This window comes from Cyclopterus lumpus, chromosome 16 (assembly GCF_009769545.1).
Source record: "Cyclopterus lumpus isolate fCycLum1 chromosome 16, fCycLum1.pri, whole genome shotgun sequence".
NCBI classification, from domain to species: Eukaryota; Metazoa; Chordata; class Actinopteri; order Perciformes; family Cyclopteridae; genus Cyclopterus; species Cyclopterus lumpus.
This window is the reverse complement of record NC_046981.1, coordinates 1,045,230-1,115,000: the sequence shown is the minus strand read 5'-3', so window position 1 is coordinate 1,115,000 and position 69,771 is coordinate 1,045,230. Positions and strand designations below refer to the sequence as shown.

Genomic DNA, 69,771 nt, shown 5'->3' with positions numbered 1-69,771 from the left:
AAGATGAAACTGAGGATCTGGCTCATGTTCTCGTCTCAGCTCTCAGATTTGGAGGCGGCCATCAACACGTTGGTCACACAGTTCCATGAAGCTGCGGATGACGGACCGACCATGAACGCCACACAGTTCCAGAACATGATCTGCAAACGGCTGCCAGGATTCGCCAAGGTCGATCCATAATCAATAACCATACTCTAAGTCTTCTTTATTGTTCTCACCTTCAACGCAATATGTATTTGTCCCTGCCCACTTCTTTCTTTAATTTAAAATACATTTTCAGCCTTTCAGGTTTCATTTTTATGTTTTTGTGCGGGAGATGAGTTTCCTCCTTAGGGAAGGTAGCGCCGTAGTAGCACTTTAGAAGCACTTAAATGTCTCTTACTGATAGCACTTTGTAGTTTAGCACTTTGTAGTTTAACACTTTAGTAGCACTTAAATGTCTCTTACTGATAGCACTTTGTAGTTGAACACTTTAGTAGCACTTAAATGTCTCTTACCGATAGCACTTTGTAGTTTAACACTTTAGTAGCACTTAAATGTCTCTTACCGATAGCACTTTGTAGTTTAACACTTTAGTAGCACTTAAATGTCTCTTACCGATAGCACTTTGTAGTTTAACACTTTAGCAGCACTTAAATGTCTCTTACCGATAGCACTTTGTAGTTTAGCACTTTGTAGTTTAACACTTTAGTAGCACTTAAATGTCTCTTACCGATAGCACTTTGTAGTTTAACACTTTAGTAGCACTTAAATGTCTCTTACCGATAGCACTTTGTAGTTTAACACTTTAGTAGCACTTAAATGTCTCTTACTGATAGCACTTTGTAGTTTAGCACTTTGTAGTTTAACACTTTAGCAGCACTTACATGTCTCTTACTGATAGCACTTTGTAGTTTAACACTTTAGTAACACTTAAATGTCTCTTACTGATAGCACTTTGTAGTTTAACACTTTAGTAACACTTAAATGTCTCTTACTGATAGCACTTTGTAGTTTAACACTTTAGTAACACTTAAATGTCCCTTACCGATAGCACTTCAGTAGCACTTAAATGTCCCTTACCGATAGCACTTTAGTAGCACTTAAATGTCTCTTACTGATAGCACTTTGTAGTTTAACTTTATTGAAGAAATTGTACTTTCTTGATTCTTGTTGTTCTGAGTTTGGACTCATGGTTTAATGCACTTATTGTAAGTCGCTTTGGATAAAAGCGTCAGCTAAATGTAATGTAATGTAATGTAATGTAATATAATGTAATGTAATGTAATATAATGTAATGTAATGTAATATAATATAATGTAATATAATGTAATATAATATAATGTAATATAATGTAATATAATATAATATAATGTAATATAATGTAATATAATGTAATATAATATAATGTAATATAATGTATTATAGTATAATGTAATATAATGTAGTATAATATAATGTAATATAATGTAATATAATATAATGTAATATAATGTAATATAATGTAATATAATATAATATAATATAATGTAATATAATATAATATAATGTAATAAGTTTCCTCCTCAGCTGAGGTGCTTCGGGCATCTAATTCGGATGCCTCCTGTACGCCTCCCACTGGAGGTTTTATTATAGTCTTTATTATAATATGATTTATATATTTTTATTCTACATAATATTATATTATTTCACGTATTATTTCCTTTTATTTCGTCTGTCAGTGTTTCTTGAAGAGCTTTGTGGATGACATCATTAGTTTTACTCTGTTAACTGTTTTCATGTGAAGCTGTGCTGACTCACTTCCTGTTTCCTGTTTGCAGCATGTGGAGACTGAAGAGGGTCTGGGTCAGGTCCTGGACCAGATGGGGGTTGAGGCCGGCCAGAGCATCTCCTTCGAGAACTTCTGGACTCTGATCAACAAACAGGCCGTCCAGCTGTTTGACTCCACACACAAAGTGAAGAACGTCAGCTGTGGCTGCTATTTGATGTGAGACCTGAGTCCACCTGAGTCCACCTGAGTCCAGCTGAATCCACCTGAGTCCAGCTGAATCCACCTGAGTCCACCTGAGTCCAGCTGAGTCCACCTGAGTCCACCTGAGTCCAGCTGAGTCCACCTGAATCCACCCGAGTCCACCTGAGTCCACCTGAGTCCAGCTGAATCCACCTGAGTCCAGCTGAATCCACCTGAGTCCACCTGAGTCCACCTGAGTCCACCTGAATCCACCCGAGTCCACCTGAGTCCAGCTGAATCCACCTGAGTCCAGCTGAATCCACCTGAGTCCACCTGAGTCCACCTGAGTCCACCTGAGTCCAGCTGAGTCCACCTGAATCCACCCGAGTCCACCCGAGTCCACCTGAGTCCACCCGAGTCCACCCGAGTCCACCTGAGTCCAGCTGAGTCCACCTGAGTCCAGCTGAGTCCACCTGAGTCCAGCTGAGTCCACCTGAATCCACCCGAGTCCACCCGAGTCCACCTGAGTCCACCCGAGTCCACCCGAGTCCACCCGAGTCCACCTGAGTCCACCCGAGTCCAGCTGAATCCACCTGAGTCCACCTGAGTCCACCTGAGTCCACCTGAATCCACCAGAGTCCAGCTGAGTCCAGCTGAATCCACCTGAGTCCAGCTGAATCCACCTGAGTCCACCTGAGTCCACCTGAGTCCACCTGAATCCACCTGAGTCCAGCTGAATCCACCTGAGTCCAGCTGAATCCACCTGAGTCCACCCGAGTCCACCCGAGTCCACCCGAATCCACCCGAATCCACCCGAATCCACCTGAGTCCACCTGAGTCCACCTGAGTCCACCTGAATCCACCCGAGTCCACCTGAGTCCACCTGAGTCCACCTGAATCACACCAGAATCCACCTCAGACCACAGACTCACCTGAGACCAGAGAGACCACAGACTCACCTGAGATCAGAGAGACCACATACTCACCTGAGACCAGAGAGATCACAGACTCACCTGAGACCAGAGAGACCACAGACTCACCTGAGATCAGAGAGACCACATACTCACCTGAGACCAGAGAGATCACAGACTCACCTGAGACCAGAGAGACCACAGACTCACCTGAGACCAGAGAGACCACAAACTCACCTGAGACCAGAGAGACCACAGACTCACCTGAGACCAGAGAGACCACAGACTCACCTGAGACCAGAGAGACCACAGACTCACCTGAGACCAGAGAGACCACAAACTCACCTGAGACCAGAGAGACCACAGACTCACCTGAGACCAGAGAGAGCACCGACTCACCTGAGACCAGAGAGACCACAGACTCACCTGAGACCAGAGAGACCACATAATCACCTGAGACCAGAGAGACCAAAGACTCACCTGAGACCAGAGAGACCACAGACTCACCTGAGACCAGAGAGACCACATACTCACCTGAGACCAGAGAGACCACAGACTCACATGAGACCAGAGAGACCAGAGACTCACCTGAGACCAGAGAGACCACAAACTCACCTGAGACCAGAGAGACCACAGACTCACCAGAGACTCAGAGAGACTACAGACTCACCTGAGACCAGAGAGACCACAGACTCACTTGAGACCAGAGAGACCACAGACTCACCTGAGACCAGAGAGACCACAGACTCACCTGAGACCAGAGAGACCACAGACTCACCTGAGACCAGAGAGATCACAGACTCACCTGAGACCAGAGAGACTACAGACTCACCTGAGACCAGAGAGACCACAGACACAAATGAGACCAGAGAGACCACATACTCACCTGAGACCAGAGAGACCACAGACTCACCTGAGACCAGAGAGACCACAGACTCACCTGAGACCAGAGAGACCACAGACTCACCTGAGACCAGAGAGACCACAGACTCACCTGAGACCAGAGAGACCACAGACTCACCTGAGACCAGAGAGACCACAGACTCACCTGAGACCAGAGAGACCACAGACTCACCTGGGACCAGAGAGACCACATACTCACCTGAGACCAGAGAGACCACAGACTCACCTGAGACCAGAGAGACCACAGACTCACCTGAGACCAGAGAGACCACAGACTCACCAGAGACAAAAGACACTAATTAGGAAATAAAAAAATACATAAATTACTCAATGAGTCGAATCATTAATTGTTTTACAGGAAAATATGTAAAATTATTTTAAAGGTTTTAGTCAATTTTCTATAAAAACATCAGGTTCCAGATGAAAAAATGTTAAAATTAATAATGTTGATAATGATATTAAAATTGTTATTAATAATAATGGTTATATTAATGATAATAACAATGATGATAACAATGATAATAATAGTAAAAAATAAAAATGTAATAATTATATGAATAATATGAAGAAATAACGGTAATATTAATAATGGTAATAATAATGACGATGATGATGATAATAACAATAATAATATATATAAAACATTGTGGTAATAATAATAACAGTAAAAAAAAGCTAAAAATTATAATAACAATGATAATTATAATAATAGATATAATAGTAATAATGGTTATAATATAGATAATAATAATGAATTAGTAATAATCCATCCATCCATTATGAATCACTTCGGCTGAGCCAGGCTTCTCTCTCACCCGCAACGATGTCCAGTTCATTCTGGGGGATCCCGAGGCGTTCCCAGTCCAGCTGGGAGATGTAATCCCTCCAGTGGGTCCGGGATCAGCTACCGGATAGAAGTGCACAGAAAACCTCTAATGGGAGGCGTCCAGGAGGCTTTCTAAGTCTAGGTCTCTAAGGCTGAGCCCTAAGGAGGAAACTCATCTCCTTACCCTATCTCTAAGGCTGAGCCCTAAGGAGGAAACTCATCTCCTTACCCTATCTCTAAGACTGAGCCCTAAGGAGGAAACTCATCTCCTTACCCTATCTCTAAGGCTGAGCCCTAAGGACGAAACTCATCTCCTTACCCTATCTCTAAGGCTGAGCCCTACAGAGGAAACTCATCTCCTTACCCTATCTCTAAGGCTGAGCCCTAAGGAGGAAACTCATCTCCTTACCCTATCTCTAAGACTGAGCCCTAAGGAGGAAACTCATCTCCTTACCCTATCTCTAAGACTGAGCCATACGGAGGAAACTCATCTCCTTACCCTATCTCTAAGGCTGAGCCCTAAGGAGGAAACTCATCTCCTTACCCTATCTCTAAGGCTGAGCCCTAAGGAGGAAACTCATCTCCTTACCCTATCTCTAAGACTGAGCCCTAAGGAGGAAACTCATCTCCTTACCCTATCTCTAAGGCTGAGCCCTAAGGACGAAACTCATCTCCTTACCCTATCTCTAAGGCTGAGCCCTACAGAGGAAACTCATCTCCTTACCCTATCTCTAAGGCTGAGCCCTAAGGAGGAAACTCATCTCCTTACCCTATCTCTAAGGCTGAGCCCTAAGGAGGAAACTCATCTCCTTACCCTATCTCTAAGACTGAGCCCTAAGGAGGAAACTCATCTCCTTACCCTATCTCTAAGACTGAGCCCTAAGGAGGAAACTCATCTCCTTACCCTATCTCTAAGACTGAGCCATACGGAGGAAACTCATCTCCTTACCCTATCTCTAAGACTGAGCCCTAAGGAGGAAACTCATCTCCTTACCCTATCTCTAAGGCTGAGCCCTACAGAGGAAACTCATCTCCTTACCCTATCTCTAAGGCTGAGCCCTAAGGAGGAAACTCATCTCCTTACCCTATCTCTAAGGCTGAGCCCTACAGAGGAAACTCATCTCCTTACCCTATCTCTAAGGCTGAGCCCTAAGGAGGAAACTCATCTCCTTACCCTATCTCTAAGGCTGAGCCCTAAGGAGGAAACTCATCTCCTTACCCTATCTCTAAGACTGAGCCCTACAGAGGAAACTCGTCTCCTTACCCTATCTCTAAGGCTGAGTCCTACAGAGAAACTCATCTCCTTACCGTATCTCTAAGACTGAGCCATAAAGAGGAAACTCGTCTCCTTACCCTATCTCTAAGGCTGAGTCCTACAGAGAAACTCATCTCCTTACCCTATCTCTAAGGCTGGGCCCTACAGAGGAAACTCATCTCCTTACTCTATCTTTAAGGCTGAGCCCTAAGGAGGAAACTCATCTCCTTACCCTATCTCTAAGGCTGAGCCCTAAGGAGGAAACTCATCTCCTTACCCTATCTCTAAGACTGAGCCCTACAGAGGAAACCCATCTCCTTACTCTATCTTTAAGGCTGAGCCCTAAGGAGGAAACTCATCTCCTTACCCTATCTCTAAGACTGAGCCCTAAGGAGGAAACTCGTCTCCTTACCCTATCTCTAAGGCTGAGCCCTACAGAGGAAACTCATCTCCTTACCCTATCTCTAAGGCTGAGCCCTACAGAGGAAACTCATCTCCTTACCCTATCTCTAAGGCTGAGTCCTACAGAGGAAACTCATCTCCTTACCCTATCTCTAAGGCTGAGCCCTAAGGAGGAAACTCATCTCCTTACCCTATCTCTAAGGCTGAGCCCTACAGAGGAAACTCATCTCCTTACCCTATCTCTAAGGCTGAGCCCTAAGGAGGAAACTCATCTCCTTACCCTATCTCTAAGGCTGAGCCCTAAGGAGGAAACTCATCTCCTTACCCTATCTCTAAGACTGAGCCCTAAGGAGGAAACTCATCTCCTTACCCTATCTCTAAGACTGAGCCCTAAGGAGGAAACTCATCTCCTTACCCTATCTCTAAGACTGAGCCATACGGAGGAAACTCATCTCCTTACCCTATCTCTAAGACTGAGCCCTAAGGAGGAAACTCATCTCCTTACCCTATCTCTAAGGCTGAGCCCTACAGAGGAAACTCATCTCCTTACCTAATCTCTAAGGCTGAGCCCTAAAGAAGAAACTCATCTCCTTACCCTATCTCTAAGGCTGAACCCTACAGAGGAAACTCATCTCCTTACCCTATCTCTAAGGCTGAGCCCTACAGGGGAAACTCATCTCCTTACCCTATCTCTAAGGCTGAGCCCTAAAGAGGAAACTCATCTCCTTACCCTATCTCTAAGGCTGAGCCCTACAGAGTAAACTCATCTCCTTACCCTATCTCTAAGGCTGAGCCCTACAGAGGAAAGTCATCTCCTTACCCTATCTCTAAGACTGAGCCCTACAGAGGAAACTCATCTCCTTACTCTATCTCTAAGACTGAGCCCTAAGGAGGAAACTCATCTCCTTACCCTATCTCTAAGGCTGAGCCCTACAGAGGAAAGTCATCTCCTTACCCTATCTCTAAGACTGAGCCCTACAGAGGAAACGCATCTCCTTACCCTATCTCTAAGACTGAGCCCTAAGGAGGAAACTCATCTCCTTACCCTATCTCTAAGGCTGAGCCCTAAGGAGGAAACTCATCTCCTTACCCTATCTCTAAGGCTGAGCCCTACAGAGGAAACTCATCTCCTTACCCTATCTCTAAGGCTGAGCCCTACAGAGGAAACTCATCTCCTTACCCTATCTCTAAGACTGAGCCCTAAGGAGGAAACTCATCTCCTTACCCTATCTCTAAGACTGAGCCCTAAGGAGGAAACTCATCTCCTTACCCTATCTCTAAGACTGAGCCCTAAGGAGGAAACTCATCTCCTTACCCTATCTCTAAGGCTGAGCCCGAAGGAGGAAACTCATCTCCTTACCCTATCTCTAAGACTGAGCCCTACAGAGGAAACTCATCTCCTTATCCTATCTCTAAGGCTGAGCCCTAAGGAGGAAACTCATCTCCTTACCCTATCTCTAAGGCTGAGTCCTACAGAGGAAACTCATCTCCTTACCCTATCTCTAAGCCTGAGTCCTACAGAGGAAACTCATCTCCTTACCCTATCTCTAAGGCTGAGTCCTAAGGAGGAAACTCATCTCCTTACCCTATCTTTAAGGCTGAGCCCTACAGAGGAAACTCATCTCCTTACCCTATCTCTAAGACTGAGCCCTAAGGAGGAAACTCATCTCCTTACGCTATCTCTAAGACTGAACCCTACAGAGGAAACTCATCTCCTTACCCTATCTCTAAGACTGAGCCCTAAGGAGGAAACTCATCTCCTTACCCTATCTCTAAGACTGAGCCCTAAGGAGGAAACTCATCTCCTTACCCTATCTCTAAGGCTGAGCCCTAAGGAGGAAACTCATCTCCTTACCCTATCTCTATGACTGAGCCCTACAGAGGAAACTCATCTCCTTACCCTATCTCTAAGACTGAGCCCTAAGAAGGAAACTCATCTCCTTACCCTATCTCTAAGGCTGAGCCCTAAGGAGGAAACTCATCTCCTTACCCTATCTCTAAGACTGAGCCCTACAGAGGAAACTCATCTCCTTACCCTATCTCTAAGACTGAGCCCTAAGAAGGAAACTCATCTCCTTACCCTATCTCTAAGGCTGAGCCCTAAGGAGGAAACTCATCTCCTTACCCTATCTCTAAGACTGAGCCCTAAGGAGGAAACTCATCTCCTTACCCTATCTCTAAGACTGAGCCCTAAGGAGGAAACTCATCTCCTTACCCTATCTCTAAGACTGAGCCCTACAGAGGAAACTCATCTCCTTACCATATCTCTAAGACTGAGCCCTAAGGAGGAAACTCATCTCCTTACGCAGCCTTCCGGCTCAGCTCCCTCTTCACCAAGACGGTGAATAATGTTTCGGCTTGTGTTTGTTTCTCTTTCATCAACATTATTACTGATGTAACAGAACAGGAAGAATAAAGATTTCAAAGTAAAACAGAAAGTGATAATACCAGCTTTATTAAAAAGCAAGCACTTTTCTTTTACATAAACATGTAGGAAACATGATACATTCATTGATTATGAGCCAATAACAGATAATAATTTGATCCATGTTTACTAATTGCAGACAGTGTCTTCATCCTCCTCTTCCTCCTCTTCCTCTTTGTGGAAGATCTTCCCATCTGGCTGCCTCCTCCACCTCAGCCTCAGGTGCTCATTGAAGCCGGCCTCCTCCAGGCTCTGCTGCAGCTGAAACAATCCACAACCTCGTTAATGTCACAGGTTTCAACCCGGATGCAGCTGCAGTTCCTCCAGCGGCCACTTGGTGCTGCTGCAGACTTTTCCTTCTGAAGTTTTATTCAAAACAGACAGACTATTCAGTAGGTCCGAACTCGGAGTCTGTTAATGACACAAAGACACAAAGACACAAAGAAACCAGACCGGGATGCTCCAGCTAACTTTTCTGACCCACAGTGCTTCATGCAGCAGATTTATGAGCAAGAGGGTCAAAGTTCAAGGTGCTGTTGAACTAAAAAGTAAAGTATAGTAAATAGTAAATATATATACATAAATATAAAAGAAATATGAATATATATATAATTATATATTTATATATATATATAAATGTCCTCTGACCTGCAGCAGGATGGCGTCCAGCACCGCTGGGTCGTTGGGGTCTCCCGATCCTCCGCTGAGCCGGACTTTCACCGATCTCAGCACCGACGGACTTACTTCTGCAGATAAGTAACAAACAAATAGAACGGATTGACACAAACCCGAACCCGTCTGGATCTATATGGGATCTGTGAGCGGGACTCACCTGTGTGACAGAGGAAGTAGTGTCTGTCACCGCAGGGGGCAGCAATCCAGTCCCCATCTGAGTCCATCGTCACACATTGTGCTTCCTCATCCAACGGTTGAGTCCCCCACTGCCTGTAGGTGGCGCGGCTGCTGTCAGACCACTTCCAAGTGTGCCCGTGCAAACCGATCCAGACGTTGTAGTTGGGGACACCAGTCGTCGCCTGTCCGCCGGTCGTCGCCTGTCCGCCGGTCGTCGCCTGTCCGCCGGTCGACGCCTGTCCGCCGGTCGACGCCTGTCCGCCGGTCGTCGCCTGTCCGCCGGTAGTCGCCTGTACGCCGGACGACGCCTGTCCACCGATCGTCGCCTGTCCTCCGATCGTCGCCTGTCCGCCGATCGTCGCCTGTCCGCCGATCGTCGCATATTCATAGGTTATCGCCTCTCCATAGGTTATCCCCTGTCCATAGGTTGTTGCCTCTACATAGGTTGTTGCCTCTACATAGGTTGTTGCCTCTACATAGGTTGTTGCCTCTACATAGGTTGTCGCCTCTCCATAAGTTGTCGCCTCTTCATAGGTTGTTGCCTCTTCATAGGTTGTCGCCTCTCCACCGGTTATTGCCTGTCCGCCGGTCGTCATCCAGAAGTTTCCTCCCCCCCATGCGGGCTTGTGGGCCGCTGCGTTTTGGACCGAATCCTCGATGGTGGCGAGGTCAGTGAAGGTCTGCCTGCAGTAGTTCTGAGCTTCGGTCCAGTTCATCGGCACTTTAACGACGTGGAAACGTCTGAAGACAATGTGACACTGAAGGTGGCGAACCAGTACACAACCTGAGGGACAAGAGACAGACCAGTACACAACCTGAGGGACAAGAGACAGACCAATACACAACCTGAGAGACAAGAGACAGACCAGTACACAACCTGAGGGACAAGAGACAGACCAGTACACAACCTGAGGGACAAGAGACAGACCAGTACACAACCTGAGAGACAAGAGACAGACCAGTACACAACCTGAGGGACAAGAGACAGACCAGTACACAACCTGAGGGACAAGAGACAGACCAGTACACAACCTGAGAGACAAGAGACAGACCAGTACACAACCTGAGGGACAAGAGACAGACCAGTACACAACCTGAGGGACAAGAGACAGACCAGTACGCAACCTGAGAGACAAGAGACAGACCAGTACACAACCTGAGGGACAAGAGACAGACCAGTACACAACCTGAGGGACAAGAGACAGACCAGTACACAACCTGAGAGACAAGAGACAGACCAGTACACAACCTGAGGGACAAGAGACAGACCAGTACACAACCTGAGGGACAAGAGACAGACCAGTACACAACCTGAGGGACAAGAGACAGACCAGTACGCAACCTGAGAGACAAGAGACAGACCAGTACACAACCTGAGGGACAAGAGACAGACCAGTACACAACCTGAGGGACAAGAGACAGACCAGTACACAACCTGAGGGACAAGAGACAGACCAGTACACAACCTGAGGGACAAGAGACAGACCAGTACACAACCTGAGAGACAAGAGACAGACCAGTACACAACCTGAGGGACAAGAGACAGACCAGTACACAACCTGAGAGACAAGAGACAGACCAGTACACAACCTGAGGGACAAGAGACAGACCAGTACACAACCTGAGGGACAAGAGACAGACCAGTACACAACCTGAGGGACAAGAGACAGACCAGTACACAACCTGAGGGACAAGAGACAGACCAGTACACAACCTGAGGGACAAGAGACAGACCAGTACACAACCTGAGAGACAAGAGACAGACCAGTACACAACCTGAGGGACAAGAGACAGACCAGTACACAACCTGAGAGACAAGAGACAGACCAGTACACAACCTGAGGGACAAGAGACAGACCAGTACACAACCTGAGGGACAAGAGACAGACCAGTACACAACCTGAGGGACAAGAGACAGACCAGTACACAACCTGAGGGACAAGAGACAGACCAGTACACAACCTGAGGGACAAGAGACAGACCAGTACACAACCTGAGGGACAAGAGACAGACCAGTACGCAACCTGAGGGACAAGAGACAGACCAGTACACAACCTGAGAGCTCTGTGGACACAATGAAGCTCTATGGACACAATGAAGCTCTATGGACACAATGAAGGACTGTGGACACAATGAAGCTCTATGGACACAATGAAGGACTGTGGACACAATGAAGCTTTGTGGACACAATGAAGCTCTATGGACACAATGAAGGACTGTGGACACAATGAAGCTCAGTGGACACAATGAAGGACTGTGGACACAATGAAGGACTGTGGACACATTGAAGGACTGTGGACACAATGAAGCTCTGTGGACACAATGAAGGACTGTGGACACAATGAAGGACTGTGGACACAATGAAGCTCAGTGGACACAATGAAGGACTGTGGACACAATGAAGGACTGTGGACACAATGAAGCTCTGTGGACACAATGAAGGACTGTGGACACAATGAAGCTCTATGGACACAATGAAGGACTGTGGACACAATGAAGCTCTGTGGACACAATGAAGCTTTGTGGACACAATGAAGGACTATGGACACATTGAAGGACTGTGGACACAATGAAGCTTTGTGGACACAATGAAGGACTGTGGACACAATGAAGCTCTATGGACACAATGAAGCTCTGTGGACACAATGAAGCTCTATGGACACAATGAAGGACTGTGGACACAATGAAGGACTGTGGACACAATGAAGCTTTGTGGACACAATGAAGCTCTATGGACACAATGAAGGACTGTGGACACAATGAAGCTCTATGGACACAATGAAGGACTGTGGACACAATGAAGCTCTGTGGACACAATGAAGCACTATGGGCACAATGAAGGACTGTGGACACAATGAAGTTCTGTGGACACAATGAAGCTTTGTGGATACAATGAAGGACTGTGGACACAATGAAGGACTGTGGATACAATGAAGCTCTATGGACACATTGAAGGACTGTGGACACAATGAAGGACTGTGGACACATTGAAGGACTGTGGACACAATGAAGCTTTGTGGATACATTGAAGGACTGTGGACACAATGAAGCTCTATGGACACATTGAAGGACTGTGGACACAATGAAGGACTGTGGATACAATGAAGGACTGTGGACACAATGAAGGACTGTGGACACAATGAAGCTCTGTGGACACAATGAAGGACTGTGGACACAATGAAGCTCAGTGGACACATTGAAGGACTGTGGACACAATGAAGCTCTATGGACACAATGAAGCTCTATGGACACAATGAAGGACTGTGGACACAATGAAGCTCTATGGACACAATGAAGGACTGTGGACACAATGAAGCTCTATGGACACAATGAAGGACTGTGGACACAATGAAGGACTGTGGACACATTGAAGGACTGTGGACACAATGAAGGAATGTGGACACATTGAAGGACTGTGGACACAATGAAGGACTGTGGACACAATGAAGCTCTGTGGACACAATGAAGGACTGTGGACACAATGAAGTTCTGTGGACACAATGAAGCTCTATGGACACAATGAAGGACTGTGGACACAATGAAGCTCTATGGACACAATGAAGGACTGTGGACACAATGAAGCTCTATGGACACAATGAAGGACTGTGGACACAATGAAGGACTGTGGACACATTGAAGGACTGTGGACACAATGAAGGAATGTGGACACATTGAAGGACTGTGGACACAATGAAGGACTGTGGACACAATGAAGCTCTGTGGACACAATGAAGGACTGTGGACACAATGAAGGACACATTGAAGGACTGTGGACACATTGATGGACACATTGAAGGACTGTGGACACAATGAAGGACACATTGAAGGACTGTGGACACAATGAAGGACACATTGAAGGACTGTGGACACATTGAAGGACACATTGAAGGACTGTGGACACAATGAAGGACACATTGAAGGACTGTGGACACATTGAAGGACACATTGAAGGACTGTGGACACATTGAAGGACACATTGAAGGACTGTGGACACATTGAAGGACTGTGGACTTATTGAAGGACACATTGAAGGACTGTGGACACATTGAAGGACACATTGAAGGACTGTGGACACAATGAAGGACACATTGAAGGACTGTGGACACAATGAGTTCACAGACCTGAGAGCAGCAGTAATATCAATCCTCTTCTCTTCATGGCTGCAATTCTGTGAACACATCATCATCTTCATCATTATACTCTTCATCTCCACCATCATCATTATACTTGATTACTAAACGCAGCTTATCAGAATTTAACTGCTTTGGTATTTTAATTAATTAATTTTACATGAAGACGTTACTTTCACCAACTCAATAAATAAATGTGACATAATCTCATGTTCAGAATATTTAAATGTTTATTACGTCAAAGAGCTTCACATTCTAGATTTAACCTGTTTCTAGAATACCAGCTGAAACTAAATAACATACATGTGTATCTATAGATATAAATAGATCTATATATCTATATATATATACATATATACCGTATATATAGATATAAAGATATATCTGATTCATCTATTTATTTATATACATATATATATATATATATATGTATTCACATATATATATATATATATATATATATACATATATATATATGTATATATGTATTCACATATATACATATATATATATATATATATATATATGTATTCACATATATATACAAATATATACATCTATATACATCTATAAATACACATGTATACTCCTTTTTCATTACTTTTCATGTTATTTCAGCTGATATTGTTATCCTTAACTGTACATGTGTCATAATAATGTAAATAGAAACAGGTGAAGTTAAATAATGCACAATAGAAATGTTCAAAACTCACTATGAGGTCACAACAAAGAACCAATCAATAAAAAACTCTTTAATTCACTAAAGGTTTTGTGACATGGAGACGAAGTGGAAACGTACCTGATGTGAGGAGCTCCAGTCGGTGTGTCCACCTGAGGAACGTTATGAACGGGTTCCTCAGCCGCTCCCTCACCTTCATCACCTTCATCACCTTCATCACCTTCATCATCACCATCATCACCATCATCACCAGATGTGGTGACTGCATGCAAACGCCGGGTGAGAGCAGATCCAGGGATGCAGATCCAGGGATGCAGATCCAGGGATGCAGATCCAGGGATGCAGATCCAGGGATGCAGATCCAGGGATGCAGATCCAGGGAGGATGCAAAGCGACATGATGTCTCCGGCGTCACAGCTGGAGGTCCACCACAACAGGAAGGCGTCATCATTTGATTGATATTGTGATTATGATAATGCTGATCAAGCAGCCTTTGAGCTCGAGGCGTCCTCTAAACAAACTGTCTGCTGAGGAGACGGAACACACATCTCATATTCAAAGCAGGAGGATTTACTCATGAAAATGTTCTCTTTTGATTTGCCTCTCGGTCAGCTGGCTCTAACCCCGACGGGGAGGGGACGTTCTCTCTGACTTCAGGAACAATTTAAACATATTCTGTTGCAGTAAAATGACCAAAAAGTCTCAAGTTCTAAACTTTGAGTCTCAAGTAGAACTTTGAGTCTCTCGGTGGGTTTTCCTTCATACAGGTCTCTTCCAGGTCTGGTCTGGGCTCTCCTTTGGTGCTGTGTGAGGTCACAGTCAGGAATACATTCAACAGACGAGTCACGACCCCTCTCTCTAAAACATGCTGTGCTTTCCCGTCTGTATAGAAAACTGCACTTTGATATTATCTCAATATGAAAAGGGACATTTTGTGATATTAGGCGCCCGCTTATATTTAGGAATAGGTCGGTATTGATCACATCGTCTACATTGAAGACATTGTCTACATTGAACATATAGTCTACATTGAACACATGGTCTACATTGAAGACATCGTCTACATTGAAGACATTGTCTACATTGAACACATGGTCTACATTGAACACATGGTCTACATTGAACACATGGTCTACATTGAAGACATTGTCTACATTGAACACATGGTCTACATTGAACACATGGTCTACATCGAACACATCGTCTACATCGAACACATCGTCTACATTGAAGACATTGTCTACATTGAACACATGGTCTACATTGAACACATGGTCTACATTGAACACATGGTCTACATCGAACACATCATCTACATTGAACACATGGTCTACATCGAACACATGGTCTACATTGAACACATGGTCTACATTGAACACATGGTCTACATTGAACACATGGTCTACATCGAACACATCGTCTACATCGAACACGTCGTCTACATCGAACACGTCGTCTACATTGAACACATGGTCTACATTGAAGACATCGTCTACATTGAAGACATTGTCTACATTGAACACATCGTCTACATTGAAGACATTGTCTACATTGAACACATGGTCTACATTGAACACATGGTCTACATTGAAGACATCGTCTACATTGAAGACATTGTCTACATTGAACACATGGTCTACATTGAACACATGGTCTACATTGAAGACATCGTCTACATTGAAGACATTGTCTACATTGAACACATGGTCTACATTGAACACATGGTCTACATTGAACACATGGTCTACATCGAACACATGGTCTACATCGAACACATCATCTACATTGAACACATGGTCTACATCGAACACATGGTCTACATTGAACACATGGTCTACATCGAACACATCGTCTACATCGAACACGTCGTCTACATCGAACACGTCGTCTACATTGAACACATGGTCTACATTGAACACATGGTCTACATTGAAGACATTGTCTACATTGAACACATGGTCTACATTGAACACATGGTCTACATTGAACACATGGTCTACATCGAACACATGGTCTACATCGAACACATCATCTACATTGAACACATGGTCTACATCGAACACATGGTCTACATTGAACACATGGTCTACATTGAACACATGGTCTACATCGAACACATCGTCTACATCGAACACGTCGTCTACATCGAACACGTCGTCTACATTGAACACATGGTCTACATTGAACACATGGTCTACATTGAAGACATTGTCTACATTGAACACATGGTCTACATTGAACACATGGTCTACATTGAACACATGGTCTACATTGAACACATCGTCTACATCGAACACGTCGTCTACATCGAACACGTCGTCTACATTGAACACATGGTCTACATTGAACACATGGTCTACATTGAAGACATTGTCTACATTGAACACATGGTCTACATTGAACACATGGTCTACATTGAACACATCGTCTACATTGAACACATCGTCTACATTGAACACATCATCTACATTGAACACATGGTCTACATTGAACACATGGTCTACATTGAACACATCGTCTACATTGAACACATGGTCTACATTGAACACATGGTCTACATTGAACACATCATCTACATTGAACACAAAGTGCGACAACTCGTCTATATAAACTGTGACAACACAGGTGTAAAGCTGAAAGTTGTTTGGGGCCCTCTAGGTGGAGCTCGCGGCCCAATCAGGGGCCGAGGACCCATGGTTAAGAATCACTGGTCCAGAGTGTGGCAGGTCATGTGACCCAGTGAATTAGGTAGGTCACTATGGAAACTATACGGACTTCTGTTAAAAGAATATAACACCTGTCATTGTGTCTATAAAAGTTAAAAACTAAAGGTTGAAGAGATACAGATAGGATTCTGAATCGGGCCCCCCTCACACGGCTGGCCTGGGGGGGTAGGCGCTTCCCCTAAGCCCCAGGACTGGTTCCAGGGTCGGTCCCCTTACATGGAGCCCATTAGAATTAGAGTAAGCTCGAGGCCAGAACCTAGCTAAAGCCCAGAGGTGCAAATACCTACCAAATAACCCAGAATAAAAGCTAGAACCAACACTACCACTTTAGTCCACAGGGGGCACCAGAACCAACACTACCACTTTAGTCCACAGGGGGCACCAGAACCAACACTACCACTTTAGTCCACAGGGGGCACCAGAACCAACACTACCACTTTAGTCCACAGGGGGCACCAGAACCAACACTACCACTTTAGTCCACAGGGGGCGCCAGAACCAACACCACCACTTTAGTCCACAGGGGGCGCCAGAACCAACACTACCACTTTAGTCCACAGGGGGCACCAGAACCAACACTACCACTTTAGTCCACAGGGGGCACCAGAACCAACACTACCACTTTAGTCCACAGGGGGCACCAGAACCAACACTACCACTTTAGTCCACAGGGGGCGCCAGAACCAACACTACCACTTTAGTCCACAGGGGGCACCAGAACCAACACCACCACTTTAGTCCACAGGGGGCGCCAGAACCAACACTACCACTTTAGTCCACAGGGGGCACCAGAACCAACACTACCACTTTAGTCCACAGGGGGCACCAGAACCAACACTACCACTTTAGTCCACAGGGGGCGCCAGAACCAACACTACCACTTTAGTCCACAGGGGGCACCAGAACCAACACCACCACTTTAGTCCACAGGGGGCGCCAGAACCAACACTACCACTTTAGTCCACAGGGGGCACCAGAACCAACACTACCACTTTAGTCCACAGGGGGCACCAGAACCAACACCACCACTTTAGTCCACAGGGGGCACCAGAACCAACACTACCACTTTAGTCCACAGGGGGCACCAGAAAACAACACTACCACTTTAGTCCACAGGGGGCACCAGAACCAACACTACCACTTTAGTCCACAGGGGGCACCAGAACCAACACTACCACTTTAGTCCACAGGGGGCACCAGAACCAACACTACCACTTTAGTCCACAGGGGGCGCCAGAACCAACACTACCACTTTAGTTCACAGGGGGCACCAGAACCAACACTACCACTTTAGTCCACAGGGGGCACCAGAACCAACACTACCACTTTAGTCCACAGGGGGCACCAGAACCAACACTACCACTTTAGTCCACAGGGGGCACCAGAACCATCACTACCACTTTAGTCCACAGGGGGCACCAGAACCAACACTACCACTTTAGTTCACAGGGGGCACCAGAACCAACACTACCACTTTAGTCCACAGGGGACACCAGAACCAACACTACCACTTTAGTCCACAGGGGGCACCAGAACCAACACTACCACTTTAGTCCACAGGGGGCACCAGAACCAACACTACCACTTTAGTCCACAGGGGGCACCAGAACCAACACTACCACTTTAGTCCACAGGGGGCAATAGAACCAACACTACCACTTTAGTTCACAGGGGGCACCAGAACCAACACTACCACTTTAGTCCACAGGGGGCACCAGAACCAACACTACCACTTTAGTCCACAGGGGGCACCAGAAAACAACACTACCACTTTAGTCCACAGGGGGCACCAGAACCAACACTACCACTTTAGTCCACAGGGGGCACCAGAACCAACACTACCACTTTAGTCCACAGGGGGCACCAGAACCAACACTACCACTTTAGTCCACAGGGGGCGCCAGAACCAACACTACCACTTTAGTTCACAGGGGGCACCAGAACCAACACTACCACTTTAGTCCACAGGGGGCACCAGAACCAACACTACCACTTTAGTCCACAGGGGGCACCAGAACCAACACTACCACTTTAGTCCACAGGGGGCACCAGAACCATCACTACCACTTTAGTCCACAGGGGGCACCAGAACCAACACTACCACTTTAGTTCACAGGGGGCACCAGAACCAACACTACCACTTTAGTCCACAGGGGACACCAGAACCAACACTACCACTTTAGTCCACAGGGGGCACCAGAACCAACACTACCACTTTAGTCCACAGGGGGCACCAGAACCAACACTACCACTTTAGTCCACAGGGGGCACCAGAACCAACACTACCACTTTAGTCCACAGGGGGCAATAGAACCAACACTACCACTTTAGTTCACAGGGGGCACCAGAACCAACACTACCACTTTAGTCCACAGGGGGCATCAGAACCAACACTACCACTTTAGTCCACAGGGGGCACCAGAACCAACACTACCACTTTAGTCCACAGGGGGCGCCAGAACCAACACTACCACTTTAGTTCACAGGGGGCACCAGAACCAACAAATGTATTCTTATTTTGAATTACTCAATAATTGTCCAAAATAAAATAATAAATAGGGGTAGTTGATTTTCGTTGAACAGACTGGTCACAGGCGAGGTTGGAGTCGAAGATCAATTCCTCAACATTAAAAACAGTAATGAAACAGGAAAATAATTTAAAATAACTGAAATAGTATACATACAGACAGAATAACTATTGACTATTATTGCACGTTGTATTTATATTGGACAGTTTTAAGGGTTTTGTAGTCGACTGGCAACAGAGCTGATAGCAGGAACAGATAAAACATATGAATAGGTTTAATAAAGTAACATAATGACCATAATGTAATTGAATTTGTTTGTAATTTAAAATAAATAACAGAAAAGTACAAAATAAAAGTATTTTTAGGGCTGGGTTTTATTGTGAAAAGCCGCCGGAAGTCGAACCGGGCTCGGCCTCGTTGTCGCCGCTAGACTTCCGTGCGTGTGTGTGTGTCGGTCCGGTCCTCAGGGCCTTAACACCGGGTCCCGGTCAGACCTGCAGACCGCCACGCGGAGCTATGGACCCATAACGGACATTTTGGGTCTTTCTTCTTCTGCAAACTTTATTTAGTTGCGCATGTTTGTGTTGGCGAAGTCTCGCGAGAAGAAAGGATACACGGGATCGGGAACTACTTTCAACGGTGAGCCAAATTACAGTAAAAACTAAACTATTCGGTCCATTTTAAAACAGAACACTTGTGAGGCCACTTTAATATTAATATTAGTTCACAGTAACATTATTGATCATCCGATCAAAGATCTTTTGTTTATTTCTGCTACTTCGTCTTGGACCGTGTCTCCATTGTGCGCATGCGTTCTTAAAAAGCACATCACATTACATTATTACTTTACATTACATTATTACTTTACATTACATTATTACTTTACATTACATTACATTATTACTTTACATTACATTATTACTTTACATTACATTATTACTTTACATTACATTACATTATTACTTTACATTACATTATTACTTTACATTACATTATTACTTTACATTACATTACATTATTACATTACATTACATTATTACTTTACATTACATTATTACTTTACATTACATTACATTATTACTTTACATTACATTATTACTTTACATTACATTATATCACATTACGTTATTACTTTACATTACATTATTACTTTACATTACATTATTACTTTATTACTTTACATTACATTATTACTTTACATTACATTATATCACATTACGTTATTACTTTACATTACATTATTACTTTACATTACATTATTACTTTACATTACGTTATTACTTTACATTACATTATTACTTTACATTACATTATATCACATTACGTTATTACTTTACATTACATTATTACTTTATTACTTTACATTACATTATTACTTTATTACTTTACATTACATTATTACTTTACATTACATTATATCACATTACGTTATTACTTTACATTACATTATTACTTTACATTACATTATTACTTTACATTACGTTATTACTTTACATTACATTATTACTTTACATTACATTATTACTTTACATTACATTACATTATTACTTTACATTACATTATTACTTTACATTACATTATTACTTTACATTACATTATATCACATTACGTTATTACTTTACATTACATTATTACTTTACATTACATTATTACTTTATTACTTTACATTACATTATTACTTTACATTACATTACATTATTACTTTACATTACATTACTTTACATTACATTATTACTTTACATTACATTATTACTTTACATTACGTTATTACTTTACATTACATTATTACTTTACATTACATTATTACTTTACATTACATCACATTACATTATTACTTTACATTACATTATTACTTTACATTACATCACATTATATTATTACTTTACATTACATCACATTACATTATTACTTTACATTACATTACATCACATTACATTATTACTTTACATTACATCACATTACATTATTACTTTACATTACATCACATTACATTATTACTTTACATTACATTACATCACATTACATTATTACTTTACATTACATTATTACTTTACATTACATTATTACTTTACATTACATTACATCACATTACGTTATTACTTTACATTACATTATTACTTTACATTACATTATTACTTTACGTTATTACTTTACATTACATTATTACTTTACATTACATTATTACTTTACATTACATCACATTACATTATTACTTTACATTACATTACATCACATTACGTTATTACTTTACATTACATTATTACTTTACATTACATTATTACTTTACATTACATCACATTACATTATTACTTTACATTACATTATTACTTTACATTACATTACATCACATTACATTATTACTTTACATTACATTATTACTTTACATTACATCACATTACATTATTACTTTACATCACATTACATTACATTATTACTTTACATTACATTATTACTTTACATTACATTACATTATTACTTTACATTACATTACATCACATTACATTATTACTTTACATTACATTAGTACTTTACATTACATCACATTACATTATTAATTTACATTACATTATTACTTTAGATTACATTTTATTACATCACATTACATTATTACTTTACATTACATTATTACTTTACATTACATTATTAAGATTACATTTTATCACTTTACATTACATTATTACTTTACATTACTTTACATTACATTACATTACATTATTACTTTACATTACATTATTACTTTACATTACATTATTACTTTACATTACATTTTATTACATCACATTACATTATTACTTTACATCACATTACATTATTACTTTACATTACATTACATCACATTACATTATTACTTTACATTACATTACATTATTACTTTACATTACATTATTACTTTACATTACATTGTATTACTTTACATTACATTATTACTTTACATTACATTTTATTACATCACATTACATTATTACTTTAGATTACATTTCATTACATTACATTGCATTATTACTTTAGATTACATCACATTACATTATTACTTTACATTACATTATTACTTTACATTACATTATTACTTTACATTACATTTCATTACATCACATTAATACATTACATTTCATGACATGTCATTTAGCTGACGCTTTTATCCAAAGCGACTTACAATAAGTGCATTAAACCATGAGTCCAAACTCAGAACAACAAGAATCAAGAAAGTACAATTTCTTCAATAAAGTTAAACTACAAAGTGCTATCAGTAAGAGACATTTAAGTGTTACTAAAGTGTTAAACTACAAAGTGCTATCAGTAAGAGACATGTAAGTGCTGCTAAAGTGTTAAACTACAAAGTACTATCAGTAAGAGACATTTAAGTGCTGCTAAAGTGCTAAACAACAAAGTGCTATCGGTAAGAGACATTTAAGTGTTACTAAAGTGTTAAACTACAAAGTGCTATCAGTAAGAGACATTTAAGTGCTACTAAAGTGTTAAACTACAAAGTGCTATCAGTAAGAGACATTTAAGTGCTGCTACGGCGCTACCTTCCCTATTCAAGGTATAGTCATTAAGATGTAATGTATATAAAAGTGTTATAGTATTTATATATTCGCAGTATTATGATATTCTTATTAATACATGAATGAATACTTGAATTAATACTTATTAATACTTGAGTGCATACATATTAATACTTATTGTACTTGAATGAATACGTATTAATACTTGAGTGCATACATATTAATACTTATTGTACTTGAATGAATACTTATTAATACTTGATACCAAACCAAACTCTCTTGCAGGAATGTTATTATTTAGGAATCAGATTCATCTTTGATGTGTTTTTATTTGAACGTTTGTTTGACATAAATAACTTCTGTGTCTCACCTGTCTGTCTCTCTTTCTCCTCACCTGTCTGTCTCTCTCCTCACCTGTCTGTCTCTTTCTCTCTCCTCACCTGTCTGTCTCCTCACCTGTCTGTCTCTCTCTCTCTCCTCAACTGTCTCTCTCTCCTCACCGGTCTGTCTCTCTCTCTCCTCACCTGTCTGTCTCTCTTTCTCCTCACGTGTCTGTCTCTCTCTCTCTCCTCAACTGTCTGTCTCTCCTCACCTGTCTGTCTCTCTCTCTCTCCTCACCTGTCTGTCTCTCTCTCTCCTCACCTGTCTCTCTCTATTTCTCCTCACCTGTCTCTCTCTCCTCACCTGTCTGTCTCTCTCTCTCTCCTCACCTGTCTGTCTCTCCTCACCTGTCTCTCTCTCCTCACCTGTCTGTCTCTCTCTCTCTCATCACCTGTCTGTCTCCTCACCTGTCTGTCTCCTCACCTGTCTGTCTCCTCACCTGTCTGTCTGTCCTCACCTGTCTGTCTCTCTCTCTCCTCACCTGTCTCTCTCTATTTCTCCTCACCTGTCTGTCTCTCCTCACCTGTCTCTCTCTCAGTACCTGACTAGTTTCTTTGACATGGAGCCGGCAGCACAGATCCAGCAGCAGGTAACTCAAACTCTGAGCATAACATTCAGCACATTACATAACTGACCTCAGAAGTACTCCAGGAAAGTACCATGACGTGTAGAAGTACCTGTTGTTAACTCCTCCTCCCTAAGTCCCATGACCTGTTAACTCCTCCCCTCTCCTCAGCGCTGCAGCTGTGGCTCCTCCTCCTTCAGGTGCTGGTGTCTGGACTGTAATGAAGCCCTGTGTGAGGTGTGCTTGTCGGCTCACCGCAGAGTGACGCTAACCAGATCGCACCAGATGCTCAATCAGCCGCCGTCAGGTCAGATCTCACCTATTGATCGCCTTGTATTGATCCGTCCATCGGGCTAAGGGGAGATATCTCTCCCTTCTTACCCTCTCAGTACACATTAATACAAGACGTTGTGATAAAGCAGGTAAATGACATCGTTACATACATCACACATGGATTATCTCCTAGTGACGCCCTACACAGCTTAGCACAGTCAAAACACTTCAATACAAGAAATACAAGATCTGTTCCAGTCATGGATGATCAATACTGCCGAGAACAGCAGATATACAGACACTTCTTTGTTCTGCTGCCCGGGAATGTGTATGTGTTGAGTCATCAGGGGGGTGAAGTCGTTAAATCCCATAATAACAGGAGAGCCTTTCTTATGTTGAACCGCCCCGAACCCCCCTTCATCATTAAGATGTCCCGGTCACATGGCCCGAGGCCCTGAGGACCGCCAGCAGGTGTGCCTGTTCCTGAAGCACAGACTTCTATACAACCAGAGGACTCGCCCCCTGGTGGTCAGTAGAGAGAATGCAGCTTTAACACATGAAGCATAGACTTCTATACAACCGGAGGACTCGCCCCCTGGTGGTCAGGAGAGAGAATGCAGCTTTAACACATGAAGCATAGACTTCTATACAACCAGAGGACTCGCCCCCTGGTGGTCAGGAGAGAGAATGCAGCTTTAACACGTGAAGCATAGACTTCTATACAACCAGAGGACTCGCCCCCTGGTGGTCAGGAGAGAGAATGCAGCTTTAACACATGAAGCATAGACTTCTATACAACCAGAGGACTCGCCCCCTGGTGGTCAGTAGAGAGAATGCAGCTTTAACACATGAAGCATAGACTTCTATACAACCGGAGGACTCGCCCCCTGGTGGTCAGGAGAGAGAATGCAGCTTTAACACATGAAGCATAGACTTCTATACAACCGGAGGAGTCGCCCCCTGGTGGTCAGGAGAGAGAATGCAGCTTTAACACATGAAGCATAGACTTCTATACAACCAGAGGACTCGCCCCCTGGTGGTCAGGAGAGAGAATGCAGCTTTAACACACGAAGCATAGACTTCTCTTTAAAGAACCAGGACTCTGGACTAATCTCCTCTTTGGTCTGCTTCCTGTCTCCAGGAGATGTCTCATCTCCTCCCATCAAGTTCTGTAGACTCCACCCCTGTGAGCCGCTGAAACTCTACTGCTTCACCTGTCAAGAGCTCACCTGTAGAGACTGTCAGCTCGCGTCCCACATGAACCACAGGTGTGTCATTTTATTTGTTGTAATTTTTTATCTTTTAGAAAGTCTCTTTACTAACAGATGTCCTCACAATAAAAGCATCCTAGAACAAGCTGTAGTTTAAACCACTTCAATCAATACTTACTGATCAATAATCAAACTCCTTCTACAATCATGCTACATCCTCTTCTCTTCCTCTCAGGTATCTTTTTGTAAAAGAGGCGCTGGCCGCTGTGAAGACGCAGCTTGAGAACCGGGTTCAGCCAATCACAGCGCAGAGAGACACAATGAGGCGGAGCCTGTTAGATATGAAGACCAGGTAGAAGAAACGTTAAGTATTAATGACACTTATCAATTAATAGAATGATTGATCAAGAAATTAAGCGTTATGTTCCTCTTCCTCCTCCTCCTCCTCCTCCTCTTCTTCCTCTCTCCTCCCCTTCCTCTTCCTCCCCTTCCTCCTCTTCCTCCTCCCTCTTCCAGGGTGCAGGACATCGCTGAAAGTCGTTCCAAACTGAGGTCTGAGCTTCAGCAGTCGTTCAGCGTCATCATGGACAATCTGATGAAGAGAAAGGAGGAGATCCTGAGGCAGGCCGAGGTAGAATCTATTGTTCTTCTTCTTCTATTGTTACGTTACATTACATCACATGTCATTTAGCTGACGCTTTTATCCAAAGCGACTTACAACCATGTTACATTAACACCCTGTAGAACAGCTACAGGGAACAATTCAGGTGTCTTGCTCAAGGACACATCCTGATTGAAAGATGGACCTACTAACCACTGACCCACAGTCGCCCCATTGTTCTTTTTCTGTTCTTCTATTGTTCGGTTCTTCTGTTCTTCTATACGTATCGTTTACAGGATGCTCTTTAGATTTCACTTCATATCCAACAATCTTCTTCTCACATCAAGAAGAGGAAGAACGACCGTCTCGGTCGACTTCCTGTCTGACGTTCCTCGATACCACCCGATTGCCTGTTATTGATCCGGTTCCTCTCTACCTGTTGTGTGTGGGGGGGTTCTGAGCAGGAGGTGAGTTTGTTGGAGATCGAGCAGATTAAGATGAAGATGGCGAAGACGATGCATCTGTTGCAGAACCAGCTGTTAATCACGAAAATTATAGAAAAAGCCCAAAACACCAACGACCTGTCGGCCCTGAGGGCCTACGCCACTCAGGTGAGACGTGATATTTAAAAAGGTATCTCAAACAAGGGATGTGAACCTTTGTGTCGATGACTTACAGAACACTCGTTCTCGTGTCTTTCCTGCCGGCAGGTTAATCATCATCTGAAGGAATGTCCGGATCTGGACGCGTCCCCTCCTCAGGTCATGTCTCAACTGAAGGTTGTGACCTCCACGGCGTCTGTGGAGGCCGTGCTGAGCTTTGGTGAGTCGGCGTTTTGTCCACAACATTGTTGTAGGTTGAGTTGCGTCACATCAGCCTGAAGGGTTCCGGGAGAAATCCTTAGAATATACAAGGGTTCTTGGTAGAACCCCCTTCTTGGGTTCTTGGTGAAATCCTTGGGGTTCTTGGTAGATCCCCAACAGTGGATTCTAGATGAAACTTTTGAAATAGGAAAAGATTCTTGGCATAACCCCCTTGGTGATTCCAAGAGAAACCCTTGGAATATGAAAGGGTTCTTGATAGATCCCAACGGTGGGTTCTAGATGAAACCCTTGGAATATGAAAGGGTTCTTGATAGATCCCAACGGTGGGTTCTAGATGAAACCCTTGGAATATGAAAGGGTTCTTGATAGATCCCAACGGTGGGTTCTAGATGAAACCCTTGGAATATGAAAGGGTTCTTGATAGATCCCAACGGTGGGTTCTAGATGAAACCCTTGGAATATGAAAGGGTTCTTGATAGATCCCGACGGTTGGTTCTAGATGAAACCCTTGGATTATGAAAGAGCTCTTGGTAGATCCCGGCGGTGGGTTCTAGATGAAACCCTTGGAATATGAAAGAGCTCTTGGTAGATCCCGACGGTGGGTTCTAGATGAAACCCTTGGATTATGAAAGAGCTCTTGGTAGATCCCGACGGTGCGTTTCTTGATGAAACCCTTGGATTATGAAAGAGCTCTTGGTAGATCCCGGCGGTGGGTTCTAGATGAAACCCTTGGAATATGAAAGAGCTCTTGGTAGATCCCGACGGTGGGTTCTAGGTGAAACCCTTGGATTATGAAAGAGCTCTTGGTAGATCCCAATGTTGGGTTCTAGGTGAAACCCTTGGATTATGAAAGAGCTCTTGGTAGATCCCGACGGTGGGTTCTAGGTGAAACCCTTGGATTATGAAAGAGCTCTTGGTAGATCCCGACGGTGGGTTCTAGGTGAAACCCTTGGATTATGAAAGAGCTCTTGGTAGATCCCGACGGTGGGTTCTAGGTGAAACCCTTGGATTATGAAAGAGCTCTTGGTAGATCCCGACGGTGGGTTCTAGATGAAACCCTTGGATTATGAAAGAGCTCTTGGTAGATCCCGACGGTGGGTTCTAGATGAAACCATTGGAATATGAAAGGGTTCTTGGTAGAACTGTAGTGTTTGGCCTTCCTCAGGAGAGCTCCCTCTGTCACGAGGTCCATCCACAAAATGAAGCCAAATAGATGGTTCAAGTTATAGCAAAAATATTTTATATCAATATCACACAATTACAAATGGAATCCCACTATGAGCGCCGCTGTGTTGGAGTTTTCCCCGGGGAACGAGAGGGTCGCCTCCCTGCGCCTACGGGTTGCGGGGAGTAAGGCTCTGACTGTTGTTTGTGCTTATGCGCCGAACAGCATTTCGGAGTATCCGGCCTTCTTGGAGTCGGTGGGAGGGGTCCTGGAAAGGGCGCCGCCTGCCGACTCCATAGTTCTCCTTGGAGACTTCAACGCTCACGTGAGCAATGATGGAGAAAACAGTGCGGATTCCGTCCCGGTCGTGGAACAGTGGACCAGCTCTTTACCCTCGCAAGATTACTGGAGGGGTCCTGGGAGTTTGCCCAACCAGTTTACATGTGCTTTGTAGACCTGGAGAAGGCTTTCGACCGGGTCCCTCGGGGGTTTTTGTGGGGGGTGCTGCGGGAGTATGGGGTGCCGGACCCGTTGGCACGGGCCATCCGGTCTCTGTACGCCTGCAGTAGGAGCTGTGTTCGTCTCCTCGGTAGTAAGTCAGACACGTTCCCGGTGGGTGTTGGCCTCCGCCAGGGCTGCCCTTTATCACCGGTCCTGTTCGTGACCTTCATGGACAGGATATCTAGGCGCAGCCAGGAGGCGGAGAGGATCCGGTTCGGGAGTCTCGGGATCGCCTCTCTGCTGTTTGCGGATGATGTGGTCCTGTCGGACCGTGACCTCCAACATTCACTGGGGCGTTTTGCAGCCGAGTGCGAAGCGGCAGGGATGAGAGTTAGCACCTCCAAATCTGAGGCCATGGTGCTCTGCCGGAAACCGGCGGATTGCTCCCTCCTGGACGCCTTCCATTAGAGGTTTTCCGGGCACGTCCAACTGGTAGGAGGCCCCGGGGAAGACCGAGGACACGCTGGAGGGATTATATCTCCCGGCTGGCCTTGGAACGCCTCGGGATCCCCCAGAATGAGCTGGAAAGTGTTGCGGGTGAGAGGGAGGCCTGGGTCGGCCTGCTGCCACCGCGACCCGACCCCGGATAAGCGGGTGATAATGGATGGATGGATGGTATCCCATGGACTAGAGATCTTATGCCCCCCTCCAGGCAGACCGGCGTAGAAGTTACCAGCAAAAAGATCTGCCGACCTTAGCAGAGGTCCTCCTCTCTTCCAGCCCATCGATTGGACGAGACCTGGTTCTGTTCTGTGTCTCTTTTGGTCAAACAAACCCCTGTTTGCATAAACAACGTTCCTCAGCTTTGGATTCAAATGACCTTTAGCCATTCAACATTCTTCAGGCCGTGTCCTTGATTTACTCACAGGCATTAACAGGTTTTCCTTCCACAATCACATTTAGTGTTATTCTTTTAATATAATTACATAATACATGCAGTGTTATTTATTTGACTTGACCCTTCAGCATGTAAACACATTATAATACACAGTAGTTATCACTAGGAGCGCTATTACATTATATCATCACAGAACCCCCTCGGTGGGTTCTAGATGAAACCCTTGGGATATAAAAGGGTTCTCGGTAGAACCTGCTCGGATATGAAATATGAAGACTGATCAAACCGGTGTGGATCCCTGATATATCACGTCATGTTTTTATGTTTCTGATTGGCTCTGAACGTCCTGATGTTTATATTTGATGAAGATGTTTCTGTTTCCAGGTGCACTTGAGGTGAAATGGATCCCGTTCTCCGTTTCTCAAACCACCAATCAGAAAACTCCAAATGACTCCTCCTCTTCCCCTCCCACCTCCACCGTTCCTCCTCCACCCTACAGACCACCCCTCCAAACCAGGACCACCATTGACTCATCCGTTGCTCTTGTCGCTACATCCTCACAGTCTTCGTCCAGTCAGTTGCGTCTTTCTCCTTCCTCCTTCTTCAACGTCATTCCAACCACCTCCACCGTTCTTGCACCCCCCTGCGGGACCCTTCCTCAAAACTGGATCACCTGCATCAAAGACTCACCTGTTCCAGTCAACTGTCCAAGGCTTTTGTTGGCTCCTCACCCCCCTTCATCAGATCCGTCTCTGGTCCTGAAACCGGTCCAGTCCTCACTGGCTGTGAACAAACCGACTGCCCCCCAGAACCAGAATCAGTCCAGCACCGCCCTGCTACACGGCGCTCAGACCACGTCCTGCTTTAGCCTTTGGTCGGTCGTGCCTCAGTTTCCCATGGTGCTCAGTCCGATCTTACCTGAAAACACCTGGCTTGATCACAAAAAGAGCCTGATGGGAAATGTCAGCCCTGTGACACCCAATGGAAAGAAGAAGAAAAACTCAGACTCTGGCAGACCGAGTGGCCCGGCACCACGTCAACCACTGAAGGATGTCAGCTTCACCACAACCAGCAGCGACAAGCGCCTCACCCCCGATATCGGCCTTCATTCTTCTTCTCTGAAAGACCAGCAGCAGAGTCCTGTGGTGAGGGCGGTGGCGGACTCCGCCTGTGATCGCGGTGTTCAGCCGATCGCAGCGAGGCGGGCAGAACCTGCAGAGAACGAACCGACGTCCACCGTGTCTGAAGAACCTGCACCAGCAGCGGAACGGTATGTTCCTGCACCTGAAGTATTGCATACAGAACCTGAACCTGAATTATCGGATACAGAACCTGAAGAACCTGAACCCGCACCTGAAGTTTCGGATACAGAACTTGAAGAACCTGAACCTGCACCTGAAGCATCGCATACAGAACCTGAACCTGAAGCATCGCATACAGAACCTGAACCTGCACCTGAAACATCGTATACAGAATCTGAACCTGCACCTGAAGCATCGCATACAGAACCTGAACCTGCACCTGAAGCATCGCATACAGAATCTGAACCTGCACCTCAAGCATCGCATACAGAACCTGAACCTGCACCTGAAGCATCGCATACAGAACCTGAACCATCAGATACAGAACCTGAACCTGCACCTGAAGCATTGCATACAGAACCTGAACCTCAAGCATCGCATTCAGAATTTGAACCTGAACCTGAATTATCGCATACAGAATCTGAACCTGAACCTCAAGCATCGCATACAGAATTTGAACCTGAAGTATCGCATACAGAATTTGAACCTGAACCTGAACCTGAAGTATCGCATACAGAATCTGAACCTGAACCTGAAGCATCGCATACAGAATCTGAACCTGAACCTGAAGCATCGTATACAGAATCTGAACCTGAACCTGAAGCATCGTATACAGAATCTGAACCTGAACCTGAAGCATCGTATACAGAATCTGAACCTGAACCTGAAGCATCGCATACAGAACCTGAACCTGAAGCATCGCATACAGAATCTGAACCTGAAGCATCGCATACAGAATTTGAACCTAAACCTGCACCTGAGGTATCAGATACAGAACCTGAACCATCAGATACAGAACCTGAACCATCGGATACAGAACCTGAACCTGCACCTGAAGCATCGCATACAGAACCTGAACGGTGTTCTGTGATTGGACACCCAGACTGCATTATGAGCCAATGGCAGCCCAGAGTGTCTCTGTTCAGGCTGCCTGTAACTGGAGAAGAGCTTTACCTGAAGGAGATAAGAGAAGTCACTCAGGTACAGTAGTGGAATATCATGCCAGCTGTAGGGGGAGGGGGGGTCAGAGGGTTATTACCTCTTACTGATAGTATGAGTATTTTCACAGTTGGTATTAGTACTTTCACCGGAGTAAAGGAGTACTTTTAAGATTCACCTGTGAATCGTAAAAACAAACAAAGTGAAGCAGGAAATCAAGATATAATAATCTGGTTCTTTGAAAGCAGTGCACTCTTTTTTTTAAATAAAGGTAAGCGGGTCGTTTTTGATTGTGCTGCACATTGATTCTGGGGTGTTTAGGTCAGCATCCCAGCATGCACTGGGGCAACAAACTGTAAATGATCCAGGTAACATTTCAGTCATCCAGGTGCTCCTCTCTGCTCTGTCACAGCCCCATGCAGGTGAGGTCACAGATGACATCATCACGGAGCTGCCGGAGTCCCCAGAGTCCCCAGAGTCCCCAGAGTCCCCAGGGTCCCCAGAGTCCCCAGAGTCCCCAGGGTCCCCAGGGTCCCCAGAGTCCCCAGAGTCCCCAGGGTCCCCAGAGTCCCCAGAGTCCCCAGAGTCCCCAGGGTCCCCAGGGTCCCCAGAGTCCCCAGAGTCCCCAGGGTCCCCAGGGTCCCCAGGGTCCCCAGAGTCCCCAGAGTCCCCAGAGTCCCCAGAGTCCCCAGGGTCCCCAGGGTCCCCAGAGTCCCCAGGGTCCCCAGGGTCCCCAGAGTCCCCAGGGTCCCCAGGGTCCCCAGAGTCCCCAGGGTCCCCAGGGTCCCCAGAGTCCCCAGGGTCCCCAGAGTCCCCAGAGTCCCCAGTGACTCTGGTGACGGTCACCTGCTCCGCCTGTCAGTCGGCCAACAGTTCAATAATCTGTTCCTCCTGCGGTCGAGGGTACCACCGGGACTGTCATGATCCCCCTGTTGGACCCGACATCCGGTAAGAGTCCATAAATCAGGCAATCATATTTCCCTCTGTCATAATTATATTTGATCATATTCCCTGCGTGTCTCCAGAGCTGCTCGAGGGTTTAACCTATTAAATCAACCAGAGAAGCACCAACGTCATTCTTACATATCTGTATTTCATATATTTGAGATTTTAAAGAAACTTTGTCCTGCTAAAACGAACCGTTTCTGACATCTGAAACAATTCAGAGGTACGATATTAATGTAATATCTCGTCTCATATTACGATATCGATGTAATATCTCATATCACGATATCGATGTAATATCTCATATCTCATATCGATGTAATATCTCATATCACAATATCAATGTAATATCTCATATCGATGTAATATCTCATATCACAATATCAATGTAATATCTCATATCAATGTAATATCTCATATCTCATATCAATGTAATATCTCATATCTCATATCAATGTAATATCTCATATCTCATATCGATGTAATATCTCATATCACAATATCAATGTAATATCTCATATCAATGTAATATCTCGTATCAATGTAATATCTCATATCTCATATCGATGTAATATCTCATATCACAATATCAATGTAATATCTCATATCTCATATCGATGTAATATCTCATATCACAATATCAATGTAATATCTCATATCAATGTAATATCTCATATCACAATATCAATGTAATATCTCATATCAATGTAATATCTCATATCTCATATCGATGTAATATCTCATATCACAATATCAATGTAATATCTCATATCGATGTAATATCTCATATCACAATATCAATGTAATATCTCATATCAATGTAATATCTCATATCGATGTAATATCTCATATCACAATATCAATGTAATATCTCATATCTCATATCGATGTAATATCTCATATCACAATATCAATGTAATATCTCATATCTCATATCAATGTAATATATTGTATCAATGTAATATCTCATATCACAATATCAATGTAATATCTCATATCTCACATCAATGTAATATTTCATATCAATGTAATATCTCATATCTCATATCAATGTAATATCTCATATCGATGTAATATCTCATATCAATGTAATATCTCATATCAATGTAATATCTCATATCTCATATCAATGTAATATCTCATCAATGTAATATCTCATATCTCATATCAATGTAATATCTCATATCTCATATCAATGTAATATCTCATATCGATGTAATATCTCATATCTCATATCAATGTAATATCTCATATCGATGTAATATCTCATATCTCATATCAATGTAATATCTCATATCGATGTAATATCTCATATCGATGTAATATCTCATATCAATGTAATATCTCATATCTCATATCAATGTAATATCTCATATCGATGTAATATCTCATATCTCATATCAATGTAATATCTCATATCAATGTAATATCTCATATCTCATATCAATGTAATATCTCATATCTCATATCAATGTAATATCTCATATCAATGTAATATCTCATATCTCATATCAATGTAATATCTCATATCGATGTAATATCTCATATCAATGTAATATCTCATATCTCATATCAATGTAATATCTCATATCGATGTAATATCTCATATCAATGTAATATCTCATATCTCATATCAATGTAATATCTCATATCGATGTAATATCTCAGTCTCCTAAATGAAACACTTCCTGCACAGACATTTCACATTAAAAGCCCACCAGCCACTCAGAAGACATAATCTCTCTCTTTCTGGAAGACTTTTAGCAATGTAACACTTAAAAACACAGAATAAGAAGAAAAGGTTCCGACTGAATGTTTCCTACAGGTCCGAGTGGATCTGCTCACTGTGTCAGGACCTGTTGGACCCCTCAGACCCCTTCAGCTCTGACAGACCACCAAGACCTCAGAGACCCTGTCTCAATCTGCAGGACCAGAGGGTGAGAGTTCACATATGTATATTTAAAGATGTTTCTTATCGTTGCTCGAGCTCTTTTAAAGAGTACCTTTAGGATGTTTCCACCTGGACCCTCTCACCATGTGTTTGGGTCTCAGTGACTCACGGGGTCCACCGGTCTAAAGAACCGGGTCTAGTATTGGAGAAGACTTTAATGTAGGCCTAGTTGCTGCTGCCTCAGAATGTTATTATTAATGTTGGACAACCTCATGCACAGAACCAGAGAACCAGGACCTCCAGTCTCCTTCTGGGACACTCGGTACTGGACCGGTTTAAGACCGGTTCTTTGTTCCCATGAAGTTAAAGTCTCGTTTTGTGTGGTCTGAATCTCAGCGGTGTGAGAGGCAGCTGCTGCACCTGAAGGTGGAAGGACGCACCCGACTGTCTCAGGTGATGCTCTCTCATCATGAGAATAAATATTATACAAATTAATCAGAGACGCACAGATGTGTCACTCACAATGTCAGTAATGTAAATGTAGTAGTAGTTTAATTTTTTTCTGCAATAGAGTATACTGACCAGCAGGTGGAGCTCTAACACATGATGATGATGATGATGATGATGATGATGAGGATGTTGTCTCCAGTCTCAGCTCACCTTGATGTCGGAGCGTCTGTCTCTCCGTCGCTCTCCTTCCTATGAAACAGCTGCAGAGTTTCTGCGTGACGCCAGGAGTCTGTTTCCAGACGCCCCGCAGGTAAACCGAGTTTAGAGTTCCTCTGTAGACATGTGGTCATGTGACCGTGGTGGAGTTCCTCTATAGACATGAGGTCATGTGACCGTGGTGGAGTTCCTCTATAGACATGAGGTCATGTGACCGTGATGGAGTTCCTCTATAGACATGAAGTCATGTGACCGTGGTGGAGTTCCTCTATAGACATGAGGTCATGTGACCGTGATGGAGTTCCTCTATAGACATGAAGTCATGTGACCGTGATGGAGTTCCTCTATAGACATGAAGTCATGTGACCGTGATGGAGTTCCTCTATAGACATGAAGTCATGTGACCGTGATGGAGTTCCTCTATAGACATGAAGTCATGTGACCGTGGTGGAGTTCCTCTATAGACATGAGGTCATGTGACCGTGGTGGAGTTCCTCTATAGACATGAGGTCATGTGACCGTGATGGAGTTCCTCTATAGACATGAAGTCATGTGACCGTGATGGAGTTCCTCTATAGACATGAGGTCATGTGACCGTGGTGGAGTTCCTCTATAGACATGAGGTCATGTGACCGTGGTGGAGTTCCTCTATAGACATGAGGTCATGTGACCGTGATGGAGTTCCTCTATAGACATGAAGTCATGTGACCGTGGTGGAGTTCCTCTATAGACATGAGGTCATGTGACCGTGATGGAGTTCCTCTATAGACATGAAGTCATGTGACCGTGATGGAGTTCCTCTATAGACATGAAGTCATGTGACCGTGATGGAGTTCCTCTATAGACATGAAGTCATGTGACCGTGATGGAGTTCCTCTATAGACATGAAGTCATGTGACCGTGGTGGAGTTCCTCTATAGACATGAGGTCATGTGACCGTGGTGGAGTTCCTCTATAGACATGAGGTCATGTGACCGTGATGGAGTTCCTCTATAGACATGAAGTCATGTGACCGTGATGGAGTTCCTCTATAGACATGAGGTCATGTGACCGTGGTGGAGTTCCTCTATAGACATGAAGTCATGTGACCGTGATGGAGTTCCTCTATAGACATGAAGTCATGTGACCGTGGTGGAGTTCCTCTATAGACATGAGGTCATGTGACCGTGATGGAGTTCCTCTATAGACATGAAGTCATGTGACCGTGATGGAGTTCCTCTATAGACATGAAGTCATGTGACCGTGATGGAGTTCCTCTATAGACATGAAGTCATGTGACCGTGATGGAGTTCCTCTATAGACATGAAGTCATGTGACCGTGGTGGAGTTCCTCTATAGACATGAAGTCATGTGACCGTGATGGAGTTCCTCTATAGACATGAAGTCATGTGACCGTGATGGAGTTCCTCTATAGACATGAAGTCATGTGACCGTGGTGGAGTTCCTCTATAGACTAACATGAAGTCATGTGACCGTGGTGGAGTTCCTCTATAGACATGAAGTCATGTGACCGTGATGGAGTTCCTCTATAGACATGAAGTCATGTGACCGTGGTGGAGTTCCTCTATAGACTAACATGAAGTCATGTGACCGTGATGGAGTTCCTCTATAGACATGAAGTCATGTGACCGTGATGGAGTTCCTCTATAGACATGAAGTCATGTGACCGTGGTGGAGTTCCTCTGTAGACATGAAGTCATGTGACCGTGATGGAGTTCCTCTATAGACTAACATGAAGTCATGTGACCGTGATGGAGTTCCTCTATAGACATGAAGTCATGTGACCGTGATGGAGTTCCTCTATAGACATGAAGTCATGTGACCGTGATGGAGTTCCTCTATAGACTAACATGAAGTCATGTGACCGTGATGGAGTTCCTCTATAGACATGAAGTCATGTGACCGTGATGGAGTTCCTCTATAGACATGAGGTCATGTGACCGTGATGGAGTTCCTCTATAGACATGAAGTCATGTGACCGTGATGGAGTTCCTCTATAGACATGAAGTCATGTGACCGTGATGGAGTTCCTCTATAGACATGAAGTCATGTGACCGTGATGGAGTTCCTCTATAGACATGAAGTCATGTGACCGTGGTGGAGTTCCTCTATAGACATGAAGTCATGTGACCGTGGTGGAGTTCCTCTATAGACATGAAGTCATGTGACCGTGATGGAGTTCCTCTATAGACATGAAGTCATGTGACCGTGGTGGAGTTCCTCTATAGACATGAAGTCATGTGACCGTGATGGAGTTCCTCTACAGACATGAAGTCATGTGACCGTGGTGGAGTTCCTCTATAGACATGAAGTCATGTGACCGTGATGGAGTTCCTCTATAGACATGAAGTCATGTGACCGTGATGGAGTTCCTCTATAGACATGAAGTCATGTGACCGTGGTGGAGTTCCTCTATAGACATGAAGTCATGTGACCGTGGTGGAGTTCCTCTATAGACATGAAGTCATGTGACCGTGATGGAGTTCCTCTATAGACATGAAGTCATGTGACCGTGGTGGAGTTCCTCTATAGACATGAAGTCATGTGACCGTGATGGAGTTCCTCTATAGACTAACATGAAGTCATGTGACCGTGATGGAGTTCCTCTATAGACATGAAGTCATGTGACCGTGATGGAGTTCCTCTATAGACATGAAGTCATGTGACCGTGGTGGAGTTCCTCTATAGACATGAAGTCATGTGACCGTGATGGAGTTCCTCTATAGACATGAGGTCATGTGACCGTGATGGAGTTCCTCTATAGACTAACATGAAGTCATGTGACCGTGATGGAGTTCCTCTATAGACATGAAGTCATGTGACCGTGATGGAGTTCCTCTATAGACATGAAGTCATGTGACCGTGATGGAGTTCCTCTATAGACATGAGGTCATGTGACCGTGATGGAGTTCCTCTATAGACATGAAGTCATGTGACCGTGGTGGAGTTCCTCTATAGACTAACATGAAGTCATGTGACCATGATGGAGTTCCTCTATAGACATGAAGTCATGTGACCGTGATGGAGTTCCTCTATAGACTAACATGAAGTCATGTGACCGTGATGGAGTTCCTCTATAGACATGAGGTCATGTGACCGTGATGGAGTTCCTCTATAGACATGAAGTCATGTGACCGTGATGGAGTTCCTCTATAGACATGAAGTCATGTGACCGTGATGGAGTTCCTCTATAGACATGAAGTCATGTGACCGTGATGGAGTTCCTCTATAGACATGAAGTCATGTGACCGTGATGGAGTTCCTCTATAGACATGAAGTCATGTGACCGTGGTGGAGTTCCTCTATAGACATGAGGTCATGTGACCGTGATGGAGTTCCTCTATAGACATGAAGTCATGTGACCGTGGTGGAGTTCCTCTATAGACATGAAGTCATGTGACCGTGATGGAGTTCCTCTATAGACATGAAGTCATGTGACCGTGATGGAGTTCCTCTATAGACATGAAGTCATGTGACCGTGGTGGAGTTCCTCTATAGACATGAGGTCATGTGACCGTGATGGAGTTCCTCTATAGACATGAAGTCATGTGACCGTGATGGAGTTCCTCTATAGACATGAAGTCATGTGACCGTGATGGAGTTCCTCTATAGACTAACATGAAGTCATGTGACCGTGATGGAGTTCCTCTATAGACTAACATGAAGTCATGTGACCGTGATGGAGTTCCTCTATAGACATGTGGTCATGTGACCGTGATGGAGTTCCTCTATAGACTAACATGAAGTCATGTGACCGTGATGGAGTTCCTCTGTAGACATGTGGTCATGTGACCGTGATGGAGTTCCTCTATAGACATGAAGTCATGTGACCGTGGTGGAGTTCCTCTATAGACATGAAGTCATGTGACCGTGATGGAGTTCCTCTATAGACTAACATGAAGTCATGTGACCGTGATGGAGTTCCTCTATAGACATGAAGTCATGTGACCGTGATGGAGTTCCTCTATAGACATGAAGTCATGTGACCGTGATGGAGTTCCTCTATAGACTAACATGAAGTCATGTGACCGTGATGGAGTTCCTCTATAGACATGAAGTCATGTGACCGTGGTGGAGTTCCTCTATAGACTAACATGAAGTCATGTGACCGTGGTGGAGTTCCTCTATAGACATGAAGTCATGTGACCGTGATGGAGTTCCTCTATAGACATGAAGTCATGTGACCGTGGTGGAGTTCCTCTATAGACATGAAGTCATGTGACCGTGATGGAGTTCCTCTATAGACTAACATGAAGTCATGTGACCGTGATGGAGTTCCTCTGTAGACATGAAGTCATGTGACCGTGATGGAGTTCCTCTATAGACATGAAGTCATGTGACCGTGATGGAGTTCCTCTATAGACTAACATGAAGTCATGTGACCGTGATGGAGTTCCTCTATAGACATGAAGTCATGTGACCGTGATGGAGTTCCTCTATAGACATGAAGTCATGTGACCGTGGTGGAGTTCCTCTATAGACATGAGGTCATGTGACCGTGATGGAGTTCCTCTATAGACATGAAGTCATGTGACCGTGATGGAGTTCCTCTATAGACATGAAGTCATGTGACCGTGATGGAGTTCCTCTATAGACATGAGGTCATGTGACCGTGATGGAGTTCCTCTATAGACATGAAGTCATGTGACCGTGATGGAGTTCCTCTATAGACATGAAGTCATGTGACCGTGATGGAGTTCCTCTATAGACATGAAGTCATGTGACCGTGGTGGAGTTCCTCTATAGACATGAAGTCATGTGACCGTGATGGAGTTCCTCTATAGACATGAAGTCATGTGACCGTGATGGAGTTCCTCTATAGACATGAAGTCATGTGACCGTGGTGGAGTTCCTCTATAGACTAACATGAAGTCATGTGACCGTGATGGAGTTCCTCTATAGACTAACATGAAGTCATGTGACCGTGATGGAGTTCCTCTATAGACTAACATGAAGTCATGTGACCGTGATGGAGTTCCTCTGTAGACATGAGGTCATGTGACCGTGATGGAGTTCCTCTATAGACTAACATGAAGTCATGTGACCGTGATGGAGTTCCTCTATAGACATGAAGTCATGTGACCGTGATGGAGTTCCTCTATAGACTAACATGAAGTCATGTGACCGTGATGGAGTTCCTCTATAGACATGAAGTCATGTGACCGTGATGGAGTTCCTCTATAGACATGAAGTCATGTGACCGTGATGGAGTTCCTCTATAGACATGAAGTCATGTGACCGTGATGGAGTTCCTCTATAGACATGAAGTCATGTGACCGTGATGGAGTTCCTCTATAGACATGAAGTCATGTGACCGTGATGGAGTTCCTCTATAGACATGAAGTCATGTGACCGTGGTGGAGTTCCTCTGTAGACATGAAGTCATGTGACCGTGATGGAGTTCCTCTATAGACTAACATGAAGTCATGTGACCGTGATGGAGTTCCTCTATAGACATGAAGTCATGTGACCGTGATGGAGTTCCTCTATAGACATGAAGTCATGTGACCGTGATGGAGTTCCTCTATAGACATGAAGTCATGTGACCGTGATGGAGTTCCTCTATAGACTAACATGAAGTCATGTGACCGTGATGGAGTTCCTCTATAGACATGAGGTCATGTCACCGTGGTGGAGTTCCTCTATAGACATGAGGTCATGTGACCGTGGTGGAGTTCCTCTATAGACTAACATGAAGTCATGTGACCGTGATGGAGTTCCTCTATAGACATGAAGTCATGTGACCGTGATGGAGTTCCTCTATAGACATGAAGTCATGTGACCGTGATGGAGTTCCTCTATAGACATGAAGTCATGTGACCGTGATGGAGTTCCTCTATAGACTAACATGAGGTCATGTGACCGTGATGGAGTTCCTCTATAGACTAACATGAGGTCATGTGACCGTGATGGAGTTCCTCTATAGACTAACATGAAGTCATGTGACCGTGATGGAGTTCCTCTGTAGACATGAGGTCATGTGACCGTGATGGAGTTCCTCTGTAGACTAACATGAAGTCATGTGACCGTGGTGGAGTTCCTCTATAGACTAACATGAAGTCATGTGACCGTGATGGAGTTCCTCTATAGACTAACATGAAGTCATGTGACCGTGGTGGAGTTCCTCTATAGACTAACATGAAGTCATGTGACCGTGATGGAGTTCCTCTATAGACTAACATGAAGTCATGTGACCGTGGTGGAGTTCCTCTATAGACTAACATGAAGTCATGTGACCGTGATGGAGTTCCTCTATAGACTAACATGAAGTCATGTGACCGTGATGGAGTTCCTCTATAGACTAACATGAAGTCATGTGACCGTGGTGGAGTTCCTCTATAGACTAACATGAAGTCATGTGACCGTGGTGGAGTTCCTCTATAGACTAACATGAAGTCATGTGACCGTGATGGAGTTCCTCTATAGACATGAAGTCATGTGACCGTGGTGGAGTTCCTCTATAGACATGAAGTCATGTGACCGTGATGGAGTTCCTCTATAGACATGAAGTCATGTGACCGTGATGGAGTTCCTCTATAGACATGAAGTCATGTGACCGTGGTGGAGTTCCTCTATAGACATGAAGTCATGTGACCGTGATGGAGTTCCTCTATAGACTAACATGAAGTCATGTGACCGTGATGGAGTTCCTCTATAGACATGAAGTCATGTGACCGTGATGGAGTTCCTCTATAGACATGAAGTCATGTGACCGTGGTGGAGTTCCTCTATAGACATGAAGTCATGTGACCGTGATGGAGTTCCTCTATAGACATGAAGTCATGTGACCGTGATGGAGTTCCTCTATAGACATGAAGTCATGTGACCGTGATGGAGTTCCTCTATAGACATGAAGTCATGTGACCGTGATGGAGTTCCTCTATAGACTAACATGAAGTCATGTGACCGTGGTGCACTTTAAACATCATTAAAGTTCATTAGAGAGGATTATCTTGATTGTCCTTGGTTTCCAGGACGACGACGTGCTGAGCATCCTGAAGGAGAGTCTCCGGAGCCGTTTAGCTTCCAAGTCGATGTTGCGGAGAAGCAGAAACTCAAATGGAGGGACGCCTGCGGCCGGACTGCGGTTCAACTCCAACACCTCAGACGGACTAAAAGTCGCCAAGGGCCTAAAGGGGTCAAAGGTCAAATCGAAGGAACATGACGCGACCATCGACAGAGTGTCCAACGGGAACGAGACGAGGAAGAGACTGAGAAACCTTCTGGATCGCTTACAGACGTCCCGGTCCAAGAGGACGAAGACGGAGGTCAAAACACCACCCGGGAATTCTGGGAACTGAAGTTCAAACAAGTTTATTCTGATTCCTCTTTCTGTGAAGCTGAAGTGTACTCGACTCTGAATGTTGATTTCATTGATAATTGTCTGTGTGTTTTTTTATAAACTTTGACTTTTTTTTAATAAATAATTTTCTAAATGAGTAATAGTTTGTGAGGGTTTTTTATCTAGTTTTTTTATGAGGTAATTAAACGTTAGTTCATGTGACTATCGCCATCTTTCAGTACAATACTTACAATATTCCAGTTAAACTGTTACAGTCAGACTAACAACATTCAGACTAACAACATTCAGACTGTAACAACATTCAGACTAACAACATTCAGACTAACAACATTCAGACTAACAACATTCAGACTGTAACAACATTCAGACTAACAACATTCAGACTGTAACAACGTTCAGACTAACAACATTCAGACTGTACCAACATTCAGACTAACAACATTCAGACTGTAACAACATTCAGACTACCAACATTCAGACTAACAACATTCAGACTGTAACAACATTCAGACTGTAACAACATTCAGACTAACAACATTCAGACTGTAACAACATTCAGACTAACAACATTCAGACTAACAACATTCAGACTGTACCAACATTCAGACTGTACCAACATTCAGACTGTACCAACATTCAGACTGTACCAACATTCAGACTACCAACGATCAGACTGTAACAACATTCAGACTAACAACATTCAGACTGTAACAACATTCAGACTACCAACATTCAGACTGTAACAACATTCAGACTAACAACGTTCAGACTGTACCAACATTCAGACTAACAACATTCAGACTGTACCAACATTCAGACTACCAACGATCAGACTGTAACAACATTCAGACTAACAACATTCAGACTGTACCAACATTCAGACTAACAACATTCAGACTGTACCAACATTCAGACTACCAACGATCAGACTGTAACAACATTCAGACTAACAACATTCAGACTACCAACGATCAGACTGTACCAACATTCAGACTGTACCAACATTCAGACTAACAACATTCAGACTGTACCAACATTCAGACTACCAACGATCAGACTGTAACAACATTCAGACTAACAACATTCAGACTACCAACGATCAGACTGTACCAACATTCAGACTGTACCAACATTCAGACTAACAACATTTAGACTGTACCAACATTCAGACTGTACCAACATTCAGACTAACAACATTCAGACTAACAACATTCAGACTGTACCAACGTTCGGACTGTAACAACATTCAGACTGTACCAACATTCAGACTACCAACATTCAGACTGTAACAACATTCAGACTAACAACATTCAGACTAACAACATTCAGACTGTACCAACATTCAGACTGTACCAACATTCAGACTGTACCAACATTCAGACTGTACCAACATTCAGACTGTAACAACATTCAGACTAACAACATTCAGACTGTAACAACATTCAGACTAACAACATTCAGACTGTACCAACGTTCAGACTGTAACAACATTCAGACTGTACCAACATTCAGACTACCAACATTCAGACTGTACCAACATTCAGACTGTACCAACATTCAGACTAACAACATTCAGACTGTAACAACATTCAGACTGTACCAACATTCAGACTGTACCAACATTCAGACTGTAACAACATTCAGACTGTACCAACATTCAGACTGTACCAACGATCAGACTGTAACAACGATCAGACTGTACCAACGTTCAGACTGTACCAACATTCAGACTGTACCAACGTTCAGACTGTACCAACATTCAGACTGTAACAACATTCAGACTGTACCAACGTTCAGACTGTACCAACATTCAGACTGTACCAACGATCAGACTGTAACAACATTCAGACTGTACCAACGTTCAGACTGTACCAACATTCAGACTGTAACAACATTCAGACTAACAACATTCAGACTACCAACGATCAGACTGTACCAACATTCAGACTAACAACATTCAGACTGTAACAACATTCAGACTGTAACAACATTCAGACTGTAACAACATTCAGACTAACAACATTCAGACTAACAACATTCAGACTGTAACAACATTCAGACTAACAACATTAAGACTAACAACATTCAGACTAACAACATTCAGACTGTAACAACATTCAGACTGTACCAACATTCAGACTGTAACAACATTCAGACTGTACCAACGTTCAGACTGTACCAACATTCAGACTGTAACAACATTCAGACTGTAACAACATTCAGACTGTACCAACATTCAGACTGTACCAACATTCAGACTACCAACGATCAGACTGTAACAACATTCAGACTGTACCAACATTCAGACTGTACCAACATTCAGACTGTAACAACATTCAGACTGTAACAACATTCAGACTACCAACGATCAGACTGTAACAACATTCAGACTGTAACAACATTCAGACTGTACCAACATTCAGACTACCAACGATCAGACTGTAACAACATTCAGACTGTAACAACATTCAGACTGTACCAACATTCAGACTGTAACAACATTCAGACTAACAACATTCAGACTGTAACAACATTCAGACTGTATCAACATTCAGACTAACAACATTCAGACTAACAACATTCAGACTGTAACAACATTCAGACTGTACCAACATTCAGACTGTACCAACATTCAGACTGTAACAACATTCAGACTACCAACGATCAGACTGTAACAACATTCAGACTGTAACAACATTCAGACTGTAACAACATTCAGACTGTACCAACATTCAGACTGTAACAACATTCAGACTACCAACATTCAGACTGTAACAACATTCAGACTAACAACATTCAGACTGTAACAACATTCAGACTGTACCAACATTCAGACTGTAACAACATTCAGACTACCAACATTCAGACTGTAACAACATTCAGACTAACAACATTCAGACTGTAACAACATTCAGACTGTACCAACATTCAGACTGTAACAACATTCAGACTACCAACATTCAGACTGTAACAACATTCAGACTAACAACATTCAGACTGTAACAACATTCAGACTGTACCAACATTCAGACTAACAACATTCAGACTACCAACATTCAGACTGTAACAACATTCAGACTAACAACATTCAGACTGTACCAACATTCAGACTGTACCAACATTCAGACTAACAACATTCAGACTGTACTAACATTCAGACTGTACCAACATTCAGACTACCAACATTCAGACTAACAACATTCAGACTAACAACATTCAGACTAACAACATTCAGACTGTACCAACGTTCAGACTGTAACAACATTCAGACTTTACCAACGTTCAGACTGTACCAACATTCAGACTGTAACAACATTCAGACTAACAACATTCAGACTACCAACGTTCAGACTGTACCAACATTCAGACTGTACCAACATTCAGACTGTACCAACATTCAGACTAACAACATTCAGACTGTAACAACATTCAGACTGTACCAACATTCAGACTACCAACATTCAGACTGTAACAACATTCAGACTAACAACATTCAGACTGTAACAACATTCAGACTGTACCAACATTCAGACTGTAACAACATTCAGACTACCAACATTCAGACTGTAACAACATTCAGACTAACAACATTCAGACTGTAACAACATTCAGACTGTACCAACATTCAGACTAACAACATTCAGACTACCAACATTCAGACTGTAACAACATTCAGACTAACAACATTCAGACTGTACCAACATTCAGACTGTACCAACATTCAGACTAACAACATTCAGACTGTACTAACATTCAGACTGTACCAACATTCAGACTACCAACATTCAGACTAACAACATTCAGACTAACAACATTCAGACTAACAACATTCAGACTGTACCAACGTTCAGACTGTAACAACATTCAGACTTTACCAACGTTCAGACTGTACCAACATTCAGACTGTAACAACATTCAGACTAACAACATTCAGACTGTAACAACATTCAGACTGTACCAACATTCAGACTGTACCAACGTTCAGACTGTACCAACATTCAGACTAACAACATTCAGACTGTACCAACGTTCAGACTGTAACAACATTCAGACTACCAACATTCAGACTGTACCAACATTCAGACTGTACCAACATTCAGACTGTAACAACATTTAGACTAACAACATTCAGACTGTACCAACATTCAGACTGTAACAACATTCAGACTACCAACATTCAGACTGTACCAACGTTCAGACTGTACCAACATTCAGACTGTAACAACATTCAGACTACCAACATTCAGACTGTACCAACGTTCAGACTGTACCAACATTCAGACTAACAACATTCAGACTGTACCAACGTTCAGACTGTAACAACATTCAGACTTCCAACATTCAGACTGTACCAACATTCAGACTGTACCAACATTCAGACTGTACCAACATTCAGACTACCAACATTCAGACTGTACCAACATTCAGACTGTACCAACATTCAGACTGTAACAACATTCAGACTACCAACGATCAGACTGTACCAACATTCAGACTGTAACAACATTCAGACTACCAACATTCAGACTGTACCAACATTCAGACTGTACCAACATTCAGACTGTACCAACATTTAGACTAACAACATTCAGACTGTACCAACATTCAGACTGTAACAACATTCAGACTACCAACATTCAGACTGTACCAACATTCAGACTGTAACAACATTCAGACTGTAACAACATTCAGACTAACAACATTCAGACTGTACCAACATTCAGACTGTAACAACATTCAGACTGTAACAACATTCAGACTGTACCAACATTCAGACTGTACCAACATTTAGACTAACAACATTCAGACTGTACCAACATTCAGACTGTAACAACATTCAGACTACCAACGATCAGACTGTACCAACATTCAGACTGTAACAACATTCAGACTACCAACATTCAGACTGTACCAACATTCAGACTGTACCAACATTCAGACTGTAACAACATTCAGACTAACAACATTCAGACTGTACCAACATTCAGACTGTACCAACATTCAGACTAACAACATTCAGACTAACAACATTCAGACTGTACCAACATTCAGACTGTAACAACATTCAGACTACCAACATTCAGACTGTAACAACATTCAGACTAACAACATTCAGACTGTAACAACATTCAGACTAACAACATTCAGACTGTAACAACATTCAGACTGTAACAACATTCAGACTAACAACATTCAGACTGTAACAACATTCAGACTGTAACAACATTCAGACTGTAACAACATTCAGACTGTAACAACATTCAGACTGTAACAACATTCAGACTAACAACATTCAGACTGTAACAACATTCAGACTGTACCAACATTCAGACTAACAACATTCAGACTACCAACGATCAGACTGTACCAACATTCAGACTGTACCAACGTTCAGACTACCAACATTCAGACTAACAACATTCAGACTGTAACAACATTCAGACTACCAACGATCAGACTGTACCAACATTCAGACTAACAACATTCAGACTGTACCAACATTCAGACTGTAACAACATTCAGACTGTACCAACATTCAGACTGTACCAACATTCAGACTACCAACATTCAGACTGTAACAACATTCAGACTGTAACAACATTCAGACTACCAACATTCAGACTGTAACAACATTCAGACTGTACCAACATTCAGACTAACAACATTCAGACTGTACCAACATTCAGACTGTACCAACATTCAGACTAACAACATTCAGACTACCAACGATCAGACTGTACCAACGTTCAGACTGTACCAACATTCAGACTAACAACATTCAGACTGTAACAACATTCAGACTAACAACATTCAGACTGTAACAACATTCAGACTGTACCAACATTCAGACTAACAACATTCAGACTACCAACATTCAGACTGTAACAACATTCAGACTAACAACATTCAGACTGTACCAACATTCAGACTGTACCAACATTCAGACTAACAACATTCAGACTGTACTAACATTCAGACTGTACCAACATTCAGACTACCAACATTCAGACTAACAACATTCAGACTAACAACATTCAGACTAACAACATTCAGACTGTACCAACGTTCAGACTGTAACAACATTTAGACTTTACCAACGTTCAGACTGTACCAACATTCAGACTGTAACATTATTCAGACTAACAACATTCAGACTGTACCAACGTTCAGACTGTACCAACATTCAGACTAACAACATTCAGACTGTACCAACGTTCAGACTGTAACAACATTCAGACTACCAACATTCAGACTGTACCAACATTCAGACTGTACCAACATTCAGACTGTAACAACATTTAGACTAACAACATTCAGACTGTACCAACATTCAGACTGTAACAACATTCAGACGACCAACATTCAGACTGTACCAACGTTCAGACTGTACCAACATTCAGACTAACAACATTCAGACTGTACCAACGTTCAGACTGTAACAATATTCAGACTTCCAACATTCAGACTGTACCAACATTCAGACTGTACCAACATTCAGACTTTACCAACATTCAGACTACCAACATTCAGACTGTACCAACATTCAGACTGTAACAACATTCAGACTACCAACGATCAGACTGTACCAACATTCAGACTGTAACAACATTCAGACTACCAACATTCAGACTGTACCAACATTCAGACTGTACCAACATTCAGACTGTACCAACATTTAGACTAACAACATTCAGACTGTACCAACATTCAGACTGTAACAACATTCAGACTACCAACATTCAGACTGTACCAACATTCAGACTGTAACAACATTCAGACTGTAACAACATTCAGACTAACAACATTCAGACTGTACCAACATTCAGACTGTAACAACATTCAGACTACCAACATTCAGACTGTAACAACATTCAGACTAACAACATTCAGACTGTACCAACATTCAGACTGTACCAACATTCAGACTAACAACATTCAGACTAACAACATTCAGACTGTACCAACATTCAGACTGTAACAACATTCAGACTACCAACATTCAGACTGTAACAACATTCAGACTAACAACATTCAGACTGTAACAACATTCAGACTAACAACATTCAGACTGTAACAACATTCAGACTGTAACAACATTCAGACTAACAACATTCAGACTAACAACATTCAGACTGTAACAACATTCAGACTGTAACAACATTCAGACTGTAACAACATTCAGACTGTAACAACATTCAGACTGTAACAACATTCAGACTAACAACATTCAGACTGTAACAACATTCAGACTGTACCAACATTCGGACTAACAACATTCAGACTACCAACGATCAGACTGTACCAACATTCAGACTGTACCAACGTTCAGACTAACAACATTCAGACTGTAACAACATTCAGACTACCAACGATCAGACTGTACCAACATTCAGACTAACAACATTCAGACTGTACCAACATTCAGACTGTACCAACATTCAGACTACCAACATTCAGACTGTAACAACATTCAGACTGTAACAACATTCAGACTACCAACATTCAGACTGTAACAACATTCAGACTGTACCAACATTCAGACTAACAACATTCAGACTGTACCAACATTCAGACTGTACCAACATTCAGACTAACAACATTCAGACTACCAACGATCAGACTGTACCAACGTTCAGACTGTACCAACATTCAGACTAACAACATTCAGACTGTAACAACATTCAGACTAACAACATTCAGACTAACAACATTCAGACTAACAACATTCAGACTGTACCAACATTCAGACTAACAACATTCAGACTGTACCAACATTCAGACTGTAACAACATTCAGACTGTACCAACATTCAGACTGTACCAACATTCAGACTGTACCAACATTCAGACTAACAACATTCAGACTGTACCAACGTTCAGACTGTAACAACATTCAGACCGTACCAACGTTCAGACTGTAACAACATTCAGACTGTACCAACATTCAGACTGTAACAACATTCAGACTAACAACATTCGGACTGTAACAACATTCAGACTAACAACATTCAGACTGTAACAACATTCAGACTGTACCAACATTCAGACTGTAACAACATTCAGACTAACAACATTCAGACTGTAACAACATTCAGACTAACAACGTTCAGACTGTAACAACATTCAGACTAACAACATTCAGACTGTAACAACATTCAGACTAACAACATTCAGACTGTAACAACATTCAGACTGTACCAACATTCAGACTACCAACATTCAGACTGTACTAACATTCAGACTGTACCAACATTCAGACTGTAACAACATTCAGACTAACAACATTCAGACTAACAACATTCAGACTAACAACATTCAGACTGTACCAACGTTCAGACTAACAACATTCAGACTGTACCAACGTTCAGACTGTACCAACATTCAGACTGTAACAACATTCAGACTGTAACAACATTCAGACTGTAACAACATTCAGACTAACAACATTCAGACTGTACCAACGTTCAGACTGTAACAACATTCAGACTACCAACATTCAGACTGTACCAACATTCAGACTGTACCAACATTCAGACTGTACCAACATTTAGACTAACAACATTCAGACTGTACCAACATTCAGACTGTACCAACATTCAGACTGTAACAACATTCAGACTGTAACAACATTCAGACTACCAACATTCAGATTGTAACAACATTCAGACTGTAACAACATTCAGACTACCAACATTCAGACTGTAACAACATTCGGACTGTACCAACATTCAGACTAACAACATTCAGACTGTACCAACATTCAGACTGTACCAACATTCAGACTAACAACATTCAGACTACCAACGATCAGACTGTAACAACATTCAGACTAACAACATTCAGACTGTACCAACATTCAGACTGTACCAACATTCAGACTGTACCAACATTCAGACTACCAACGATCAGACTGTAACAACATTCAGACTACCAACATTCAGACTGTAACAACATTCAGACTAACAACATTCAGACTGTAACAACATTCAGACTGTAACAACATTCAGACTGTAACAACATTCAGACTAACAACATTCAGACTAACAACATTCAGACTGTAACAACATTCAGACTACCAACGTTCAGACTGTACCAACATTCAGACTGTACCAACATTCAGACTGTACCAACATTCAGACTAACAACATTCAGACTGTACCAACATTCAGACTAACAACATTCAGACTGTAACAACATTCAGACTAACAACATTCAGACTGTAACAACATTCAGACTAACAACATTCAGACTGTAACAACATTCAGACTAACAACGTTCAGACTGTAACAACATTCAGACTAACAACATTCAGACTGTAACAACATTCAGACTAACAACATTCAGACTGTAACAACATTCAGACTACCAACGATCAGACTGTAACAACATTCAGACTAACAACATTCAGACTGTAACAACATTCAGACTGTAACAACATTCAGACTGTACCAACATTCAGACTAACAACATTCAGACTACCAACGTTCAGACTACCAACATTCAGACTAACAACATTCAGACTGTAACAACATTCAGACTGTACCAACATTCAGACTACCAACGATCAGACTGTACCAACATTCAGACTGTAACAACATTCAGACTAACAACATTCAGACTGTAACAACATTCAGACTACCAACGTTCAGACTGTACCAACATTCAGACTGTACCAACATTCAGACTGTACCAACATTCAGACTAACAACATTCAGACTGTACCAACATTCAGACTAACAACATTCAGACTGTAACAACATTCAGACTGTACCAACATTCAGACTAACAACATTCAGACTGTACCAACATTCAGACTGTAACAACATTCAGACTAACAACGTTCAGACTGTACCAACATTCAGACTAACAACATTCAGACTGTACCAACATTCAGACTACCAACGATCAGACTGTAACAACATTCAGACTAACAACATTCAGACTGTAACAACGTTCAGACTGTAACAACATTCAGACTGTACCAACATTCAGACTACCAACATTCAGACTGTAACAACATTCAGACTGTACCAACGTTCAGACTGTACCAACATTCAGACTAACAACATTCAGACTGTACCAACATTCAGACTGTAACAACATTCAGACTGTACCAACATTCAGACTACCAACGATCAGACTGTACCAACATTCAGACTACCAACGATCAGACTGTACCAACATTCAGACTGTACCAACATTCAGACTACCAACGATCAGACTGTACCAACATTCAGACTGTACCAACATTCAGACTGTACCAACATTCAGACTACCAACGATCAGACTGTACCAACATTCAGACTACCAACGTTCAGACTGTACCAACATTCAGACTGTACCAACATTCAGACTGTAACAACATTCAGACTGTAACAACATTCAGACTACCAACATTCAGATTGTAACAACATTCAGACTGTAACAACATTCAGACTACCAACATTCAGACTGTAACAACATTCGGACTGTACCAACATTCAGACTAACAACATTCAGACTGTACCAACATTCAGACTGTAACAACATTCAGACTAACAACATTCAGACTAACAACGTTCAGACTGTACCAACATTCAGACTAACAACATTCAGACTGTAACAACATTCAGACTGTACCAACATTCAGACTACCAACATTCAGACTACCAACGATCAGACTGTAACAACATTCAGACTAACAACATTCAGACTGTAACAACATTCAGACTAACAACATTCAGACTGTACCAACGTTCAGACTGTACCAACATTCAGACTAACAACATTCAGACTGTACCAACGTTCAGACTGTACCAACATTCAGACTAACAACATTCAGACTGTACCAACATTCAGACTGTAACAACATTCAGACTGTACCAACATTCAGACTACCAACGATCAGACTGTACCAACATTCAGACTACCAACGATCAGACTGTACCAACATTCAGACTGTACCAACATTCAGACTAACAACGTTCAGACTGTAACAACATTCAGACTAACAACATTCAGACTGTACCAACATTCAGACTGTACCAACATTCAGACTACCAACGATCAGACTGTACCAACATTCAGACTACCAACGATCAGACTGTAACAACATTCAGACTAACAACATTCAGACTAACAACGTTCAGACTGTAACAACATTCAGACTAACAACATTCAGACTGTACCAACATTCAGACTGTAACAACATTCAGACTAACAACATTCAGACTGTAACAACATTCAGACTGTACCAACATTCAGACTACCAACATTCAGACTACCAACGATCAGACTGTAACAACATTCAGACTAACAACATTCAGACTGTAACAACATTCAGACTAACAACATTCAGACTGTACCAACGTTCAGACTGTACCAACATTCAGACTAACAACATTCAGACTGTACCAACGTTCAGACTGTACCAACATTCAGACTAACAACATTCAGACTGTACCAACATTCAGACTGTAACAACATTCAGACTGTACCAACATTCAGACTACCAACGATCAGACTGTACCAACATTCAGACTACCAACGATCAGACTGTACCAACATTCAGACTGTACCAACATTCAGACTACCAACGATCAGACTGTACCAACATTCAGACTGTACCAACATTCAGACTGTACCAACATTCAGACTACCAACGATCAGACTGTACCAACATTCAGACTACCAACGTTCAGACTGTACCAACATTCAGACTGTAACAACATTCAGACTGTAACAACATTCAGACTGTACCAACATTCAGACTACCAACATTCAGACTGTAACAACATTCAGACTGTACCAACATTCAGACTAACAACATTCAGACTGTACCAACGTTCAGACTGTACCAACATTCAGACTGTACCAACATTCAGACTACCAACATTCAGACTAACAACATTCAGACTGTACCAACGTTCAGACTAACAACATTCAGACTGTAACAACATTCAGACTGTAACAACATTCAGACTGTACCAACATTCAGACTAACAACATTCAGACTGTACCAACGTTCAGACTGTACCAACATTCAGACTAACAACATTCAGACTGTACCAACATTCAGACTGTACCAACATTCAGACTAACAACATTCAGACTGTACCAACATTCAGACTAACAACATTCAGACTGTACCAACGTTCAGACTGTACCAACATTCAGACTAACAACATTCAGACTGTACCAACGTTCAGACTGTACCAACATTCAGACTACCAACGTTCAGACTGTACCAACATTCAGACTGTAACAACATTCAGACTACCAACGATCAGACTGTACCAACATTCAGACTGTACCAACATTCAGACTACCAACGATCAGACTGTACCAACATTCAGACTGTACCAACATTCAGACTGTACCAACATTCAGACTACCAACGATCAGACTGTACCAACATTCAGACTACCAACGTTCAGACTGTACCAACATTCAGACTGTAACAACATTCAGACTAACAACATTCAGACTGTACCAACATTCAGACTGTACCAACATTCAGACTACCAACGATCAGACTGTACCAACATTCAGACTACCAACGTTCAGACTGTACCAACATTCAGACTGTAACAACATTCAGACTGTAACAACATTCAGACTGTACCAACATTCAGACTACCAACATTCAGACTGTAACAACATTCAGACTGTACCAACATTCAGACTAACAACATTCAGACTGTACCAACGTTCAGACTGTACCAACATTCAGACTGTACCAACATTCAGACTACCAACATTCAGACTGTACCAACATTCAGACTGTAACAACATTTAGACTAACAACATTCAGACTAACAACATTCAGACTGTACCAACGTTCAGACTAACAACATTCAGACTACCAACGATCAGACTGTACCAACATTCAGACTGTACCAACGTTCAGACTGTAACAACATTCAGACTGTACCAACGATCAGACTGTAACAACATTCAGACTGTACCAACATTCAGACTAACAACATTCAGACCGTACCAACGTTCAGACTGTAACAACATTCAGACTGTACCAACATTCAGACTAACAACATTCAGACTGTACCAACATTCAGACTGTACCAACATTCAGACTGTACCAACGTTCAGACTGTACCAACATTCAGACTACCAACATTCAGACTGTACCAACATTCAGACTAACAACATTCAGACTAACAACATTCAGACTAACAACATTCAGACTAACAACATTCAGAATACCAACGATCAGACTGTACCAACATTCAGACTGTACCAACATTCAGACTAACAACATTCAGACTGTACTAACATTCAGACTGTACCAACATTCAGACTACCAACATTCAGACTAACAACATTCAGACTAACAACATTCAGACTAACAACATTCAGACTGTACCAACATTCAGACTGTAACAACATTCAGACTTTACCAACGTTCAGACTGTACCAACATTCAGACTGTAACAACATTCAGACTTTACCAACGTTCAGACTGTACCAACATTCAGACTGTAACAACATTCAGACTAACAACATTCAGACTGTAACAACATTCAGACTGTACCAACATTCAGACTGTACCAATGTTCAGACTGTACCAACATTCAGACTAACAACATTCAGACTGTACCAACGTTCAGACTGTAACAACATTCAGACTACCAACATTCAGACTGTACCAACATTCAGACTGTACCAACATTCAGACTGTACCAACATTTAGACTAACAACATTCAGACTGTACCAACATTCAGACTGTAACAACATTCAGACTACCAACATTCAGACTGTACCAACATTCAGACTGTACCAACATTCAGACTGTAACAACATTCAGACTACCAACGATCAGATTGTACCAACATTCAGACTGTACCAACATTCAGACTGTACCAACATTCAGACTGTACCAACATTCAGACTGTAACAACATTCAGACTACCAACATTCAGACTGTACCAACATTCAGACTGTACCAACATTCAGACTGTACCAACATTTAGACTAACAACATTCAGACTGTACCAACATTCAGACTGTACCAACATTCAGACTGTAACAACATTCAGACTGTACCAACATTCAGACTACCAACATTCAGACTACCAACATTCAGACTGTAACAACATTCAGACTGTACCAACATTCAGACTAACAACATTCAGACTGTACCAACATTCAGACTGTACCAACATTCAGACTGTAACAACATTCAGACTACCAACATTCAGACTGTAACAACATTCAGACTAACAACATTCAGACTGTAACAACATTCAGACTGTAACAACATTCAGACTAACAACATTCAGACTAACAACATTCAGACTGTAACAACATTCAGACTGTAACAACATTCAGACTGTAACAACATTCAGACTAACAACATTCAGACTGTAACAACATTCAGACTGTACCAACATTCAGACTAACAACATTCAGACTACCAACGATCAGACTGTACCAACATTCAGACTAACAACATTCAGACTGTACCAACATTCAGACTGTACCAACATTCAGACTGTACCAACATTCAGACTACCAACATTCAGACTGTAACAACATTCAGACTGTAACAACATTCAGACTACCAACATTCAGACTGTAACAACATTCAGACTGTACCAACATTCAGACTAACAACATTCAGACTGTACCAACATTCAGACTGTACCAACATTCAGACTAACAACATTCAGACTACCAACGATCAGACTGTACCAACGTTCAGACTGTACCAACATTCAGACTAACAACATTCAGACTGTAACAACATTCAGACTAACAACATTCAGACTAACAACATTCAGACTAACAACATTCAGACTGTACCAACATTCAGACTAACAACATTCAGACTGTACCAACATTCAGACTGTAACAACATTCAGACTAACAACATTCAGACTGTACCAACATTCAGACTGTACCAACATTCAGACTGTACCAACATTCAGACTACCAACGATCAGACTGTACCAACGTTCAGACTGTAACAACATTCAGACTGTACCAACATTCAGACTGTAACAACATTCAGACTGTACCAACATTCAGACTGTACCAACATTCAGACTGTAACAACATTCAGACTAACAACATTCAGACTGTAACAACATTCAGACTAACAACATTCAGACTGTAACAACATTCAGACTGTACCAACATTCAGACTGTAACAACATTCAGACTAACAACATTCAGACTGTAACAACATTCAGACTAACAACGTTCAGACTGTAACAACATTCAGACTAACAACATTCAGACTGTAACAACATTCAGACTGTACCAACATTCAGACTGTAACAACATTCAGACTAACAACATTCAGACTGTAACAACATTCAGACTGTAACAACATTCAGACTAACAACATTCAGACTGTACTAACATTCAGACTGTACCAACATTCAGACTACCAACATTCAGACTAACAACATTCAGACTAACAACATTCAGACTGTACCAACGTTCAGACTAACAACATTCAGACTGTACCAACGTTCAGACTGTACCAACATTCAGACTGTAACAACATTCAGACTGTAACAACATTCAGACTGTAACAACATTCAGACTAACAACATTCAGACTGTACCAACGTTCAGACTGTAACAACATTCAGACTGTAACAACATTCAGACTGTAACAACATTCAGACTACCAACATTCAGACTGTAACAACATTCAGACTGTAACAACATTCAGACTACCAACATTCAGACTGTAACAACATTCGGACTGTACCAACATTCAGACTAACAACATTCAGACTGTACCAACATTCAGACTGTACCAACATTCAGACTGTACCAACATTTAGACTAACAACATTCAGACTGTACCAACATTCAGACTGTACCAACATTCAGACTGTAACAACATTCAGACTGTAACAACATTCAGACTGTAACAACATTCAGACTGTAACAACATTCAGACTACCAACATTCAGACTGTAACAACATTCGGACTGTACCAACATTCAGACTAACAACATTCAGACTGTACCAACATTCAGACTGTACCAACATTCAGACTAACAACATTCAGACTACCAACGATCAGACTGTAACAACATTCAGACTACCAACATTCAGACTGTACCAACATTCAGACTGTACCAACATTCAGACTACCAACGATCAGACTGTAACAACATTCAGACTACCAACATTCAGACTGTAACAACATTCAGACTAACAACATTCAGACTGTAACAACATTCAGACTGTAACAACATTCAGACTGTAACAACATTCAGACTGTAACAACATTCAGACTGTAACAACATTCAGACTAACAACATTCAGACTAACAACATTCAGACTGTAACAACATTCAGACTACCAACATTCAGACTAACAACATTCAGACTGTACCAACATTCAGACTACCAACATTCAGACTAACAACATTCAGACTGTAACAACATTCAGACTAACAACGTTCAGACTGTAACAACATTCAGACTAACAACATTCAGACTGTAACAACATTCAGACTAACAACATTCAGACTGTAACAACATTCAGACTAACAACATTCAGACTAACAACATTCAGACTGTAACAACATTCAGACTGTAACAACATTCAGACTGTACCAACATTCAGACTAACAACATTCAGACTACCAACGTTCAGACTACCAACATTCAGACTAACAACATTCAGACTGTAACAACATTCAGACTGTACCAACATTCAGACTACCAACGATCAGACTGTACCAACATTCAGACTACCAACGATCAGACTGTACCAACATTCAGACTGTAACAACATTCAGACTAACAACATTCAGACTGTAACAACATTCAGACTACCAACGTTCAGACTGTACCAACATTCAGACTGTACCAACATTCAGACTGTACCAACATTCAGACTAACAACATTCAGACTGTACCAACATTCAGACTAACAACATTCAGACTGTAACAACATTCAGACTACCAACGATCAGACTGTAACAACATTCAGACTAACAACATTCAGACTAACAACGTTCAGACTGTAACAACATTCAGACTAACAACATTCAGACTGTACCAACATTCAGACTGTAACAACATTCAGACTAACAACATTCAGACTGTAACAACATTCAGACTGTACCAACATTCAGACTACCAACATTCAGACTACCAACGATCAGACTGTAACAACATTCAGACTAACAACATTCAGACTGTAACAACATTCAGACTAACAACATTCAGACTGTACCAACGTTCAGACTGTACCAACATTCAGACTAACAACATTCAGACTGTACCAACGTTCAGACTGTACCAACATTCAGACTAACAACATTCAGACTGTACCAACATTCAGACTGTAACAACATTCAGACTGTACCAACATTCAGACTAACAACATTCAGACTGTACCAACATTCAGACTAACAACATTCAGACTGTACCAACGTTCAGACTGTACCAACATTCAGACTAACAACATTCAGACTGTACCAACATTCAGACTGTAACAACATTCAGACTGTAACAACATTCAGACTAACAACATTCAGACTGTAACAACATTCAGACTGTACCAACATTCAGACTGTACCAACATTCAGACTACCAACGATCAGACTGTACCAACATTCAGACTACCAACGATCAGACTGTACCAACATTCAGACTGTACCAACATTCAGACTACCAACGATCAGACTGTACCAACATTCAGACTGTACCAACATTCAGACTGTACCAACATTCAGACTACCAACGATCAGACTGTACCAACATTCAGACTACCAACGTTCAGACTGTACCAACATTCAGACTGTAACAACATTCAGACTGTAACAACATTCAGACTGTACCAACATTCAGACTACCAACATTCAGACTGTAACAACATTCAGACTGTACCAACATTCAGACTAACAACATTCAGACTGTACCAACGTTCAGACTGTACCAACATTCAGACTGTACCAACATTCAGACTACCAACATTCAGACTAACAACATTCAGACTGTACCAACGTTCAGACTGTACCAACGTTCAGACTAACAACATTCCGACTGTAACAACATTCCGACTGTAACAACATTCAGACTGTACCAACATTCAGACTAACAACATTCAGACTGTACCAACGTTCAGACTGTACCAACATTCAGACTAACAACATTCAGACTGTACCAACATTCAGACTGTACCAACATTCAGACTAACAACATTCAGACTGTACCAACGTTCAGACTGTACCAACATTCAGACTACCAACGTTCAGACTGTACCAACATTCAGACTGTAACAACATTCAGACTACCAACGATCAGACTGTACCAACATTCAGACTGTAACAACATTCAGACTACCAACGATCAGACTGTACCAACATTCAGACTGTACCAACATTCAGACTACCAACGATCAGACTGTACCAACATTCAGACTGTACCAACATTCAGACTGTACCAACATTCAGACTACCAACGATCAGACTGTACCAACATTCAGACTACCAACGTTCAGACTGTACCAACATTCAGACTGTAACAACATTCAGACTAACAACATTCAGACTGTACCAACATTCAGACTGTACCAACATTCAGACTACCAACGTTCAGACTGTACCAACATTCAGACTGTAACAACATTCAGACTGTAACAACATTCAGACTGTACCAACATTCAGACTACCAACATTCAGACTGTAACAACATTCAGACTGTACCAACATTCAGACTAACAACATTCAGACTGTACCAACGTTCAGACTGTACCAACATTCAGACTGTACCAACATTCAGACTACCAACATTCAGACTGTACCAACATTCAGACTGTAACAACATTTAGACTAACAACATTCAGACTAACAACATTCAGACTGTACCAACGTTCAGACTGTAACAACATTCAGACTACCAACATTCAGACTACCAACGTTCAGACTGTAACAACATTCAGACTGTACCAACGATCAGACTGTAACAACATTCAGACTGTACCAATATTCAGACTAACAACATTCAGACTGTACCAACGTTCAGACTGTAACAACATTCAGACCGTACCAACGTTCAGACTGTAACAACATTCAGACTGTACCAACATTCAGACTAACAACATTCAGACTGTACCAACATTCAGACTGTACCAACATTCAGACTGTACCAACGTTCAGACTGTACCAACATTCAGACTACCAACATTCAGACTGTACCAACATTCAGACTGTACCAACATTCAGACTACCAACATTCAGACTGTACCAACATTCAGACTGTACCAACATTCAGACTAACAACATTCAGACTAACAACATTCAGACTAACAACATTCAGACTACCAACATTCAGACTGTACCAACGATCAGACTGTAACAACATTCAGACTAACAACATTCAGACTGTACCAACATTCAGACTAACAACATTCAGACTACCAACATTCAGACTGTACCAACGATCAGACTGTACCAACATTCAGACTGTACCAACATTCAGACTGTAACAACATTCAGACTGTACCAACATTCAGACTGTACCAACAGTCAGACTGTACCAACATTCAGACTGTACCAACATTCAGACTGTACCAACAGTCAGACTGTACCAACATTCAGACTGTACCAACAGTCAGACTGTACCAACATTCAGACTGTAACAACATTCAGACTGTAACAACATTCAGACTAACAACATTCAGACTGTACCAACATTCAGACTGTAACAACATTCAGACTGTACCAATATTCAGACTAACAACATTCAGACTGTACCAACATTCAGACTGTACCAACATTCAGACTGTACCAACATTCAGACTACCAACATTCAGACTGTACCAACATTCAGACTGTAACAACATTTAGACTAACAACATTCAGACTAACAACATTCAGACTGTACCAACGTTCAGACTAACAACATTCAGACTACCAACATTCAGACTGTACCAACATTTAGACTGTACCAACATTCAGACTGTAACAACATTTAGACTAACAACATTCAGACTAACAACATTCAGACTGTACCAACGATCAGACTGTAACAACATTCAGACTGTACCAACATTCAGACTAACAACATTCAGACTGTACCAACGTTCAGACTGTAACAACATTCAGACCGTACCAACGTTCAGACTGTAACAACATTCAGACTAACAACATTCAGACTGTACCAACATTCAGACTAACAACATTCAGACTGTACCAACATTCAGACTGTACCAACATTCAGACTAACAACATTCAGACTGTACCAACATTCAGACTACCAACATTCAGACTGTACCAACATTCAGACTAACAACATTCAGACTAACAACATTCAGACTAACAACATTCAGACTAACAACATTCAGACTGTACCAACGTTCAGACTGTACCAACATTCAGACTGTACCAACATTCAGACTGTAACAACATTCAGACTGTACCAACATTCAGACTGTAACAACATTCAGACTGTACCAACATTCAGACTGTACCAACAGTCAGACTGTACCAACATTCAGACTGTACCAACAGTCAGACTGTACCAACATTCAGACTGTACCAACAGTCAGACTGTACCAACATTCAGACTGTACCAACAGTCAGACTGTAACAACATTCAGACTGTAACAACATTCAGACTAACAACATTCAGACTGTACCAACATTCAGACTGTACCAACATTCAGACTACCAACATTCAGACTGTAACAACGTTCAGACTGTACCAACATTCAGACTGTAACAACGTTCAGACTGTACCAACAGTCAGACTGTAACAACATTCAGACTGTAACAACATTCAGACTAACAACATTCAGACTGTAACAACGTTCAGACTGTACCAACATTCAGACTGTAACAACGTTCAGACTGTACCAACATTCAGACTGTACCAACATTCAGACTGTACCAACATTCAGACTGTACCAACATTCAGACTAACAACATTCAGACTGTAACAACGTTCAGACTGTACCAACATTCAGACTGTAACAACGTTCAGACTGTACCAACATTCAGACTGTAACAACGTTCAGACTGTACCAACATTCAGACTACCAACATTCAGACTGTACCAACATTCAGACTGTAACAACATTCAGACTAACAACATTCAGACTGTAACAACATTCAGACTGTACCAACATTCAGACTAACAACATTCAGACTGTACCATTGTTCAGACTTAATAACACTTACACTTCCTGTCTTCAGGATTATATATTATGTTTGTATACAATATACAGCCTGTAGGAGGCGTTGGCTAATCTAAACGTTCAGTTATTGATCCTCAGTTTGTTTATTGGAGCTCTGATTAAAAACGTTTCAGACGACAGAAGTTTATTTTGATCATGTCTGATATTCAGAAATGTTACTTGGATGTTTATGGACTTTTTCTTTATTGTGATACAAATAAACTGAAGTGAAGCTGCAGAGTCCAAAAGCTTTATTATGTTGACACAAACACACATACATATTAGAATATATTAGAATATATATTTGTTAATATGGGACTTTAAACCTTTATTTCTGACTAAAAATCTGTTCAGATGAACTGCACATATTTAAATAATCTTTTAATCTTTGAGGAGGAGGAGGAGGAGGAGGAGGAGGAGGAGGAGGAGGAGGAGGAGGAGGCGAAGGAGGAGGAGGAGAAGAGGGAGGAGGAGAAGAAGAAGGACAAGGAGAAGAAGGAGGACAAGGAGAAGAAGGAGGACAAGGAGATGAAGAAGAAGGACAAGGAGAAGAAGGAGGAGAAGGAGAAGGAGAAGAAGGACAAGGAGAAGGAGAAGAAGGACAAGGAGAAGAAGGAGGAGAAGGAGAAGGAGAAGAAGGACAAGGAGAAGGAGAAGAAGGACAAGGAGAAGAAGAAGAAGGACAAGGAGAAGGAGAAGAAGGAGGAGAAGGAGAAGAAGGACAAAGAGAAGGAGTCTTCGGCACAGTAAACTGGAGTCTACGGTGGCCTTGAGGGGTAAATAACTGGTTTTGAAGCCACGTCTCATGGACTTCATGACCGTGTGATGGATGAAGGTCGAGAGACGTGGCTGAAAGCAACTGTTCCCTCCTCAAGGTCGACGTTTAAAGGTCGTGTGGTGGAATGAACAAAATGTATTCGCGAGAAATTGTTTAAATGAGAGACTGAAAGTTTCTTTTCGTTGACGTAAAATAAAAAGGTGCAGATTTATGAACCGCTAACATGTTGATGGTCGCTCCGCCGGTGAACGCGTACCGACAAGCGCTTAGGACTCGTCCTCCTCAGTGGGGTCCAGGGTGTTGGGACTCAGGTACTCGAAGGCCTTCTGGCTCTGAGAGACGAACTGTTTGAGCGGCGCGAGGAGCAGCTCGGTGGCGGACGGCCGGCGGAGGACGACGACGTCTTCGGACGGGATCTTAAGGTCCTCCATCTCCGGGGCCATGAGGTCCTTCGTGCTGGAGCGGCGGCGGCCGTTGGGGGGGTCGGGGCTCTGGGGGCCCCGGGTGGCGCGGGAGTAGAGACTCCGGCGGCGGCGAGGACGTCCGTCCATCGCCTTCAGGAAGAGGTTGTTGGCGGAGCTGCGACGGGACGAACTGTCGGCCGCTACGTCCTCCTGGTTCAGGAAGTCCTCCACCTCCTGAGGGGACGGCTGCTGGAGCTGAGCACAAATACTGTTACCTTAGTGTAGCACAAAGACTGTTAGCTTAGCTCAAAGAGTGTTAGCTTAGCCTAGCACAAATACTATTAGCTTAGCATAGCACAAAGACTGTTATGTGTCTCAGGTGTGTGTGTCTCAGGTGTGTGTGGCCCACCATGTTGTAGAGCGGCGTGGCGTTGATGACCAGCTGCAGCAGGATCTTGGACAGGTCCTGCAGGTCTCCCAGCAGCTGCTGGATCCGAACCGGCAGCTCTCTGATCTGACGGAGGGGGCGGAGCTCGGCCAACATGGCGGCCTGACCTCTGACCCCGCCGAGGGTCAGCTCCCGGAGGCTCTCGGCCCGGTACACCAATGCCACCAGGAGGTCCTGCAGGTACCGCAGCAGCTCACCCACCAGCTCCAGGACCCGACCCAGACCCACCTACAGGGGTCACAAGAGGTCAGCAGCTGATACGGTGAGGCCCTCTGGTTGAACTGGGAGGACTGGGAGCAGAAGAAGCCTACCTGGTCTGCCGCGTCCCCCATGGTCCTCATGGTCCTCTGGAGCTGCTCCCTGATCTTCATCAGCCGGTGGTAGAGCTGCAGGCTGAGGTTCAGCAGGAGGCTCCGGACCCGGGTCCACAGACTGGGCTCCTCCTCGTCTTCATCCTCGTACTGCTGCACCTTCATCTCCCACTCGCGCCCTGAGGGACACCGAGACCAGGGTACCACCTTCATCATCCTCATCATCATCATCAGGTCACTAGAGGTCACTGCAGACTAACACAAGAGGCCCCGTACTCATGCAGCGTGGGGGGGAGGGGCTATCTGGACCCTCAGAATAAAAGCTCCGCCCCCGTACTCATGCAGCGTGGGGGGGAGGGGCTATCTGGACCCTCACAATAAAAGCTCCGCCCCCGTACTCACGCAGCGTGGGGGGGAGGGGCTATCTGGACCCTCACAATAAAAGCTCCGCCCCCGTACTCACGCAGCGTGGGGGGGAGGGGCTATCTGGACCCTCACAATAAAAGCTCCGCCCCCGTACTCACGCAGCGTGGGGGGGAGGGGCAGGTAGGAGGCGGCGGCCTCCTCCAGGCGGCCCAGCAGGTCGTCCAGCGCCGCCGCCGCCGCCCGGCCCACCTGGCTGTCCTGCAGCAGCCGCGCGGCGCCCAGCGCGCCGTCCGACAGCCGCTCCAGCTGGTCCAGGGCGCCGTCCAGGCCGTCCGCCACCCACAGCTGCACGTCGTCCAGCGTCAGCTGCACGGCGTCCTTCAGGTGGCCCAGCACCTGGGGAGAGAGGCCACGCCCCCTTTGGTTACGTGCACCCATGTCAACAGGATATCAAACGCATCAGGTGGGGATCAATTCACCTGTCAATCAATGTTATTACAGACAATAATCAGAACGAGCAATAAAGGTATTAACAAATGCAAATGATCAATAACTACTGATTAGATAATAAATATTGATTAAATGATCAATATTGATCGGATAATAAATATTGATTGGATCATAAATATTGATTAGATGATCAATATTGATTAGATCATAAATATTGATCAGATATTAAATAGTTCTTAGATGATCAATATTGATTAGATGATCAACATTGATCAGATAATAAATATTGATCAGATATTAAATATTGATTAGATGATCAATATTGATCAGATAATAAATATTGATCAGATATTAAATATTGATTAGATGATCAATATTGATTAGATCATAAATATTGATCAGATATTAAATATTGATTAGATGATCAATATTGATCAGATCATAAATATTGATTAGATGATCAATATTGATTAGATCATAAATATTGATTAGATGATCAATATTGATTAGATCATAAATATTGATTAGATGATCAATATTGATCAGATCATAAATATTGATTAGATGATCAATATTGATCAGATCATACATATTGATCAGATCATAAATATTGATTAGATGATCAATATTGATCAGATCATAAATATTGATTAGATCATAAATATTGATCAGATCATAAATATTGATTAGATGATCAATATTGATCAGATCATAAATATTGATTAGATGATCAATATTGATTAGATCATAAATATTGATTAGATGATCAATATTGATCAGATCATAAATATTGATTAGATGATCAATATTGATCAGATCATACATATTGATCAGATCATAAATATTGATTAGATGATCAATATTGATCAGATCATAAATATTGATTAGATCATAAATATTGATCAGATCATAAATATTGATTAGATGATCAATATTGATCAGATCATAAATATTGATTAGATGATCAATATTGATCAGATCATAAATATTGATTAGATGATCAATATTGATCAGATCATACATATTGATCAGATCATAAATATTGATTAGATGATCAATATTGATCAGATCATAAATATTGATTAGATGATCAATATTGATCAGATCATAAACAAACCTCCTCCGTTGATTGGTTCAGGATCGGGAAGTTTTTCTCCAGACGGTCGAGACCAACGAGAGCAAAACTGTTGGCGACTTCAACTGAAGACAGAAAGTACAAAGAGTACTAGTAGTAATACTAGTATGATGGGTTATTTACAGCAGTATTAGTGGTGGTAGTAGTAGTAGTAGTAGTAGTAGTAGTAGTAGTAGTAGTAGTAGTAGTAGTAGTAGTAGTAGCAGTAGTAGTAGTAGTAGAATCAGTAGTAGTAGTAGTAGTAGTAGCAGTAGTAGTAGTAGTAGTAGTAGTAGAATCAGTAGTAGTAGTAGTAGTAGTAGTAGTAGTAGTAGTAGTGGTAGTAGTAGTAGTAGTAGTAGTAGTAGTAGTAGTAGTAGTAGTAGTAGTAGAATCAGTAGTAGTAGTAGTAGTAGTAGTAGTAGTAGTAGTAGTAGTGGTAGTAGTAGTAGTAGTAGTAGTAGTAGTAGTAGTAGTAGTAGTAGTGGTAGTAGTAGTAGTAGTAGTAGTAGTAGTAGTAGTAGTAGTAGTAGTAGTAGTAGTAGTGGTAGTAGTAGTAGTAGTAGTAGTAGTAGTAGTAGTAGTAGTAGTAGAATCAGTAGTAGTAGTAGTAGTAGTAGTAGTAGTAGTAGTAGTGGTAGTAGTAGTAGTAGTAGTAGTAGTAGTAGTAGTAGTAGTAGTAGTAGTAGTAGTAGTAGTAGCAGTAGTAGTAGTAGTAGAATCAGTAGTAGTAGTAGTAGTAGTAGCAGTAGTAGTAGTAGTAGTAGTAGTAGAATCAGTAGTAGTAGTAGTAGTAGTAGTAGTAGTAGTAGTAGTGGTAGTAGTAGTAGTAGTAGTAGTAGTAGTAGTAGTAGTAGTAGCAGTAGTAGTAGTAGTAGAATCAGTAGTAGTAGTAGTAGTAGTAGCAGTAGTAGTAGTAGTAGAATCAGTAGTAGTAGTAGTAGTAGTAGTAGTAGTAGTAGTAGTGGTAGTAGTAGTAGTAGTAGTGGTAGTAGTAGTAGTAGTAGAATCAGTAGTAGTAGTAGTAGTAGTATAATCAGTAGTAGTAGTAGTAGTAGTAGTAGTAGTAGTATAATTAGTAGTGGTAGTAGTAGTAGAATCAGTAGTAGTAGTAGTAATAGTAGTAGTAGTAGTAGTAGTAGTAGTAGTAGTAGTAGTAGTAGAATCAGTAGTAGTAGTAGTAGTAGTAGTAGTAGTAGTAGTAGTAGTGGTAGTAGTAGTAGTAGTGGTAGTAGTAGTAGTAGTAGTAGTAGTAGTGGTAGTGGTAGTAGTAGTGGTAGTAGTAGTAGTAGTAGTAGTAGTAGTAGTAGTAGTAGTAGTAGTGGTAGTAGTAGTAGTAGTAGTAGTAGTAGTAATAGTAGTAGTAGTAGTAGTAGTGGTAGTGGTAGTAGTAGTGGTAGTAGTAGTAGTAGTAGTAGTAGTAGTAGTAGTCAAAGTATTTACTAGTATGTGGGTCGACTGTGGTTCAGTGGTTAGCAGGTCTGTCTTTCTAGTCCTAGTCCTGGTCCTGGTCCTGGTCCTGGTCTTAGTCTTGGTCCTGGTCCTAGTCCTGGTCCTAGTCCTGGTCTTAGTCCTGGTCCTAGTCCTGTACTTAGTCCTGGTACTGGTCCTAGTCCTGGTCTTAGTCCTAGTCCTGTACTTAGTCCTGGTCCTAGTCCTGTACTTAGTCCTGGTCCTGGTCCTAGTCCTGGTCCTGGTCCTGGTCCTAGTCCTGGTCTTAGTCCTAGTCTTGGTTGTGATGTAATATTTATACACGCGTACTCTGCGGCTCCAGACTTTGAAGAAGGGGCGTGGCTCTCGTCATGGCGACGCTGACACCGACCTCCGCGACTCCGCCCACCAGCCGCAGCAGAGGGTAGCGACCTTTGACCTCGGAGTACACGGACGTCACCGACTGCATCGCCGAGCTGACCAGAGGCAGACTGGAGACCCTGAGCACCACGCTGGTCTGGAACACAGGAAGTACTCCGATCATCCACTTCCTGTCTGTCTCTCAGCTCAAGTGACAAGATAATACAACTACTGCAGTAAAAGTACTTTTACAACACTGTAAAAGTACTTTTATTGCATCAATTTGGAGATTTCTATAAATCTCATATTTCTACCAAAAATCTTATTTGTATTATTTATATATACATCTCATATATACCTATATATGAGATGTATATATGTATATATGTATATATATATTTATATATATATATATATATATATATATGTATATATGTATATATATATATATATATATATATATATATATATATATATATATAT

At 42.3% G+C, this 69,771-nt stretch overlaps 3 protein-coding genes across 4 annotated transcripts in view; 2 read left to right on the top strand and 1 right to left on the bottom strand.

Moving 5' to 3' along the window:
* LOC117745742 (protein S100-A14-like) overlaps positions 1–2,968 on the top strand; it is a 6,148-nt gene extending 3,180 nt beyond the window's left edge. The window contains exons 2-3 of one of the 2 annotated variants that reach the window (XM_034554270.1): positions 40–168; positions 1,800–2,968. In XM_034554270.1, coding sequence (XP_034410161.1) covers positions 40–168; positions 1,800–1,970 — 300 coding nt within the window. In that variant the 3' untranslated portion in view covers positions 1,971–2,968. Of the gene's footprint in view, positions 169–1,799 lie in introns of both variants that reach the window. The other variant, XM_034554268.1, reaches the window with a different exon arrangement.
* A 17,008-nt stretch (positions 2,969–19,976) lies between these two features.
* trim33l (tripartite motif containing 33, like) lies at positions 19,977–42,617 on the top strand. The gene is made up of 14 exons (XM_034553952.1): positions 19,977–20,206; positions 23,993–24,043; positions 24,191–24,326; positions 25,434–25,560; positions 25,739–25,855; positions 26,020–26,134; positions 26,569–26,715; positions 26,815–26,926; positions 29,817–31,714; positions 32,085–32,620; positions 34,443–34,554; positions 34,905–34,961; positions 35,158–35,268; positions 42,149–42,617. Exons 2-14 carry the CDS (start codon positions 24,014–24,016, stop codon positions 42,473–42,475), a joined length of 3,825 nt encoding a protein of 1,274 aa, XP_034409843.1. The 5' UTR covers positions 19,977–20,206; positions 23,993–24,013; the 3' UTR covers positions 42,476–42,617.
* A 21,698-nt stretch (positions 42,618–64,315) lies between these two features.
* Positions 64,316–69,771, bottom strand: part of plin6 (perilipin 6) — a 6,879-nt gene continuing 1,423 nt past the window's right edge. The window contains exons 3-8 of the mRNA XM_034552935.1: positions 69,259–69,445; positions 67,501–67,583; positions 66,092–66,329; positions 65,568–65,746; positions 65,218–65,484; positions 64,316–65,063 (exon numbers count right to left, since the gene is read on the bottom strand). Of these exons, the coding sequence (XP_034408826.1) occupies positions 64,671–65,063; positions 65,218–65,484; positions 65,568–65,746; positions 66,092–66,329; positions 67,501–67,583; positions 69,259–69,445 (1,347 nt within the window). The 3' untranslated portion in view covers positions 64,316–64,670. The remainder of the gene's footprint in view (positions 65,064–65,217; positions 65,485–65,567; positions 65,747–66,091; positions 66,330–67,500; positions 67,584–69,258; positions 69,446–69,771) is intronic.

What these genes read in the sequence shown, in the direction of transcription:
- trim33l (XM_034553952.1), top strand. Translation starts at nt 24,014, where the DNA reads ATGGAGCCGGCAGCACAGATCCAGCAGCAG. An exon ending in CAGCACAGATCCAGCAGCAG is followed by an intron (nt 24,044 to 24,190) that starts GTAACTCAAACT and finishes CCCTCTCCTCAG; the next exon opens with CGCTGCAGCTGTGGCTCCTC. An exon ending in GACGCACCCGACTGTCTCAG is followed by an intron (nt 34,962 to 35,157) that starts GTGATGCTCTCT and finishes TGTTGTCTCCAG; the next exon opens with TCTCAGCTCACCTTGATGTC.